The following is a 72,089-nucleotide window of genomic DNA, read 5'->3' on the forward strand; positions in this document are numbered from 1 at the left end:
TCATAGAATTTTTAATTTCTGTCAAATTCGCTCTCATTTCTGCCCTTAGGGATTCTATATTCTCAGTAACATTTTCCTGAATACTTTTTTCAAGTCTACTCATTATCTTGACCATTGTTACTCTGAATTCCATTTCTGATAATTTGGTTACATCCATATCCGTTACTTCTGTGGCAGAGGCCACTGACTCACTGTCTTTTCTTTGCTGGGGGGGGGGGGCTTCTCCTTCTTGTCATTCTAATGAGGGGAGGTTGCGGGGTTGTCCAGAGCCCAAAATTATTGACTGGGTCCCAGGCCGTGCCCCTTGTTTTATAGGGATCTTAGAGATGTGGGCTTCTTCTTTAAAGATTTTATTTATTTACTTATCTGAGAGAGGGAGACAGCCAGCCAGCAAGAACGGAACAGAAGCAGGGGAGTGAGAGAGGAAGAAGCAGGCTCCCAGCGGAGGAACCCGATGAGGGACTCCTTTCTGGAACGCTGGGATCACGCCCTAAGCCGGAGACAGGCGCTCAATGACTGCGCCACCCAGGCGCCTCCGGTTGTGGGCTTCTTGATTTTTCAGCCTGCCTTCTGGGGGAGGGGCCTGCCGCGCCAATACTCAGGCAACCCTGTTTGGTTAGAGTCTCCGTGTCCCCTGCGAGGGAGAATGGGGATGGGCACTCTCTGAGCAGGTATTTCCAGGCTTTTGTTCTCTGGCGGCTTTCCCTGGTGGCTGGCTATGCCTCTTCTGAGGGTCAGAGCAGCAGAGGCTGAATTGTCACAGAACAGAGGGATTGCGGCCCGTTCTCCACTGATGTTCTGGCCACTTTAACTCTATTACTGTTGGTGCTGCTCAACCCTGCAGCGTCCCGGGATGTGCGCACCAACTCGGCGTCCCTGCCCTCACTTCCAGGGCCGGCGCGTCTCTGTCCTTTGTGTTTCTAATGCCACCAGCCACCGGCCGCCCCGCACGCTCCCGGGTCTCCCGGTCTCAGTCTATGCCCGGTGATCACACCTCGATTCCGGAGTTTCGGGAGAAGCCTGGTGGCGCGCGCACCCGGTTCAGGGTCTCAGTCTGCTGTTTCGTGGGGGCCGACCGCAAGTCCACCCGCTCCCCCGTGCAGGTGGCCCGCCAGCCGCCAGCCGCCCCGCGCGCGCTCCGGGAGTTCCCGGTCTCAGTCTGGATCCCCTGAGCACACCGGGATTCCGGTGTTCCGGGAGATGCCTGGTGGCGCGCGCGTTCACGGCTCACCGGTCTCAGTCCGCTCTCTCGCGGGTGCCCTCTGTGAGTCCGCCCGCTCCCCCGTGCAGGTGGCTGCCGCTTCCCAGCCCCCAAACGTGGCGGCTCCCTCCCCCTTCCATTTATCTTCCGATATCTGTGCACAGTTTACAGCTCCCCTCTTCGTACCTCAATACTCAGCGCCGGAGATGTTCATTTGTAGAGATCCAGATGCATCATCCTGCGTCTCAGGCTGATTCCGTGGTTATTTAGGCTGGTCTGGTATCTATCCAGTTCGACTCAGGGGACCGGCTCGAAAGCATCACTGTCTTATTCCTGATCTTAGAAGAAAAGCTTTCAGCTTTGGTATTAGAGTAATGCTGTTCTAGTGGAATGTTGAGAATATTCACTCCTCTTCAATTTTTTTAGAAGAGTTTGGAAAAGATTGCTATTAAGTTTTCTTTAAATATTTGGTAGAATTAACCAGTGAAGCTATCTCATCCTGGGCTTTTTTTTATGGAAGGTTTTTGGTTACTGATTTTTTTATTAATATTATGTTAGTCACCATACAGTACATCCCTAGTTTTTGATGTAAAGTTCCATGATTCGTTACTTGTGTATAACACCCAGTGCACCATGCAATACATGCCCTCCTTACTACCCATCACCAGTCTATCCCATTCCCCCACGCCCCTCCCCTCTGAAGCCCTCAGTTTGTTTCCCAGAGTCCACAGTCTCTTATGGTTCATTCCCCCTTCTGTTTACCCACCCTTCATTCTTCCCTTCCTTCTCCTACCGATCTTCCTATTTCTTATGTTCCATAAATGAGTGAAACCATATGATAATTGTCTTTCTCTGCTTGACTTATTTCACTTAGCATTATCTCCTCCAGTGTCGATGGACCACATCTTCTTAGTTCAGTCATCTGTGGAAGGGCATCTCAGCTCCTTCCACGATTTAGCCATTGTGGACAATGCTGTTATGAACATTGGGGTGCATATGGCCCTTCTCTTCACTACGTCTGTATCTTTGGGGTAAATACCCAGTAGTGAGCTTGCTGGATCATAGAGTAGCTCAATTTTTAACTTTTTAAAGGACCTCCACACTGTTTTCCAAAGTGGCTGTACCAACTTGCATTCCCACCAACAATGTAAGAGGGATCCCCTTTCTCCACATCCTCTCCAACAATTGTTGTTTCTTGCCTTGTCAATTTTTGCCATTCTAACTGGTGAAAAGTGATATCTCAGTGTGGTTTTGATTTGAATTTCCCTGATGGCTAATGATTTTGAACATTTTTTCATGTGTCTGTTAGCCATTTGTATGTCTTCATTGGAAAAGTGTTCATATCTTCTGCCCATTTTATGATTTATTTATTTGTTTCTTGTGTATTGAGTTTGAGAGATTACTGATTTAATCTTTCTCATTATTGGTCTACTCAAATTTTGTTATTTCTTTATGATTCAGTCTTTGTAAGTCATATATTTCTAGAAATTTGTCTATTTCTTCTAGGTTATCCAATTTGTTACAATATCATTTTTCATAAGTAATCATTGTCATCCTTTGTATTTCTGTGTTATCATTTACAGTGTCCTCTTTCATTTGTAATTTTATTTATTTGTCTTCTTTTTTTTAAGATTTTATTTATTTGACAGAGACAGTCAGCAAGAGAGGGAACACAAGCAGGGGGAGTGGGAGAGGAAGAAGCAGGCTCCCAGCAGAGGAGCCTGATGCGGGGCTCGATCCCAGAACACCGGGATCATGCCCTGAGCCAAGGCAGACGCTTAACGACTAAGCCACCAAGGCGCCCCTTATCTGTGTCTTCTTTTTCTTATTTCTCTAGCAAAATTTTTGTCTATTTTGTTTATCTTCTAAAAAAAAAAGCTTTTTTTTTCTTTCAAGATTTAAATTCAGGTTAGTTAACATATAGTGTAGTAGTAGTTTCAGGGGTAAAATTTAGGGTTACATCACTTGCATATAAATAACCAGTGCTGTTTACAACAAGCACCCTCCTTAATGCCATCACCCATTTGCCCCATCCTCCCACCCACCACCCCTTCAGCAATCCTGTTTCTTCTCTTAACTGTAGTCTCTTATGGTTTGCCTCCCTTTCTGTTTTTATCTTATTTTATTTTTCCTTCCCTTCCCCTATATTCATCTGTTTTCTTAAATTCTACATACAAATGAAATCATATGGTATTTGTCTCTCTCTGAGTTATTTCGCTAAGCATAATACCCTCTAGTTCCATCCACGTCGTTGCAAATGGCAAAACTTCATTCTTTTTGATCACTGAGTAATATTCCATTATATATAGATATGTAATTTGATGTAAGTAATAATCTCCCACATCTTCTTAGTGCATGGGTTGCCAAAGAGAGCACTGAATGAATATCATGAATACAACTAGATAACTATCAAATCATCCCAGATAGCCCAGAAATTGACCTGAAGACTGGCAGAACAAACTCCACAACTAAAGGTAGAGAAGAGGCCACATCAAAGAAGGTAGGAAGTGCAGAGATAAAGTTTGGGAGATAAACATATCATTGCTGTTGTAGGAGGAGGGAGCCACAGTCACAGAGAAGGGGAAGAAACAGACTAGCACACAAGGGAGCACATGGGGAAAATAAATCCCCAAAGCAATTGGCTTGGAAAGCTGGAGGGCCTGAATTTCATGAGTTCGTGCAACCATCAAGGCTTAAGACTTTGAGTTTTAAAGGTCAGTGGGTGTGGCTAGGATAGAGCGCAGGGATCACTGCACTGCTCCAGGAGAGAAGGCAGGCAAATAACCCACTGGCCTACAACAGGGAAATAGCAATCTGAAGAGTGCCTGGGGCACACAGTGATGAGGTTATTCATTCATCCAAGAGTACATTCCAAAGAGGCAGCATTCACTAAAAGACCCATCTGGGAATAAAAGATCTGGCAGGTGCCATTTTCTTCCCCTGCCCCTCAGCATAAGTACAGGGCCACCTTCAGGAACCAGCACAGTGCTGAAACTTGCTACCTAACTTGCTTACACCAAGCCCTGCCCTATAAAGTCCCCCACTGCGCCCAACTCCCCTACCCCCCACCTACACACTCCAGTGGAACCATCCATCTCTCCCCGTCATACTTGCTTCAGTCTCCACCTAACCCCCTACTCACGCTGCAACTCCCAACTCAGGAGTTTTGCAGAGCCTCAGCTCTAGTGGTTTTGGTGACAGATCTCATTTCAGAAGCAGACCAGAGCACATCTAGTCAAAACGGCACATTCAGGCCAGGGACTACACACTGCCCCCAAGTAAAGAGAGCCTCTGTAGACAACTGGCCCAAACAATAGAGCAGCCACAGTAACCAGCCACCCAACATGGCCAAATCCGTTTACTCTGACCTTCACCATCTCGTCTCAGGCTGGCACTACACCAGAAGCTGTGGCTGTCTGCTGAGCAGGGAGGAGCAGAGACCCAAGATAAAATAGACTTTAAAGTAAAGACTATAACAAGAGACAAAGAAGAACACTATATAATAATAAAGGGGACATTCCAATGGGAAGATATAACAATTATAAATATCTACACACCCAACTGAGGAGCACCCATGTATATAAAAGAAAAACAAACATAAAGGAACTAATCGATAATAACACAGTAATAGTAGTGACTTTAACAACCCACTTACATCAAAGGACAGATCATCAAAACCGGTTAACTGGGTGCTTGGGTGGCTCAGTTGGTTGAGCGTCTGCCTTTGGCTCAGGTCATAATCCAAAAGTCCTGGGATCGAGTTCTGCATCAGGCTCCCTGCTCAGTGGGGAGCCTTCTTCTCCCTCTCCTTTTGCTCCCCCCACTCCTGCTCTCTCATGCACTCTCTTTCTATCTCAAATAAATAAAAAGTTTAAAAAATAAATTAAAATAAACAGGTAATTAACAAAGAAACAATGGCTTTTAATCACACATTGGACCAGACGGACTTAACAAATACATACAGAACATTCCATCCTAAAACAGCAGAATACACATTCTTTTCAAGAGTACATGACACATTCCCTAGACTAGATCATATATCAGGTCACAAAATAAACCTCAGCAAAGTCAAGAAGATCAAAGTCTTACCATAGGCAGCTTTTCTGACCACAATGCTACGAAACTCAAAGTCAACCACAACAAAAAATGTGGAAAGACCACAAATACATGGAGGCGAAATAAACAACAAATGGGTCAACCAGGAAATCAAAAAAGAAATTTAAAAAAGCACATGGAAACAAATGAAAATCAAAATACAACAATGCAAAATGTCTGGGATGCAGCAACAGCAGTTCTAAGAGGGAAGTTTACAGCAATACGTGCCTATCTCAAGAAACAAGAAAAATGTCAAATAAACAAGCTAGTTTTACACTTACAAGACCTAGAAACAGAACAACAAAACCTAAAACCAGCAGAAGGAAGGAAATAATAAAGATTAAAGCAGAATTAAATGATATTGAAACTAAAAAAAAAAAATCCTCAACAAGATATTAACAAATTAAATCCAATAATACATTTTTAAAAATCATTCACCATAATAAAGTGGGATTTATTCCTGTGTTGCAGGGGTGGTTCAATATCCACAAATCCATCAACATGATACATCACATCAATAAGAGAAAGGACAAGAACCATACAATCATTTCAACGGATGCAGAAAAAGTATTTAACAAAGTACCCCATCCATTCATGATAAAAAACCCTCAATAAAGTAGGTTTAGAGGGAACATATCTCAACATAATAAGGCCATATATGAAAAACCCACAGCTAACATCATCCTTAATGGGAAAAACTGACACCTTTTCCCCTAAGGTAGAGAACAAGACCAGGATGTCCACTCTCACCACTTCTATTCAACATCGTACTGAAGTCCTAGCCATAGCTATCAGACAATAAGAAGAAATAAAAGGCATCAGATCGGTAAGGAAGAAGTAAAATTTTCATTATCTACAGATGACATGGTACTATATATAGAAAACTTGAAAGATTCTAACAAAAAAATTTCTAGAACTGATAAATGAATTCACTAATGTCACAGGATATAAAATCAACATACAGAAATCTGTTGCATTTTCATATACCAATAATGATGCAGCAGAAAGAGAAATTAAGAGAACAATCCCATTGGACCAAAAATAAGATATCTAGGAATAAACCTAACCAGAGGGAAAAGATCTTAGTCTGAAAATTATAAAATACTGATAAGGAAATTTAAGACAACACAAAGAAATGGAAAGACATTCCATGCTCATAGATTAGAAGAACAAATATCGTTAAAATGTCTATACTATCCAAATCAACCTACACATTTAACGGGGCATCACAATTCTGGACTTCAAGTTATATTACAAAGCTGTAGTCATCAAAACAGTATGGTACTGGCACAAAAATAGACACATGGATCAATAGAACAGAATAGAAAACCCAGAAATGAATGCAGAACTTTATGGTTAATTAATTTTCAGCAAAGCAGGAAAGAATATCCTATGAAAAAGTCTCTTCAACAAATGGGTTGGGAAAAAAATTGACAGCTACATGCTAATGAATGAAACTGGACCCCTTTCTTACACCATATGCAAAATGAATTCAAAGTGGATGAAATACCTAAATGTGAGACAGGAAACCATAGACATCCTAGAAGAGAACACAGGCATAACCTCTTTGACATCAGCCATAGCAAGTTCTTTCTAGATACGTCTCCTGAGACAAAAGAAACAAAAGCAAAAATAAACTATTTGGGACATCATCAAGATAAGAAAGCTTCTGCACAGTGAAGGAAGCAATCAAGAAAACTAAAAGGCAACCAACAGAATGAGGAGAAGATATTTGCAAATGATATGTCTGATAAAGGGTTAGTATCCAAAATCTATAAAGAACTTACCAAACAACACCCAAAAGACAAATAATCCAGTTAAAAAGTGGGCAGAAGACATGAACAGACATTTTTCCAAAGAAGACATATAGATGGCCAACAGACAATGAAAAGATGTTTAAGATCACTAAATATTACGGAAATGAAAATCAAAACCACAATGAGTTACCACGTCACACGGTTAGAATGGCTATTATCAAAAGGACAAGATGCAAGTGTTGTAAAGAACGTGGAGAAAAAGGAACCCTTCTGCCCCGTTGGTGGGAATGTAAATTGGTACAGCCACTCTGGAAAACAGTAGAGATTCCTCAGAAAATTAAGAAAAGATCGACCATATGATCCAGCGATACCACTTCTGGGTATTTATGCAAATAATACAAAAAACATTAATTTGAAAAGATATATGTACCACTATGGTTATTGCAGCACTATTTACAACAGACAACACATGGAAGCAACCTAATCCATTATCCTAATCCACCTATCCATCAATAGGTGAATAGATAAAGAGGATGTGGTATATACAAACAACATCAACAAAATGACTCAGCCACAAAGAAAAATGAAATCTTGTCATTTGCAGCAACGTAATTGGACTTCAAGGCTATTACGCTAAGTGAAGTAAGTCAGACAGAGACAAATAGTCCATGATTTTACCGATACGTGGAATCAAAAAAAAAAAAAAAAGCCGAAAACAAACAAAACAACACGAAACCAAACTCCCAGATACAGAGAACAGATTGGTAGTCACCAAAGGTGAAGTATGTTGGGGGTGGGTGAAGTGGGTCAATTGTACAGTGATGAATAGTAACTAGACTTTTGGTGGTAATCACTTTGCCGTGTACACAGATGTCAAATTATAACGTTATACACCTGAAACATATATAATGTTATACACATTAACCGCAATAAAAAAGGACGATGAAAAACCTCTAAAATGCTGATAAACCTGTTTTAAAAAACATAAACTACCAATAGACAATGAAATAGAGGAAAACATTACAAGTCTTATAGATATTTCATAATAAGAGAATATTAGGAACAACTTCTTCCAATAAATTTGATAACACCGATTAATATATAAATTTCTTAGAAGACACAGGCTACCAAAAATTGAATTTACAGTTGAAAGCCTTTCCACAGGGAAAACTGCAGGCCAAAATTCCTATGGTGAATTTTACCAAACATTTAAGAAAGAAACAATAACAATTCTACAAAACTCCTGCAATAAATTTAATACAAAGAGATCTATTCTATAAGGCCAGCATTACCCTGATACTAAACCAGAAAAAGCATTGTTTCAAAACTGATTTTAAAAACTTTCAGCAAACTAAATAGAAAGGAATTTCCTCAGCCCGATAAAAAGCTTCTACTAAAAACCTACAGCTAGTATCATACTTAACGGTGAACATAAATGCTTTTCTCATAAGATTAAAAACAAGTTAAGGATGTCTGCCCTAAGCACTTGTATTCAGCACTACACTGTTTGATCTTAGCAAGTACAATAAGGCAACAGAAATGAATAAAATGATCCATACTAAAATATGAGAAGTAAAATGTCTTTATGCACTGAAAACATGATCATCTATGACAAAAAATCCTACTTACTCTATAAAAAACAAGTAGAAGCAAAAGATTTTGCAGGTTTTCAAAATACAATGCCAATAAACAAAATATCTATTATATTTCTATATATTAGCAATAAACGATTATTATTAAACAAAAAATACCATTTAGAAAAGCACCAAAAATTAAAATAGTTAGGAGTAAATCTCAAGAAAGATATGTAAGACCTGTTCACCAGAAACTATATAACATTGCTGAAAGAAATTAAATGGGATTTATATAGATAGAAAGATATACTGTTCTCGTGGCTCACTTTTCATAAGGAATAAATACATTCAACAAATAAGAATTAGGTTACAGCTGGGACAACACTCAAATCCATATTTGATGTCTCAAGTTTTCTGAATCCAAAATATCGAAGATAGAAACAAAAGGCTATACCATGATTAGCGAGAAGGCCTTATATTACCTATGAGATCCTCCTGTAAATCACTAGCTGTCTCCACACTCTCTTCATTGCTGCCTTCATGTCTTTATTCCTGAATGCGTAGATGACTGGATTTAAAAAAGGAGTGAGAACTGCATCAGAGAGAGCAAGAAATTTGTCCATCCGTGAACTGGGATGTGGCCATGTATAGACAAACATGGCTGGACCAAAGAAAAAAAATACCACAGTGATGTGAGCTGACAAAGTGGAGAGGGCCTTGGACGAACCACCTAAGGAATGTTTCCAAACAGTAAACAGGATGAAGATGTAGGAGATGAGGAGTATGAAGAAAGAGCCAACACAAAGGAACCCACTGTTGACAGTGCCCATGAACTGCAATCTGTAAGTATCTGTACAGGCCAGTCTGAGGAGATGAGAAAGGTCACAGTAAAAGCTGTCCAATACATTAGGACCACAGAAGGGTAAATTAACAATAAATGCTAGTTGGAACAGTGAGTGAATAATGCCAAGAGCCCAAGCAGCAGCCAGAAACAAAACACACATTCGTGGGCTCATAATGGTCAAGTAGTGGAGAGGCTTACAAATGGCAACATATCTGTCAAAGGCCATGGCGATGAGTAGCACCATCTCCACGCCACCGATGACATGGATGAAGAAGATCTGGGCAATGCAGGCTCCAAAGGAAATAACTTTGTGCTTTCTGAAAAGATCATAAATCATCTTGGGTGAGGTGGCAGAGCAGGCCCCCAAGTCAGTGAAAGAGAGACTGGCCAGTAGGAAGTACATGGGGGAATGTAAGTGAGGATCGATGGTCACAGAAAACACAATGAGGATGTTTCCAGTCATGCTTGCCACATAGAGCACACAGGAGAACACCAGGAGGAGAAGCTGGATCTCCCATGAATGAGTGAGTCCCAGAAACACAAACTCAGACACACTGAGTGATTCCTTCCGTCCATGGATCCAGCCAACTGGGCTGCCACTGAAATGATGAGAACTAACAACGTGAGGAAGATTATGGAGATGATAATAGGTCATAGAATTACTAATGTTTCGATACCCTTATTATGAATGAAAAGTATATAGTTATCTGCTTTCTCACACATATAAAAACAAAAAACAAAAATCAACACACTATCATCACACATGTGAGCTATGACATAATTCAAACCTATCACCAAAACTCTGACTGCAATGTTCTGTTCTCAAATTAACAGATTAGGCATGAACATGGATATATGAGTATCCATGACATTCATTAGCTGTTTAAATCACTTCTGATATTGACTAGTCCTCATTTCTAACATATTCCATCTTGCTTTTATGTATAATCTCATAATCCACTTCTCTCCCCAGTTTGCTCTCACAGTTTGCTAATAAAAAGTAGGAATAAGAGGGGTGCCTGGGTGGCTCAGTTGGTTAAGCGTTCAACTCTTGATTTTGGCTCAGGTCATGATCTCAGGGTCATGAGATCGAGCCCCAGGTCGGACTCCATGCTGGGTGTAGAGCCTGCTTAAGATTCTCCCTCTCTCCTCCTCTCTCTGTGCCCCTCTCCACCCCCTGCTGGCACTCTCTTTCAAAAAAATAAATTTAAAAAAAAGTAGGAATGAGAGGAAAGAATGATTAACAAGTAAAACGTCACCTGGAGTGAGAGATGCTTGATGTAAGAGACTGAATTAAGACAGATTGAGATTGAATAGAGAAACTGGGGTATGTGAAACTGGACAACCCACAAATGTAGTAGAACACTTGCTATGTGGCCTCTACTACAAATAGAACAATTATTTTCCCATCACACTTTATTATGTTCACTATCCTGGGTACCTCTAGTTTCCATGCAATTTTTCATAACTACAAAGTCCTAAAGTGGCCTCAACATTCAATAAGAATTTCATATGGAGTCTTTACCACCTGGGAATGTAAGGCTTTCTCCACACCTAATAAATGTGTATTTGAAAGACTTCACCAGTTTCTGCTAAGGTGTGTGCCTAACGTGGCCACCAAGGGTGTAACACATCTTTGCAAACAGCTTTTCTCCTGTCCACACACACGGTGTTAAAGATCAGCACTTGGAATTGCTGGGATACTATGTTTTAATTCACCAGTGTCTTGGCCTCCCTTTGGTATGAACTTTTACATGCACGGATATCCCCCTGCCCTTTTGAAGTGCTCAGTACCACGTGCAGGGTAATGTATTATGACATGTGGCATTACCCTGCTTACTTTGACTGAATCCATTCAGATACTTTATCTTCAAGGCAATTTGTACTTTATACTTTTGACTGATGATTATAAAATAATGATGTCAAATATTAATAAGTCACATTTTAGGACAGATGAGCTTTCTTCCTGATCTTGAACCATAAAATACAAAATGTGACACGGGAGATGCAGTCTTTTAATATGTATAGTATTTATATGTGAAGTGGAAGGTGGGCAGGGAACAGCGTTGTATGTTTCTCTGTGTCCAGATACCTACCTCAATCATACCCTATAACAGGGAGTAGTTTCTGAGAACAGTACTAATGAGGTTAATTATCTTAGGAATTGATGAAGTACAGTACAAAGGTATAACGACATCCTGCATTTTTGTAGCTACAATTCCAGACTTTCTCACACAAAGGAGGAACTGACTAATGCCCTCAGTCATCCCAGACTGCAAAACTCACAGAAGCTATCACTGTGTCCTGCCCCTAATTCTGGGTCACAACCACTGGCATTAATCTCTCTCTATTCTCACCTACACACAGTGATTACACTGCTACCTCCTGAGCTAACAGTCCACAGTCTTAGGTGCACACCTTCTATTACCAGAAACCTGGGGTCTGGAGGAGGGGGCACTAATGCTGCTCATCAAGGCAGGGAGAGCACGTGAAAGGACTGAGAGGATGAACATGCATGGGGAAGGGATGGAGGCACCGGGGAGGGAGTCAGGAAACTCAGTAATTATTGACAAAGACCCAAGGCCTTGATGAGGAAGAGCACATGTCCCCAGTGTAATAAGATGAAAATTCTCACAGAATTATATAAAGTCTATTTTGTCCAACTGATCATCATTCGGATGAAAAACATGAGACCCAGCAAAGTAAACTGAGTTTCCAAGATTCACACAAATGGCAGTCTGGGGACCAAAACTATGTCTCTTGATTCCTATTCCAAAAAGAAGAGTCCTAGAGAAAATAATTAAGTAAGAGAAAGCAAAACTCAGAACAGTGAAAATTTTTTTTCCTGGTTAAAACCAAATTAACCACAGACACTCATACAAAATGTTCATTATAATATAGCAAACTGACATTAGAGAAATACTACATAAAATGTGTGCCCAATTAAAGATTACTTGACTAGTACAACAGTAAATTCTATCTGGGAGAGTGATTATTCATTGCAATCATGATTTGTGTACCGAGTCTTTGTATTTTGGTGGTTATGTAACCAGTCATTACAATAGCAAAAAACTTAACATAATGTGTCTTAAAAGCCCATCCTTTGGTCTTTCTAAATTTTTTTTCTTTTTCTTTTTTTAAGTAGTCTCCACACCCAATATGGGGCTCGAATTCATAACACAGAAATCAAGAGCTGCATGCTCTACCAACTGGTCCATCCAGGCACCCCAGTCTCTCTAAATTTTATTATCTTCAAAGGTCAATTCAAATCCCAGATACTTCTTGTAGCTCTTATTGACAATTTTCCTTCATACTGATTTATTCTTTTGCTAACTCCTACAAGTCAAAGAATCAAGAAAATAGTTGAAAAAACATAAATTGTATACATAACAAATACAATCTAATGTGATATACAATACATGCCAAGTGAATACTAAGCTAAATACGTGGTCATTTGGGTAAGGGGAAGGGAAATGTGTTAAAAACATTCAAAGGTAGAAAATAATTTGTATCAGCAAGAGCAGATGGGTAGCAGATGGCTACCCCAAGAACACAGACATTGATTTGTCCCTTTAAGAAGTAGAACTGAATAAAAAGAGATACAGTATGTGGGAAATACCTTGAATTATGTAATATGAAAGTAACTTTCATTTTTTATTTTTATTTTTTTGTATTAAAAAGTAACTTTTAATATTAACTATCATTATGCATGTGTGTATAGCCCATATTATGTACCCAAGTACATAACAGAAAGTCAGCAGACAGTTCTTGATTGAGAAGTTAGGTTAATAACGCCAGACTGCTGTAAGGCAATGCATTCAGGTCAATGATCTTCACTACTTTTTATTCTCTTCTTTCTTGGTCATCTTTTCCAATCATTTTAACAGACATAAGGGGAAATTTCTCATTTAAAAACTTATTGTAACCATAACTAATAGTGTTCCAGTGAGAAGGCACCCAAGGCTTTACAGAATATTTCTTGGTGAGGATTAAATTGCACTTAATCTTCAAGCCGATAGCCAGCACTCAATTTATTTTCCTGAAGTCTATGGAAGAATCTGAGGTACACAAAAAATAAAGCAGAGAGAAAGGAGAAAAAAATGAAGATTTTAAATGTGGGGAATATGAGCAAAGGGGGAAATTAGGAAAGATATATAAGATAAAGAACAAAAAGAAAGAAACCATCAGGAAAAAAGAAAAAGAGCTGAACAAGGTTCAGAGAGTATGAAACATGGTAAGTAACCAAGGTTTCTGAGAACCCAGGTACATTAAAGAGAACATCGATCTCTCACCGTAAATTCACTGATTCAGGGCTGCTCCTAACTTTGACACTGGGCTGCATTTAAGGAAGGCAGGTTGCTTCCACTACCTGCCTGTCAGGCTCACAGAGTTTCCGTGAAAATCACACATGATAATGAATGGAAAGACTGTCTTTTTACTGCACAATGATATAGAAAAGTCATTCACTGTAAAATTTTTACTGTTTTTATGAGTTGAGGAGTCTAATCATATACTAAACAGGAGAAGGAGGCATACAGAACAACAGACAACAGGCAAGTGAAATTCTCCCCACTGAATGTGTTCTGTGTGTTCTGCTATCCCGGGAGGGTTCTCTGTCCAGTCAACTCCTGCCACTGAGGGTCACAGTACAGTTATTTCCAAAGCTGGTGTTCTTCCACATGGTGGACTTATCACATGGCTAGAGGCTCACATTCAATAGTCCAGAGATCATTTCCAAATTTTCATCTCTATATTCTTCAATCCTAAAAATACAAAAATTCACAGATTGCCTTTCACACATTATAGTAGAACGATTAGCAGCTTGGGCTTTGATGGCATCACCACTCGCTTGCTACGTGAGTGTGTCAAAGTTACCTGACCTCTCTGAGCTTCAGTATTGTCATTGCTAATGTGGAGATAATATTTCTCACAATGAGAAATAAGTGATATATGTAAACTTACCTGACTCAGTACCTACCACACGGTGTGGCACAATAAATGCTATCTATTACATACTGAAGAGTACCTACATGAGTGACTTTCAAGTACAGAAAATTATTCCTCAAATTCTGAAACTTCCATTGTTCTACTAAAACTGGTTTTAGGCAAAGCTTCCATATCCACACTTGCATTCAATCACTTAAGCAGATTTCTCAAATAGCAGTTTTTCTCCTTAACAGAAATCAAGGACTAATCAAAGACTGCCTAAGGGATGCAGGAAGGAGCTTTGTGTTCTGACCAGGCTGTGTCCCTTCCACCACTGCTGTCCCCACAATGCAAAGTCACAAATATCAATTAAAAAAAAAAAAGTATTTTCTGACCACCACAGATAACACTGGATACTTCCCTTGTTATTAGTGGTAAGATGAAAGAGAGAATGGAGAAAGGACCAAGGCAGGTGCTTACAGGAATTTTGGAAGGCTGTGCCCATCCACGCTCACATTTGTGTGGATCTGCCAGGAAAATAGACTTTTCTTTCTAATTGCCTTTATCATAAAGCATATAAAATTCTTTAGTTTTTACCTCCACTTTAATTGTGTAAGTGGAGAAAGCAGAGATAGTTTAGGCATATTATAGTTAGATGGTTATTCAAAACCAAAGTCTTGGTTATGTTCTACTCCCCATTCTTCTCACTTACACATTTTGTTAAAGTGCATTTGCTTATTGTGTGCCAGATCTCAAGCCATACCAATGTTGTATAAAGTCAATCCCTATCCAACATGTACATAAATATACTTCAGGCATTGCATGATACATGTCATAGAAGTGTAATTGCCCCCCTAATATATGAGGACAGTGGAAAAAGATAACCATAGTGATGACAAAAGGCAGTACAGCAGACATAGCATTTGTGTATAGCGTCAAGAGTTGGTAAATATTATAATACACAGAGTGCAAAAAAGTCATTTCAAGCAGATGTAAAATATGAAAACCAGATACATTTGTTGCTCAGTGGGTTAATGGTAAAGCTTGCAGGTTATGTATAGAATAGATATTGGTTTTAGAGAATAAAAAAATAAAAGAGAAAGATGATAAAGATTAGTTTGCACCTGACATTGGGAACTAACACAGATATTTAAGAATTATGAGATAAATGCAGGGAATCAATGAAGAGGGTGCAAGGAATTGGTGATAAGGCCAGTAATTAGGGAAGATGCTCCATCTGTAAGTGTGATGAGTCTTTTGGAGGAAAGGAGGTAGGGAGTTCTCTAAAGAGAATGCGGAAATAAAGTAGATCTTGGGGGCTATACAGAGGTATTAAAACTATAAGGTTTTAGCTTTAAGACTGTCAAATCAGAAAATAAAAATATTAAGAAATACACAAAAAAACCTGGTGGCTGATTAAAGTTGGAGAGAACATGAGGAGTGCTGTCAAAGATGACACCAAGATTCAAGCATGGATAGATAGGACAATGGTAGATTCATTTTTAAAAATAAGGAAATTGGACACAGAATTTGTGGGAATGGAGAAAATAAATGATCACATTTATATTAAACATTGGAGTTTCAGATACTAGTGAGATGTACAGATGGAAATATGAGTCAGGATATGTGGCAAGAAATAATAGGTTCAAGATATAATTGTATAAGGGGTGCCTGGGTGGCTCATCACTAAGTGTTGCCTTCGGCTCAGGTCATGATCCCAGGGTGCTGGGATCGAGCCCCACATCAGGCTCCCTGCTTAGCGGGAGGCCTGCTTCTCCCTCTCCCACTCCCCCTGCTGTGTTCCCTCTCTTGCTGCCTCTCTCTCTGTCAAATAAATAAAATCTTCAAAAAATATATATAATTGTATAGTAATCCATATGAGTAATAACTGAATGTATAAGAGTGAATGAATTCCCTGAGGGAAAGAGAGAAAAAAAAAAAGCAAAACCCAACCATATAGAAAGTCATAGTAATAATGTGAAAGGAGACAAAGGAGCCAAAAAATTAGGCAAAACAGTCTCAGAGGTAGAAGGACAATCAGTGGTGAGCCAGAGAAGCCAAAACTGAACTGCAAGTCAAAATGAAGGATGAAAACAGTAAAAAAAAAATTGAGATACCAATTTACATAAATTTTTCTGCTTTGTAAATGGACAGTTTGGGCCTGGTGTATCATGGGCACACTTTGTAAATATCAAATGGGTTCATTAATGAATAAATAATATAATGAATGAGAGAGAACTGTCAAAGAATGGATGAATGAAATGTCTCCCCCATTAGGGACTAGATGACAAAGTTTTCAGAGAACGTACCTGTCATTCCGTTGTGACTCACACCCTCAATACTCAGCAGCTTGACATCAATTAAACAACTGTGACTATTAGGATGAGGGCAGAGCAGTGGAATGGCAGGTGAAGCAGAAGTTTATGAAAGGATGAAAAGTTTCTGGGCACTAAATAGATCAGGTAGCCAAGCCAACCATAAATCATAGGCCAGAAAGAAAGTCAGAGACACTGAAAAAAAAAAATAACTAAAAGGAAACCAAAAAAAAAAACACAAGGTCAGGGGCGCCTGAGTGGTTCAGTTGGTTAAGCATCTGGCTCTTGGTTTTGGCTCGGGTCATGATCTCAGGGTCATGAAACTGAGGCCCATATCAGGGCTCCGTGCTTAGTGGGGAGGAGTCTGCTAGAGATTCTCTCTGTCCCTCTCCCTCTGTCCCTCCACCCCCCTCTCTAATAAATAAATAAATTTATCTTTAAAAAAAAAAAAAAAAAACAAACCAAGGTAGAACTGTTGGGAAACTTGGAAAGGAAGGTAGTCGTATGATAAACTCTGAGTCCTCCATGATATTCTTCTACAGCTTTGCTCTTACTCCTTGAGGGCTACATGCACAATTTCCCCTACTCATAAACTCAGCTCCCATACACAGTGACTCTCCTTCACGGGCCTGATTCCTGTTCCACCGTCCTTCTCTAGATATCAACAGCAACATGCCACATAGAAAGCTGACATCATGGTGAGTTGATGAAAACTGAATTCCTGGAACATAGAAACCGTGGCTTGCTGATTTACTCACTATAGATTTTATTTCTGTCCCTACCACTTACCTGCTTTGCCAAGAAAACTAAGAGAACAGAATCATTAAAGGTTCGGATAGATTACAGTTTTCCCCAAATCAAAGGGATCCCATACAGGATCATTACAGACACTCACAAAAGGCTGTATAAACAGTCAGAGCAGCCGCTAGTTATATCCCCAGGAGGTAGTGACCAAGTGATACTGCAGAGATCTGGGATTGCCAAACTGAGATCGCTTGGCTTGGGGAATCATTGCCTGTGGTTGTTTTGGTTCTCCCAGTGTAGCCAAGCACAGAAACCGTTAATAAGAAAAAATGAGAGGCATTTAGTTTTCTAACAACAGAGAGGCCTTTGCCATTTTTTAGAGCAGCTTTAAATTTTTATTTTATGATGACTAAAGTTGAATTCCAGAGCAACATTAAAAAACTATCCTTGACAATTTTTAATCTTTTTATCATTTCTATGTCGATTACCTCAGTAATATTCAACTTAAACAAGAATATATTAAAAAGTATGAAGAATAGAGGTGCCTAGGTGGCGCAGTTGTTAAGCGTCTGCCTTCGGCTCAGGGCGTGATCCCAGTGTTCTGGGATGGAGTCCCACATGGGGCTCCTCGGTGGGGAGCCTGCTTCTTCCTCTCCCTCTCCCTCTCCCCTGCTGTGTTCCCTCTCTCGCTGGCTGTCTCTCTGTCACATAAATAAATAAAATCTTTAAAAAAAAGTATGAAGAATAATACATGGAGATAAAACCAAATTATATTGCATGAAAAAAGTAGAATATATAAGAAAATGAGATTTAAATTGACTTCAAATATAATGCTTTTATTCATACTCTACTGAATCCTCACAACCACACTGTGAAGCGCATATTGCCACCTAATCTCAAATTATTTTTCCTTTAAGATTATACAGATATTAAAAGTTTGGTCTATATATGAATTTAGGACAGTCCCAAAATTTTCTTCTTTCTCCTACAGCTAACTTCCTTAAATTATTGAAAAGTCAATATTACACAACATATTCATGAAGCACATATAATCTTGAATCCAAATTTCAGACAAGCACGACAGCAAAAATAAAATTATGTTAACTTCAATTATGTAAATAAATTCAATCTTCCAGACTAAGAGTCCAAACTTGAGATGCTGCTTCTTTCCTCTTCCTTTACAGCAGAAGAAACAAAAATGTAAACGCCATCCTTAGAAAGGCTTGGAAATATATCTACAATTCCAAACCATGACACATGAAAAAAAAAAAAAAAACCCTTATGTGCAATAAAAATTGAAACAGGACAAGAGTGAACACCAAAATAAAAATCATGCCTCCTAAGATCTTAAGCTAGTCACTAAGCTCAGCAGTGTCAAAAGGACGTGGATACACTTAGAACAAAACTAGTGATCTTTACTTTGAACAGAAACATGGGAGTGTGTGAACACTCACTCTACAGAATGACCAAGGAAAGGAACTTAGAGGGAAATACACAGATATAGCACCTCTGGAATAAGTAGGCCATGTGTGGTGGAATGAAAGAAAAATCAAGGCAAGAGGAGGTGGGAAGCAGCAAAACACCTGACTATTCCCATTATGTAATGAAAAGAAAAGGATAAATCATAAGACAAATGACCAAAATTAATAAATATGGCTGCTCTGAGCCAGTAGTTAGCCCAGGAATCCAGGAGAGTCATCCCAACAGGTGAGAGGTGATTCAGAGACAACATTCCAAACTCAGCTTCTATCATACCTCACTAAAACCCTTAGTTCCTCCTCCACAGTATCCTTTCAAATTTCTAGCATATTCAGTTAGTATATTAATAATTGGGGTGCTTGGCTGGCTCAGTTGGTAGAACATGTGACTCGATCTCGGGGTTGTAAATTCAAGCTCCACATTAGGTGTACAGATTACTTAAAAATAAAATCTTAACATAATAGTAATAATAATAATAATAATAATAATATATAATAATTTTGTTTTAAAATAAAGCAGGAGATGACCTATATGAAAATACTTCAAAAAGAAAGAAAAGGGAAATGACACAAGGTATATATCATATACATAATAGGCTATATACCATGAAGTAGTAAAAGTGTGAGCAAATTTTTCTATGAATTTTTAAAGATATAACTTCTTCGTAAAATGACAGAAAATATATATGAGTTATGCAAAGAAATAAATGACAGAAAATATGAAGTGATGAAAAATAAATTGGAGAAATTCAAGAAATACAGGATGCCTCATTTTATTGCACTTTGTTTTATTGTACTTTTCAGAAACTGTATTTTTCACAAATTGAAGTTTTGTGGCAACCTTGCCTGGATCAAGTCTCTTAGTGCCATTTTTCTAACAGTATTTGCTTACTTCATGTCTCTATGTCACATTTTGGTATGCTCACAATACTTGAAACTTTTTCATTATTATTATGTTCATTAAGGAGATCTCTGATCAGTTATCTTTGCTCTTACAACTGTAATTGTTTTGGGTATCACAAACCACACCCATAAAAGACAGCAAATTTAATGAATAAATGTGTATGTTCTCACTGTTCCACCAACTGGCTATTCCCCATCTCTCATCCTCTCCTTGGACCTCCCTATTCCTTGAGACACAATATTGAATTAGGCCAATTGATTACCTTACAATATCCTCTAAGTGTTCAAATAAAGGGAAGAGTCACATGTCTCTCACATGTGACTCACAAGCAGCAAGTCCTGATGTAGAAGCTGCCGCAAGTATCCAGAAGAGCTAGCTAAGATAATGAGGATGGCTACACTAAACAACAAAAAACAGTCTTCCCTGAAAGAAGATACCATCTAGGATTTTCATAGCTAGAGAGAAGAAGTCTGTGTCTGGCTTCAAAGGAGAGACTCTCTTGTTAGGGCCTAATGCAGCTGGTGACTTGAAGTTGAAGCCAATGTTCATTTACCATTCTAAAAATCCTAGGGCCCTCAAGAATTATGCTAAATCTACTCTGCTTGTGCTCTATAATAGATCAACAAACCTTGGAGGACAGCACATTTGTTTACAACATGATTTACTAAATATTTTAACCCCATGGTTGAGACCTACTGCCCAGAAAAAGATTCCTTTCAAAATATAACCACTCGCTGACAATGCACCTGTTCACCAAGAACTCTGATGGAGATGTACGACAGAATGTTTTCATCCATTCTGCAGCCAATGCATCAATGAGTAATTCTGACTTTCAAGTCATATTACTCAAGAAATACATTTCATAAGGCTATAGCTGCCATAAATAGTGATTTCTCTGATGAATCTGGGCAAAGTCAACTGAAAACCTTCTGGAAAGGATCCACCATTCTAGGTGCCATTAAGAATATTCATGACTCATGGGAAGAGGTCAAAAACATCAACATGAACAAGACTTTGGAAGAAGCTGACTCCAACTCTCATGGATGACTTTGAGGAGGCTTCCATGGAGAAAGTAACTGCAGATGTGGTGGAAAGAGCAACAGAACCAGAATTATGTATGGAGTCTGAAGATGTGACTGAATTGCCACAATCCTGTGATAAAATTTTAATAGATGAGGAGTTGCTTCCTAGAGATGACCAAAGAAAATCGTTTCTTGAGATGGAAACTACTCCTGGTGAAGATACTGTGAGGACTGTTAAAATGGCAAAAAAAGATTTAGAATATTCTACAAACTTAGTTGATAAAGCAGTGAGAGTTTGAGAGGTCTGACTCTAATTTTGAAAGAAGTTGTACTGTAGATAAAATGCTATCAAACAGCATCACATGCTACAGAGAAATTATTCATGAAATGAAGAGTCAATGGTTGTAGCAAACTTCATTTCATCTTACTGTAAGAAATTGCCACAGCAACCCCAGCCTTCATTGACCACCACCCTGATCAGTCAGCAGCCATCAATATCAAGGTAAGACCCTCCACTGGCAAAAAGATTATGACTCATTAAAAGCTCAGATGATGGTTAGTATTATTTAGCAAAAAAGTATTTTTTAATCGAAGTATGGCTTTTTAGATGGGATTTTAGATAGTTTAAGATGGCTTTTTTAGATGTAATGTATTGTACACTTAATAGGCTATATATAGCTTAAACATAACTTTTATATGCACCAGGAAATCAAAAAATTCATTTGACCCACTTAATTGCAAAATTTGCTTTACTAAGGCAGTCTAAACCTACAATATCTCAGAGGAGATAAAAAAAAAATCAAAGAGCTTAAAAGAGTTAGAAAAAATATAGATTAAAATAAAATCTAAGAAACGAAAAATTAATGTTCCTTAAGAATTCATTATACTTGGTAACGAAAAAAATTCAAAAGAAAACTTTTCTGAAATGAAAGCAGCATTGAAACTACAGTCTAAAGAGACTGTCATGACCCAGGGGGATAAAATGTTATTGCATGGGCCACATCAAGGCCAATCCAGTTGAAAGTCCCAGATTCCACGTCCACAAAATAAACAGCCTACAAAATAATGAAAACAAACAACAAACAAAAACCTTAGGAAATAGAGTTCCCATGAGGTCTTATTAAAGAAAACCATTAAAGAATAAACTTCACTAATCAAAAGTGAGTAGAGATAACATACTGAATTATAAAGCCTGATATTAAACAATTCTGGGGATTATGATTAAAGAAGAGAATACAAATGTTACAAACCATGACAATATTAAAGAATAGTTATCTTAGTAAAAAAAAATTTAAAAAACACATTTCTACTGAAAAACTCTGGTTTCTTCACTTTCACAGTGGGAGAGAATCAACAAATCATTTTAAGGGTAATTAAGTATTATATTAAAGTATAAAGGTAATGATTAGAAGAACTAAGAATACTAGAATCAAAATTGAGTGAAGGGAGAAAGGGAAGTGGGGTAAAAGGGTTAAAGTATAATAATTTCTTTCTATCTCATAGTCAATGGATACTGTCTTTGGAGGTAACACAAAATTAAAGAATTATAAACAGTGAATAATTAAAATGATCTATAATCCTTCAATATTATTAACCCATTCACACACAAAAGAAAACAACATATACAGAAATCTTAATGAAAGGATTAAATGGATGCATAAAATGTATTCATTCATTTATTCTACTAATATTTATTGAGCACTCATATGCCAGTATTGTGCCGAGTGCCAGTGATGTAGAGCTCCTGAATCTTGGAGTTTTACAGAATAGTGGGGGAGGTATATATTAATCAAACAATCACACAAACATTAAAATTGCAACCATAAAAATTACTCTGCAAAAGAGTGACTATCACATTAATAGAAGAATTTGATGTAAACAGGAAAATCAGGGGAGGTTTCCCTGAGGAAGTGACACTGGGAACTAAGATCCGAAGGTAAACAGAAGTTAACTAGGAGTGGAGGAAAAAGGATTCCCTGCAGACGGAACAATTTGTGCTCCCCCTTGAGGCCAGAGGTGCATTGGGAGTTGTGTCTGGAACCACAATGCCAAGAAAATGAGGTGAACATTATACAGGATATGACTGAATTCAGTAATGAGAGATCGCTCCTAAGAGAATGAAAAAGAAGATTTTAAAGCAGAAGGGTGATTTGACCAGACCTGACATTTATGAATATTACTCTCGGTACAGTGTACAGATTGGATTTGAAGGAGTTCAGACTGGATGCAGGTGAGCCACTTAGAAAGCAATATTCCTGTCAAGGCAAAAAATGTTATTTAGACTAGGATAAGAGTTTGGGAAGTAGGTAGATTTGCCCTATATTTAGGAGAGACAATCAACAGGGCTTGATGACAGGTTTAGCTGGAGATGCACTCACTTTAACTAATGCTTCAAGTTTAAGAATTACTCAACTCCAATAGGATCTCCAATCCAATGATCCTACCAATATTTTTACTGTCCCTTACTCCCTTGATGTTTTACCTCTCTCCTTTCCCAGCTTAAATTCCATGGCCAATTTTCTTGCTCCCTTTTATTTTGTTGTATTCACTTAGCCAAACCTGCTGAAACAGCACTGACTGCTGTTTCTCCTACTTCTACCTATTGAATGAAACGGTCTATTGTAGCTACCCTGTGGAAGTCTTGCCATTGTATGTATTACATGGGGACAGAGAACTAATAACTTATTTTCGGATCAAGAAGAATCATACTCCAACAGCTGTATCTAAAGAACCATACCTGGGGAATATCATGGGAACTTGATTTAAAAGGCAAGATCTTGGACTTTCAGCTAAGGCCATAAAGAGACGAGATTTGGGGGCTCTTGGGAAGAGGTGGGTATTTTGTACATGGGAGGGACTTACAGTTCAAGCCAGAGAGCAGATGGTGGTAGCTGTTCTATGACAGGAACATAATCGATTCCTTCCCATCCACCCTGAATACACACACCACTCCCCCATCAAGAGACAAGATCTATTCCCTCCCTCCTTTTGATCCTGAGCTGACCTCAGTTATTTGATTAACAGAATGAAGCATAAGTGATTCTAGATGTGGGATTTCAGGGTCATAAGATAAATGCGAGTTTAACTTTTATAAAAGAAACTGCCAAATGGTCTTGCAAAGTAGGTGTACATTTTACGTTACCATCAGTAATGCATGACGGTTCCAGTGTTCCACAACCTCAAGAGCCCTTGAAATTGTCAGGTTTTCTTTCCTATTCTTTCTTCTTTCTTTCTTTTTTCTTTCTATTTATGTATTCATTTATTTCCATTAATAACTAACAGTGTTGAGCATCTTTTCATGTGTTTGGTATCCACATATTTTCTTTGGGAAAGTATCTGTTCAAATCTTTTGCTAATTTAAATGGGATCATTTTTTTTCTTAGTATTGAGAACTCTTCATAAATTTAAAATACAAGTCATTTCTCAGATATATAATTGCAAATATTCTTCCCCCATTATGTGGCTTGTCACTTCATTAGCAGAGTAGAAATTTTTAATTTTGATTAAGTACAATATATCAATTGTTTGTTTTATGTTTTTGGTGTCATATCTTAGAAATCTTTACTAAGCTAAGGTCACAAAACTTTTCCAATATTTTCTTCTAGAAGTTTCATAGTTTTAGATTGTACATTTAGATCTACAATCCACTGTGGGTTAATTTTGTGTAAGATGTAAGAAATGGGTTGAGGTTCAATGTTTGCAGGTAAATGTTTGTCTCAGCACAATATGTTGAAAAGACTACTTGTCCTCCACTTAATTGTGTTTGTACACTTGTGGGTCTATTCCCTGAGTCATTTTTCTGTTATACTGATCCACATGTATTTTGTAAAATTCAACATGACTTTTTTAAAATTGTTTTTGGCTGTTCTGGTTCCTTTGCATTTCCATACAAATTTTAGAATCAGTCTGTTGATATCTTCAAAAATTTGATGGTATTTTCACCATGGTTTTGTTGACTCTGTGGATGAGTATGGAAAGAACCGACATATTAACAATATTAAGTGTTCCAATTTATGATTTGTTTATACATTTTATTTCATCAGTTTTATAATTATAGAAGTGTATATATTGTTATATTCATACCTATGTGTTTCATGTTTATAAGTGTTATCATGAACAGCATATTTAAATTTTTTATTTCTAACCATATATTTCTAGTACATAGAAATACAACTGAATTTATATATTGACTTGAAGCCTGTGGCCTTCACTTATCATTTTTTGGAGCTTGTTTTATAGATTCTTTAGAATTTACTTTATAGAAAGCCATGTCTTTAGCACATGGAGGCAGTTTTTTATTTCTTCCTTTTAAAAATACAGGTCTCTTCTTTCTCTTGCCTTTTTCTCTGGCTGGGACTTCTAATGTAATGATAGTCATGAGAATGTCCATCTTTGCCTTGCTCTCAATCTTAGGATGAAAGCATTCAGTCTTTTATCAGTTTAATGTTACCCTTATTGGTGCCTTTAATCAGATTAAGGAAATCCCCTTCTATTTTTGTTTGCTGAGAGTTTTTATCATGAATGGATATTTAATTTTGTCAAATGTTTTCTCTGCATCCATTAAGACAATCATGTGGTCTTACTTCTTTAGTCTCTAAATTGACAATTAAGTGTTGAGCCAGCCTTTCATGCCTTGGGTAAACCCTAATTAGTTATGATGTATTTATCCTTTTATACATGTGTGATTTTAATTTTCTAATAGTTTTTGAGCATTTTTGTGTCTGTGCACATGGTGGATATTGGTCTATAGTTTCTTTTCTTGTAATGTATTTGTACAGTTTTGATATCGGAATAATGTTGATCCCATATATTGAGTTGCAAAGTGTTTCCTCCTTTAGTATTTTCTGAAAAAAAGATTGTGTAAATGGATATTATATCTTTCCTAAATATCTGATAGAATTCACCAGTGAAATCATCTGGATCTAGAGTTCTCTTAATGGAAGGTTTTTAACTAGAAATTCCATTTCCTTAACTAATATAAGACTATTCAACTTATTTACTTCTTGTTCAACTTGAGTATTTCATGTCTTTCAAAAATCAAGACATTTAAGTTGTTAAAATTATGGGAATAACTACTTGTATTATCTCACTATTATCCTTTTGATGTGTCTAGAGTACACACTGAGGCCATAACTTTCATTTCTGATAATAATAATTTAGTCTTCTCTTTTTTCTTGATTAGTTTGGTTAGAGAGTTTCCACTTTTATTGGTATTTTCCAAAAATCTTTTGGTTTCAATGTTATTACTTTATAGATCTATTTTCTTTTTTATTTAAATTCAATTAATTAACATATAGTGTATGATTAGTTTCAGATCTTTCTATTTTCAATTCTTTTTCTATCATTACTTTTTCTTTTCTTCTGCTTATCTGTATTTAATTTAATCTTGTTCTATTTTCTTATGGTGAAATATTAGAGTACTGGTTTAATAACTTCCTTATAGTCTAATATTAGTATTTTTATAAAATTTTCCTTAAGCATTGCTGTAACTGCATTCCAGAAATTTTGATGTTGAGTGCTTTTCCGGAGTAGGAAACTAGTTTTGTCTGACCCCAGGAATTCAGTTTGACAGCTATCAAATCATTCTGAACAGCTATGAACTCAACCAGAGAATTAGAAAAGAATTGTTGTTCTACAAATAAAAAAGTGATGACTTTTTGCAAGGTAGGAGGTGCAAAGAAGTGATCCAAGGTGATACATGGGAAGATAAACCTAGCACGGGAGGGAGCCTCCGTAACGTGGCTACTGGAAAGTGATACAGCAGCTGAACGCAAAACTGGAACTTTTAGAAGTCTACTCCAGTGAGGGACAACCCTGCCTGACAGGCATTCAGGTGGAGAAGCAGGTTGGAATCCTAGGTGGGACAGAGTGGGTTCAGGATCCATGGGACCACAGAAAAAATGGGGGTGCCTGAGTGCATCAGAGTTCCCAGGCATCAGATAGGGGAAGCTGGCTGCAATCAGCAAGCCCCAGAATGGGCTTTCAGCCCAGTGTTGCCATAAATCACAAACTGCGGCACAGGTCAGGTGACTGCTCTCCAAGCAGGGGCCCAACAAATGGCAGAACCATGGCGAGACCCCCTTTCTCCCCCAGGATGAGCGGTGCAGGTGCATGCAGCAGGAGCCTGCAGCATTTGGACTTGAAGTAGGGTCATATGTCTGGGATTGAAATGCTTGGTCATAGGTTGGGTGAGCACGGAGTGCAGATGGAGTCCAGGGAGACAGGAGTGATCCACTGCTTTTCCCTGAGGATGCACTGAAGAATAGGTGGGGGGTAGGGGGTGAGAGCTTTCAGTGCCAGGGCTAAAGATTGGGAGGCTGCCATTTTCATTTTCATCCTCCAAAGCAGTGTGGAAAGCCTTCAGGGAACAAATTCCGCAGAGAGCAATCCAGAGCCCCTTACTTAGCCTGGCCCCCTGAGCAAAGACACCCGAGAATCAGCAAAACAGGACCCTCCCTCATAAGATCAACAAGAATATCCAGCTAAGACCAAGTTTATGGATCACACAGAACTGCAAAACTCCAGGGGTAGGGGAAAATAGTATATAGAATTAATAGGAATTTTTTCCATGATTCTTTAGCCTTTCAATTTAATTTTTTTCTCTTTCCTTTTCAACCAATTTCTTATTTTAATCAACTCTTTCAGTCTTTTTCAATTTTCATTTTTATAGTTACATACTATCTTTTCATTGTATTTAATTTTATTTTTGTATGTATTTGAGTTTTTCTTTCTCTACAATTTTGGTATGCAGTTTCTTCTAACAGAACAAAATACAAACAGATTCTAGTGTATTGCTCTGTTCTCCTCTGATTATATTCTATCTTTTTTAAAAGTTTTTATTATTTTTTTATTTATTTATTTTTAAAGATTTTATTTATTTATTTGACAGGGAGAGACACAGCCAGCGAGAGAGGGAACACAAGCAGGGGGAGTGGGAGAGGAAGAAGCAGACTCCCAGCAGAGCAGGGAGCCCAATGTGGGGCTCGATCCCAGTACCCTGGGATCACGCTCTGGACCGAAGGCAGATACTTAATGACTGAGCCACCCAGGCGCCCCTAAAAGTTTTTTTTTAAATATTCATCTTTATAGCTACATTCTATCCTTTCAATGTATTTAATTGCATTTTTGTATATATATAAGTTTTTCATTCTTTATAATTTTGGGATGTAGTTTCTTCTAACAAATGGACCAAAATACACACAGGATATAGTATATTGCTCTGTTCTGTTCATCTGTCTGTTGATATTCTTTTTTTTTTTTTTGGTCTTTTAATATTCATTTTTCCAATTACACTCTATCCTTTCACTGTATATAATTTTATTTTTCTACATATATGTTTTTCTTTCTTTACAATTTTGGGATCTAGTTTTCTAAAAAACAGATCAAAATACACACAAGGCCCAGTGTACTGCTCCGTTCTGTTCACCTGTTTCATTATATTCTTTTTTTCTTAAATTTTTTTTTTCAGGTTCAGGCCTCTTCTGATTTATTTAATGTATATTGCTCTGGGGTCATTGTTGCAATTTTAGTATTTTGTTCCCTTGTTCATCTATTCTTCTCTGGATGGAATGACAAGATGGAAAAACTCACAGCAAAAAAGAGAACAAGAGGCATTACTGACTGCCAGGGACCTAATCAGTATGAATATACGTAAGATGTCAGAACAAGAGTTCAGAATAATGTATACAGAAAAGCTTGGCTTGAAAAAGCATAGATGACACTATAGAATCCCTTTATGGAGAAATAAAAGAACTAAAATCTAATCAAGTCAAATCAAAAAGGCTACTAATGACAGGCAAACAAAAACGGAGGCTCTAAATGCTAAGATAAATGAGCCAGGAGAGAGAATTAGTGATATAGAAAAAAAAATGATGGAGAATAAAGAAGCTGAGAAAAAGAGAGAGAAATAACTACTGGATAATGAGGAGAGATATCAAGAGATAAATGATACCATAAAGCAAAACAATATTAGAATAATTGGGATTCCAGAAGAAAAGTAGAGAGAGAGGGGCAGAAGGTATACTGGAGCAAACTATAGCAGAGAACTTCCCCAATCTGGGGAAGGAAACAGGCATTCAAGTCCAGGAGGCACAGGTAACATCCCTTAAAATCAAAAATATAGGGCAACATCTCGACATAGTGAAGCTTTCAAATCTCAGAGACAAAGAGAAAATCCTGAAAGCAGCTCAGTGGACAAGAGGTTTATAACATACAAGGGCAGAAACATTATACTGGCAGCATACCAATCCATACAGACCTGGCAGGCCAGAAAGGACTAGCATGATATATTCCAGGTGCTAAATGAGAAAAACATGCAGCCAAGAATACTTTATCAAGCAAGGCTGTCATTCAAAATAGAAGGCAAGATACAGAGCTTCCAGGACAAATAAAAACTAAAAGAATTTGTGATTACCAAACCAGCCCTACAAGAAATATTAAAAGGGGTCCTATAAGCAAAGAGATAGCCCAAAAGTAACATAGACCAGAAAGGAACAGAGGCAATGTACAGAAACAGTGACTGTACAGGTAATACAATGAAACTAAATTCATAGCTTTCAATAGTTACTCTGAATGCAAATGGGCTAAATGCCCCAATCAAAAGGCACAGGGTATCAGACTGAATAAAAAAGCAGGACCCACTGATATGCTGTCATTTTAAACCCAAAGACACCTCCGCATTTAAAGTGAGGAGATGGAAAACCATTTATCATGCTAATAGACATCAAAAGAGCTGGAACAAACAAACTAAAATTTGTATGGAACCAGAAAAGACCCTGAATAGCCAAAGGAACATTGAAAAGGAAAACCTAAGCTGGTAGTATCACAATCCCAGACTTAAAGCTCCATTACAAAGCTGTAATCATCAAGACAGTATGGTACTGGTACAAAAACAGACACATAGATCAATGGAACAGAGTAAAGACCCCAGAAATGGACCCTCAACTCTGTGGTCAACTAATCTTCAACAAAGCAGGAAAGAATATCTAATGGAAAAAAGACAGTCTCTTCAACAAATGGTGTTGGGAAAATTGGACCATTTCCTCACACCATACATAGAAATAGACTCAAATGGATAAAAGACCTAAATGTGAGACAGGAATCCATCAAAATTCTAGAGGAGAACACAGGCAGCAACCTCTTTGACCTCAGCTTCAGCAACTTCTTGCTAGACATATCTCCAAAAGCAAAGGAAACAAAAGCAAAAATGAACTATTGGGACTTCATCAAGATAAAAAGCTTTTGCACAGCAAAGGAAACAGTTGAAAAAAACAAAAGACAACCTACAGAATGGGAGAAGATATCTGCAAATGTCTTATCAGATAAAGGGCTAGTACCCAAGATCTATAAAGAACTTATCAAACTCAACACCCCAAAAAACAAAAAATCCAGTCAAGAAATGGGCAGAAGACATGAACAGACATTTCTTCAAAGAAGACATACAAATGGCTAACAGACACATAAATAAATGCTCAACATCACTTGGCATCGGGGAAATACAAATCAAAGCCAAAATGAGATAGCCTCCCACACCAGTCAGGACAGCTAAAATTAATAAGTCAGTAAATGACAGATGTTGGCGAGGATGCGGAGAAAATCCTCTTACACTGCTGGTGGGAATGCGAGCTGGTATAGCCACTATAGAAAAGAGTATGGAGGTTCCTCAGGGAGTTAAAAATCGATTCCCTATGACCCAGCAATTGCACTACTACATATCTACTCAGAGGATACAAACATAGTGATCCAAAGGGGCACCTGCACCCCAATGTTTATAGCAGCAATGTCCAAACCAACAATGTTTATAGTAGCAACAACAGCCAAACTATGGAAAGAGCCCAGATGTCGATCAATAGATGAATGAATACACACACACACACACAATGGAATACTACTCAGCTGTCAAAAAATTGAAATCTTGGCATTTGCAAGGACATGGATGGAACTAGAAGGTATTATGCTAAGCAAAATAAGTCAATCAGAGAAAGACAATTATCATACAATTTCACTCATATGTGGTATTTAAGAAACAAAACAGAATAGCATAGGGGAAAGGAGGGAAACATAAAATAAGATGAAATCAGAGAGGGAGACAAACCATAGGAGACTCTTAACTAAAGGAAACAAACTGAAGGTTGCTGGAGGGAAAATGGGTGGGGGGGATGAGGTAACTGGGTGATGGGCATTAAGGTGTGCACATGATGTAATGAGCACTGGGTGTTATATGCAACTGATGTGTTATATGAAACTAAACTCTACCTCTGAAACTAATAATACACTATGTGTGCATTAATTGAATTTAAATAAAATAAAAGATAAAATAAATATAGAACAAACACTGTAACAAGAGACAAAAAAGGGCATTATATAATCAAAAAGGGAACAATCCAACAAGAAGATATAACAATTATAAACATTCACACACCCAACACAGGAGCACCCAAATATATAAAACAATAACAAACCTAAAGGAACTAATTAATAATAATACAATAATAGAAGGTGACTTTAACAACCCACTTGCATCAACGGACATATCATATAAACAGAAAATCAACAAGGAAACTATGGCTTTGAATGACACCCTGAACCAGATGGGCTTAACAGATATACTCAGAATATTCTATCCTAATGCAGCAGAAAACATTCTTTTCAAGTGCATGTGGAACATTCTCCAGAATAGATCAGACATTGAGTCCCAAAACAGACTTTGACAAATACAAAACACTTAAATCATACATTACACCTTTTCTGATGACACTATAAAACTTGAAATCAACCACTACAAAAAAACCTGGAAAGACCCTATGTACCTGAATAACATGCCACTAAACAATTACTGAATCAACCAGGAAATAAAAGGAGAAATAAAAAAAATACATGGAAACAAGTGAAAATGAAAACACAATGGCCCAAAACCTTTGGGATGCAGCCAAGTCCTGAGGGAAGTAAATAGCAATTACAGGCCTACTTCGAAAATCAAGAAAAATCTCAAATAAACAACAAAACCTTACACCTAAAGGAGTTACAAAAAGAACAACAAATGAAGCCTAAAGTCAGCAGAGGGAAGGAAATAATAAAGACTAGAGCAGAAATAAATGATATAAAAACTAAAAAAAAAAAACTAATTCAATGAAATCAGGACTAATTCTTTGAAATAATAAATAAAATTGATAAACCTCTAGCCAGACTTATCAAAAAGAAAAGATAAAGGACCCAAATAAATAAAATCATAAATGAGAGAAAAATAATAACCAACACCACAGATATACAAACAATTGTAAGAGAATATTGTGAAAAATTGTATATGACCAAAATGGACAATCTGGAAGAAACAGGTAAATTCCTAGAAATATATAACCTACCAAAACTGAAACAGGAAGAAATAGAAAATTTGAAGAGATCAATAACCAGCAAAGAAACTGAATCAGTAATCAAAAAACCCTCAACAAACAAAAGTCCAGGATCAAATGCTTCCACAGGCAAATTCTATCAAACATTTAAAGATGAGTTAATACCTAGTCTTCTCAAAGTATTCCAAAAAACATAAAAGGAAGGAAAACATCCAGATTCATTCTATGAGGCCAGCATTACCCTGACACCAAACCAGATAAAGACACCACTTAAAAAGAGAACTACAGGCTAATATCCCTGATGAACACAGATGCAGAAATTCTCAATAACAGACTAACAAACTGAATCCAACAATACATTAAAAATTCATTCACCACAACCCAGGGGAATTTATTCCTGGGTTGCAAGTGTGGTTCAATATTCTTAAATCAATATGATACACTACATTAATAAAAGAAAGGATAAGAACCATTTGATCATTTCAATAGATATGGAAAAATCATTTGACCAAGTAAAATATTCATTCATGATAAAAAAAAAAAACCTCCACAAGTAGTCTTTGAAGGAACATACCTCAACATAATAAAAGCCATGTATGAAAAACCCACAGCTATTATCATCCTCAACAGGGAAAAACTCAGAGTTTTTCCTCTACAGTCAGAAACAAACAGGGATGTCCATTCTCACCACTCTTATTTAACATAGTACTGGAAGTCCTAGCCACAGCAATAAGACAATAAAATTAAATAAGAGCATCCAAAGTAGCAAGGAAGAAGTAAAGCTTTTGCTATTTGTAGATGGCAGGATACCATATATAGAAAACCTGAAAGATTCTACCAATAAAGGTGCTAGAACAGATAAATAAATTCACTAATGTCACAGGATACAAAATCAACATACAGAAATCTGTTGCATATCCATACACCAATAATGAAGCAGGAGAAAGGGAAATTAAGGACTCAATCCTATTTACCATTGCACCAAAAACCTAACCAACGAGGTGAAAGACCTATACTCTGAAAACTATAAAACATTGATAAAGAAATTTAAGACAACAGAAAGAAATGGAAAGTCATTCCATGCTCATGGATTGGAAGAACAAATATTGCCAAAATGTCTATACTGCCCAAATCAATCTACACATTTAATGTAACCCCAATCAAAATGCCACCAACATTTTCCACAGAGCTAGAACAAACAATCCTAAAATTTATATGGAACCACAAAAGACCCCAAGCACTAAAAGCAATCTTGAAAAAGAAAAGGAAAATTGCAGGCATCACAATTCTGGACTTCAAGTTATATTACAAAACAGTATGGTACTGACACAAAAATAGACACATGGATCAATAGAACAGAAGAGAAAACCCAGAAATGAACCCACAACTTTATGGTCAATTAATCTTCAGCAAAGCAGGAAAAAATATCCTATGGGAAAGTCTCTTCAATAAATGAGAAGAACTTTTGGGGAAAATTTGACAGCTGTATGCTAATGAATGAAACTGGACCAATTTCTTATACCATACACAAAATAAATTCAAAATGGATGAAAGACCTACATTTGAGACAGGAATCCATAAAAATCCTAGAGGAGAACACAGGCAGCAACTTCTTTGACATTGTCCATGGCAACTTCTTTCTAGATATGTCTTCTGAGGCAAGGGAAACAAAACATAAAATAAACTATTGGGATGTAATCAAGATAAAAATCTTCATTAGAGAGAAGGAAACAATCAAGAAAACTAAGACAACCTATGGAATGGGAGAAGATATTTGCAAATGACATATCCAATAAAGGGTTAGTATCCAAAATCTATAAAGAACTTACCAAACTCAACACCCAGAAAACAAATAATCCAGTTAAAAAAATGGGAAGAAGACATGAATAGACATTCTTCCAAAGAAGACATACAGATGGCTAAGAGACACATGAAAAGATGCTCAACATCACTGATCATCAAGGAAATGCAAATAAAAACTACAATGAGATACCACCTCACACTTGTCAGAATGGCTAAAATCAACAACACAAGCAACAACTTGGTGAGGATGCAGAGAAAGGGGAATCCTTTTGCACTGTTGGTGGGATTGCAAACTGGTACAGCCACTTTGGAAAACAGGATGGAGTTTCCTCAAAAAGTTAAAAATAGAACTAGCCTACAATCCAGCAATTGCACTACCAGGTATTTATCCAAAGAATACAAAAACACTAATTCGAAGGGATACATGAACCCCGATGTTTAGAGCAGCATAATTACAATAGCCAAGCTATGAAAGTAGCCCAAGTGACCATGGACTAATGAATAAGTAATGAAGAAGTGGTGTATATATATATATAATGGAATATTACTCAGCCATAAAAAGAATGCAATCTTGCCATTTGCAATGACATGGAAGGAACTAGAAAGTATTATACTAAGTGAAATAAGTCAGAGAAAGACAAATACCATATTATTTCACTTTTAATTATATAGAACAAACTGATGGTAACCAGAATGGGGGCGGGGGGTATGGATAAAACAGGTGAGGGGATTAAACAGTGCACTTTTGATGAGCAGTGGGTGTTGTATGGAAGTGCTGAATCACTATAATGTACACCTGAAGCTAATATTACAGTGTATGTTAACTAACTGGAATTTAAATAAACTTTTTAAAAACTCAATAAAATAAAATGAGAATAAACAAACAAAGAACATAATCAGATCTGCAAATACAGAGAACAAATCGATGGTTTTCCAGAGAGGAGGGGAGTGAAGGCTGGGGAAAATGAGTGAATGTGAGTAGAAGACACAGAATTCTAGTCACAGAGTAAATAAATCAAGGGAATAAAAGGCACCACATTGGTAATATACTCAGTGGTATCATAACAACACTGTATGGTGATGGTAGCTAGTAGCTACACTTATGGTGTGCATAGCATAACATATACAGAAGTTGAATTGCTGTGCTACATACCTGAAACTAATGTAACATTATCTGTCAACTACACTCAAATAAAATTTTTTAAAAATTTTAATTAAAATAAAATAAATTTATATATATAAATTTATATATATATATAAAATTTATATATATATATATATATATATATATATATATATATAAAATCTTCTAGGCCATCCATTTTAGGGTGGTTTCATGAATTCCTAGAAACAATGCCAGATATAGAGTAAGCACAACTCCATATATTAGTAAGCCAAAAAAAAAAATTTTTAGAGAACAAAAAAATAAAACAAAGAATGAATTACTGGTTCATGAATGTGCATATGTATGTGATCAAAAGAAAATCAGAAGGTGTCATTGGTTTATGCTTTTCAAAATTCTTCCCAGAAAGGGTTACCTCACCAATAGAAAAAATATTGAGTGATCGTGAGGCAATTATCTAAGAAAAAGATTATCAAAGAAAGGGGTGAAGGGAGAACACAATGAAGCAGGAGAGATCAGTACTCCTCTAGTCTGAAATCAGATTGTTTTTAATTATTTGAAGAACAATCTGAACACAAAATTTTCCTGCTGAACAAGATAACTATGTCCTCCAAATCATAAAGCAAAAGTTAGCTTGTAATAGACCTGAAGAACCTGGATTAAATGGGGCGCCTGGGTGGCTCAGATGGTTAAGCCTCTGCCTTTATCTCAGGTCATGATCTCCAGGTGCTGGGATCAAGCCCCACATCGGGCTCCCAGCTCAGCAGGGAGTCGGCTTCTCCCTCTGCCATTCCCTCTCCTTGCGCTCTCTCTGCCTCATTGTCTCTCTCAAATGAATAAATAAAATCTGTAAAAAAAAAAAAAAAAAAGAACCTAAATTAGATATGAATATTTCCCAACTCACCAAAGGAATAAGAAAAAGATCCATTATTGATAAAAGTGGAGATTATCAATTGTAAGTAAATAATTAGCATGTCGGATACATCGAAGAGAAAATTATAAGAAAGTATGTAGATAAATTGAATAATGATAAACTGAAAAATTGAGGCAAAGAAATTATTAAAAGTAGCACATATATGTGCAACCCCATATGAATCAACGTAAGTTTTCAATTAAGGTTTTATTTGTCTAAGTCTTCATGATTCTAAGGAAAGAGGAGCATTCTTAAAGGGTGTGGAACACAAATCAATTGCAGAATCACTAAAGAAGCCAATTCTAAAATTTCAGATACAAGCTACATGATGATCACGATAAAAATCTTACAGCATTTTTTACAAAATCTTTCTAAAAATCACTAATGGCCTGAAAGCTCTTTTCATTGCTGTCTTCATCTCTTTATTCCTGAATGTGTAGATGACTGGATTTAAAAAAGGAGTGAGAACTGCATCAGAGAGAGCAAGAAATTTGTCCATCCGTGAACTGGGATGTGGCCATGTATAGATAAACATGGTTGGACCAAAGAAAAAAAATACCACAGTGATGTGAGCTGACAAAGTGGAGAGGGCCTTGGACGAACCACCTAAGGAATGTTTCCAAACAGTAAACAGGATGAAGATGTAGGAGATGAGGAGTATGAAGAAAGAGCCAACACAAAGGAACCCACTGTTGACTAGTGCCCATGAACTGCAATCTGTAAGTATCTGTACAGGCCAGTCTGAGGAGATGAGAAAGGTCACAGTAAAAGCTGTCCAATACATTAGGACCACAGAAGGGTAAATTAACAATAAATGCTAGTTGGAACAGTGAGTGAATAATGCCAAGAGCCCAAGCAGCAGCCAGAAACAAAACACACATTCGTGGGCTCATAATGGTCAAGTAGTGGAGAGGCTTACAAATGGCAACATATCTGTCAAAGGCCGTGGCGATGAGTAGCACCATCTCCACGCTACCGATGACATGGATCGAAGAAGATCTGGGCAATGCAGCCTCCAAAGGAAATAACTTTGTGCTTTCTGAAAGGATCATAAATCATCTTGGGTGAGGTGGCAGAGCAGGCCCCCAAGTCAGTGAAAGAGAGACTAGACCGGCCAGTAGGAAGTACATGGGGGAATGTGAGGATCGATGGTCACAGAAAACACAATGAGGATGTTTCCAGTCATGCTTGCCACATAGAGCACACAGGAGAACACCAGGAGGAGAAGCTGGATCTCCCATGAATGAGTGAGTCCCAGAAACACAAACTCAGACACACTGAGTGATTCCTTCCGTCCGTGGATCCAGCCAACTGGGCTGCCACTGAAATCATGAGAACTAACAATGTGAGGAAGAAATTATGATTATCAGGAATTATAGTGGTATTAATTATTTATGTTGCATTACAAATGAGAATTACCTGGTAATCCAATTCTTCAGACTTCATAAGTAATAATGATAATGGTGACAATGATGATGACATAAGCACAACTCAGGAGATCATATTATAATTGGAACTATCAGGAAAACCTCTCATTGCCTAAAATTAATAGGAGAATTTGGCAAGAAGAAAAGCTTCACAGGTGCCTATAACAAGAAACAGAATATATAAGCAAGAAGGTATATTTGCTCATGAAAGACAAAGAGATAGTAGGTGAAAATAAAATTTAATTACGCACAAAGGGAAATTATAGTTTTACAAGTTATATCTGACTCTACTTTCCTATATCAACACATTTCATCTCCCTTTTATGATCATTTTCAATTTCTTCTCTCTGTACAGTTTACATTCAGGGAGTAGGATTGTGGGGAAACTGATTAATCAATGGATCACCATTTAGGAGTGAAAGTTTTCTGAAACATGAGATAGGAATGAATTAAGGAGAAACACACTGTAGAACAGGACACAGATTGAGATTAGGGGCAATGAAACTGAGGAATAAGAAAACACCAAAACCAAATGAGAGTAGTAAAAGGAGAGGAATGGGCTTTATCAAAGATAGAATTTCATGTTTTTATTTCATCACATCAGATCAGGTTCACTGCTTTCCTGAATCTTCCCATTTTTTCTATTGTGGTAAAAACAATACAGCATTAAAATTTACCATCTAAATCCTGCATAAGTGTACAGTTCAGTATTATTAAGTATATTTGTCTGTGGTGGAAAAGATCCCTAGAACTTCACCTTGTAAATCTGAAACTCAATCCCATTAAACAATAATTCCTTTCCCCCTACCCTCAGCCCCAGGTAAACACCATTCTACTTTCTGTTTTTATAAATTTGACTACTTTAGGAACCTCATAGAAGTGGAATCAGACAGTATTGATTTATTTTTTACTATCTTATTCCACTTAGCATAATGTCCTCAGATTCATCAACTACATCTTCCCATTTTTTTAAAAGTACTATCAAAATCATACAGAGATCTCTACTGGCCACTCGACTCAATAAAGTTCCCTCTGGAACCAACACCTGGCCCTGCAAGACTTTTATCAGGACCTAAGATATATACAAGTATTTGGGATTTCGCCCTAGTTTCTGCTAAAGCATGGCCCTATATCACCACAAGGAATGTGAAATACACCTGAAACAGCTTCTATTTGTCCACACATATAAAATGCTTATGGCCAGCACTTGGAAACATTAAAATATTACATTTTTCTTCATCAGTGATTCAGCCATCCACTCCCTTTTTCTGCTCGGTAGTATCTCCATCTTTTTAAAGTATTCGGTACTTTATTGTAACTTGCTCTGATATTTGACATCATCGTACTCAATGTGTCTGAAATCCATGCAGGTATATGGTTATCTCCAAGATCATTTGTACTTTTAAGCTTTAGCCCATTTTGAAATGAAAAGAATGTCAAACTTCAGTAATATTATAGGAGGGCACCAGAGTTATCACCTTGGCTTGATCACATGCAGATACTAAAGGGTTGGTAGCTGGGGTACCTGGCTGGCTCAGTTGGTAGAGCATGTAACTCTTGATCTCAGGGTTCTAAGCTCAAGCCCCCAGTGGGTGTAGAGATTACTTAAAAATAAATCTTTAAAAAACAAGGGGTTAGTGACTTTTAAGTTTTGGCTATGTTTTGTATTTGGGAGGAGAAGGAATGAAAGTGGTGGAGAAGATTCCATTGCTTTGTCCAAATACCCACCATAATGAATTCCCCAGTAGAGGGTAAGCCCTGAAAACAGCTGATGAAATTTTATTCCTTTAGAAGGTGCTGGAATGTAATACAGGCTTACTGACATTTCTTCTCCTTTTGCAGACCCAGCTCCAGGAATTTGAAGAATCTTCTCAAAAAATAAAAAATACAGTTGATATTGTCATCTATCCTAAAACATATCTCTACCCCAAAACTTAAAAAAGCGCTCACTATGATCTGACCCCAATTCTAGCTCGCCAATACTCAGCTGAGTCTCTCCATATGCAACTGAATCAAATGATTTTGCTGTCACCTCCTGAGTCTACAGTCCATAGTCTCAAGACACACACTTTCTATAGCCTGAAGCTCTTCAGTCAGAAATCTCTGAGCCTGGGCTGGAGAAAAAGGAACCACCTGTGTTGTCATTGTGTGAGAGACAGATGGGAGGAAGAGGACTGGTGGGATAAATATGCATGGGTTACTGATGAAACATAGAGACTTCTGTGTGGAAAGCATACTCACCCAGTGAAATCATACCAATATTTCTATCTAAGAGACAGCCTGTTCCAGACTGACCATTACACAGATGAAAAGCCTGAGATTCAAAAATGTAAACTGAATTGCTTATAGTTACATAAGTGCCAGAACAGGGACCAGAACCTAGGTCTCTGGATTCTTGATCCAGAAACTACTGTTCCTGTGAAATATAACCTAAGAAAGAAGAGTAAAATATCATAATTAAAAATGTGATTTTCTGAGGTAAAACTGACACCAAATACAGCATTTATACAAACCACCTATTATTTGCACAAATTATTTTGCATGACAATAATAACTACATACAACAATAACGTGACCAATTAAATGTTAGAAGTAAATGGTATACAGAAATGAAATCTTTTGAAAGACAAATACCATGTGATGTCATTCATATGTGGAATTTAAGAAACACAACAGATGAACATAGGGGAAAAGGGAAGAAAAAAAAAGAGAGATGGAGGCAAACCATAAGAGACTCCTAACTGTCTATAGAGAACAAACTGAGGGTTGCTGGAGGGGAGGTGGGTGGGGGGATGGGATAAATGGGTGATGGGCATTAAGGAGGGCACTTGTAGTGATGAGCACTGGGTGTTACGTGTAAGTGATGAATCACTCAATTCTATACCTGAAACCAATATTACACTACATGTTAACTAGCTAGAATTTAAATAAAAACTTGAAACAAACAAACAAACAAACAAGAAATGACATCATTTATTGCTGCCACACTTCGAGTGCTCACTCTTCTCATTTTAGTGCTCATTCGGAAGAACCCAACAGCAGTACAATATTGAAAGAAGTTCGTTTATCACATCATCATTTCTGCCTCTCTATAGTTGGCTGTTCTCAAAAGTCAAATAATGTTCCCAATTATTTTTATAAAGATTTCCTTGAGAGTTCCAGTACATAATGGTCAGGGTTTGTTTTTGGTTTTGGTTTCTAACTTCTATAAGTCACAAACTCAATAAACCCATCAGAAAGACATAAATTACACATGTGATAGCTACAACATAAGGTAGCATACAATACATGCCATACAAACAGTAGAGAAAATTATTTGCTGAATGTGTGAGAAAAAAAAGAAAGAAATTCAAAGGAAGGACCAGTATTATCCAGTAAAGTCAAGGATTTCAGGAAGAGAATGGAATGTAACGTGTCCCTTTTATTTTTTTAAGATTTTATTATTTATTTGAGAGACAGCAAGAAGGGGGAGGGAGGGAGAGGGACTCCTCACTGAGTACAAGCCTGACACAGGCCTGGATCCCACAAACCCAAGATCACAACCTGAGCCGAAATTGAAAGTCCAACCTTAAACTGCCTGAGCCACCCAGGTGCCCCATGCTGTGTCCTTTTAAATATGAGGGGGAAACACCTTAATCTGTAAACTGTAGTCTTTTGCTATTAACCATAATACCTTAAAAGTTTTATTTGTATTGCCCTAAGTTACTGACTAAGTGTTAAAGTCCGTAAATATTTCCAGAATGAAACATTGGTTAATAACCACTCCACACTCAGGAACCAGTGACTCTGACACTGTTTCTCTGCCATCTTTGAAATAGATTCCACACACACAGAAGAATATTTATCTCTTATATCAAAACTGATAATAACCATAACTAATGGTCTCTATTCAGAGGCACCCCATCCTCTAAAACATATACCTTGCTTGGGGATGAGGAAACTTTTCTCTGCAAACCTACACCTAACACTGAATTTCATGAAGCTTTGCAATAATCTGAGAGGTAGAAAGAAATAGGGAAGAGAGGAAGTAGAAAGCAATATGAAAAGAGAGAAAGACACAAGGAAAAGAGAAAATAGAAAAGACACATACTGAGGTGCCTGGGTGGCTCAGCTGGTTAAGTTTATGACCCTTGATCTCAGCTCAGGTCTTGATCTCAGGGTCATGAGTTCAAGCCCCATGTTGGGCCCCACACTGGATGTGGAGCCTACTTAAAAAATATAGATAGATAGATAGATAGATAGATAGATAGATAGATAGATAGATAGATAAGAGATAGATAGATACACACACACATACTATGATAATGAAAGGAAGAGAGAGAAAATAAACCGTACAGGGACAGAGGGGGAAAGTTCAGAAGAGTTCAGATAAAATTAAACATAAAGATCCCATTTCCACCTCTGAATAAGTGATTCAATTTGAAAAGGCAAACTCCTTCAGTTCCTGCCCAGCAGGCTCACAATTTCCTGTGACTATCGCATATGATAACGAATGGAAAGACTGCTTTTTATAATGCAATGCAAATGGAAATTACCTGAAGTTATAACTACTACTCTAACTTGAGAAGGCCACAATAGAGCTGTGAATAGCTTGGGCTCTGAAGTCTATGAAGCCTGTTTTTGAATCCAGACTCCACTACAACTTACTATATGAGCATGGGAAAGGTACTTAACTTCTCCGAGCCTCAGTTTCCTCATTTGTAAAAGGAGATAACAACACCTCCCTTGCAGGGCATGGTGGGACCTACGTGATATGATGATATACATAATATGTACCTAATGCAGGACCTACCACATTGTAAGGGCACAATGAGTGGTACCTAGTAAGTAGTCAGGACCAGCTAGCTGTATGTCCCCGTTCTGAGTTCCAAGTGTTATTTTTTTTTTTAATTTTGAATCCATTATTCTGAGATAATTAAGAAGAACCAGTTTCAGTTTAGGTTTTCATGTCTATGCTGGTGTCCAATAGCTTGAAAAGTTTCATTAGGACATTCCCTGTAGGATAATTTTGCTCCGAAGTGGAGACACTGCTCAGGGCTTGATTTGTGAGAAGTTTTTGTCCTGACGAATAATAAGAAGGGCTGTGCCATTTCCACAACCTCCCTACAGCCAAAGTCGTGGATAAATTCTCAAAAAAAAAAAAAAAAAGCCTTTCTTGACCACCTCAAATAATACTGGTCATTTGCCCCTGCACGGGGTGGGGTGCTTCCAAAGATGTGCTCATCCAGAAAAAAATTTGATTAAACTTACCTAAAAAGAGGAGGAAACCCACAAATACCTATCTTTCAGGAAATAACTTGCTCCCTAACTCCCATTTTTTTCAAGATTCATTTAGCATCTTTAGCTATAACTGTTACTAACTCTGTACAAATGGAAAACACAAAGAGAATTTATGCATGTCAAAAAATCAGTTATGGATGCAGATGGTAACTTAGACCAATGTAGTCCTAGTTCTGTTTTTTCTATTCTACTGTGCCTTATTTAATTATTTTACTAATTAAAATATATTTACTCAGCATCTGTTTTTGTTAGTTGCTTGGTAAGACAATGCCTATCTCACATCTTTTTTTTTTTTGGTTTATTACATTTTATTTTATTTTTTTATTTTTATTTTTTTATTATATTATGATGTAAAGTTCAATGATTCATTAGTTGCGTATAACACCCAGTGCACCATGAAATACGTGCCCTCCTTACTACCTATCACCAGCCTATCCCATTCCCTATCTCACATCTTAAGTCAGTATCAACAAACACAGTAAGATGAATGCCACAGACTTAGTTATACCTGAGTAAAGTGGAAGGAGAAAGCCACAGCTGTAGTGATCAGAAAGACAAGATGGAAAATGTGGCATTGAGCAGCACTTTTATAAACAGTAATATTATAATACACAAAGAGAGTCTGAAGAATCATTTCAAGCAGAGAGCACAATATAGAAATGACAGTTAAGTTCAAGTTACTCTAAGACAATGGTAAAGACTGCAGGTTGCCCAGAGAATGGAAAATGTTTAAGAGAACAGTGGAAAATAAGATGAGAAGGAAAGTTGAGACTAGTTTTATCTGACCTCAGGCTCTAACTTCAGATGGTGGAGTACTGAGTACTGTTAATAAATAAAGGGGAATAAAGACTTAGAGCAAGGAATTAATGGATGAGACCAGTGGTGGAGGAAGATGATTCATTTGCCAATGTGACAGACAGGCTGGAAGGAAAGGCCAAACAAGAAAAGAAGCCCAATTAAGAGACTGCTATAAGAGAGTGGATCTGACTTGAGAAAATCTTCATCACATCACCAAAACCATCTCTACCCTTACACTGGAGAAACCTTTGTTCTCTGATTTTCTTACCATTCTTATCCCCCTCACCTACCTGTTGTGCCAAGGGAACTAAGAGATCAGCATCACTGAAGATTCAGAGTCAGTGCATCAGACCTTATTCAGGATCACTACAGACGCACACCAATAGCTTTATAAAAACAGTGTCACAGTAAGAGTGAAAGTTAATCACGGCCCCAGAGGGCAGTGACCAAGTGATGCTGCAGAGATCTGGGACTGCCAGACTGAGATCAATTGACCTGGGGAATTATCACCTATGATCATTTTGGTTTTCCCAGTGTAGCTAAGCAGAGAGGCTATTAATGAGAAGAAATAAGAGTTTGTAGTTTTCTGACAAAGAGACTCTTTGCCCTATTCTAGAACTATTTGGAATCTTTATTTTACTGTGACTGAATATGCATTCACAGAAAGATATAAACTGGATTTTTGCATTTTTAATCATTTTATGATCATTTCAATAGTACATATTTCATCTTAGGTATGTGAAAATACAGAAAAGTATTTTTAAAAATCTTGAGGACAGAATATATTGAGTTTTTTTAAAAAGAAAATATTTTCAAATGTGAAAATAAAGTGATTTTAGAAATCAATCCTTTTGCATATTATTTTATTGAACCCTTATTTTTTTAAAATTTTTTATTATGTTATGTTAGTCACCATACAGTACATCATTAGTTTTTGATGTAGTGATCCATGATTCATTGTTTGCGTATAACACCCAGTGCTCCATGCAATACGTGTCCTCCTTAATACCCATCACCAGCCTACCCCAATCCTCCATCCTCCTCCCTTCTGAAACCCTCAGTTTGTTTCCCGGAGCCCATAGTCTCTTGTGGTTCATTCCCCCTCTGTTTACCCTTCATTCTTCCCTTCCTTCGCCTACCAATCTCCCTGCTATTTCTTATGTTCCACAAATGAGTGAAACCATGTGATAATTGTCTTTCTCTGCTTGACTTATTTCACTTAGCATTATCTCCTCCAGTCCTGTCCATGAACCCTTAGAACAGCATAGCCAAGTAAGCACTATTATTACGTGCATGACTCCAATTATGTATCAATTCATGCATGACTTCAATTTATGTATAAAATTATGTATTTATATAGCTAATAAAGCTTAGCTTCATCTTTGAACCCAAAACTACAAAATTCATTCTTGTTCTTCTCTTCAGCCTTCTTCTTTGACACAAATTTTGTCAAAGTACAGAATAAAGATACAACGTTACCCACCCATTTTATAAGGCAAAATCAAAGTATCAGGCAAGAACAATACCACAGCAAAGAAAATTAGCAGCCCCATCACTTTTGAAAATAGATATAGAATTCCAGCTTAAGAAAGCAGAAAAGGCAGTTATGTCCTCTTGTCTTCCTTCTACACACAAGTGACAAGGTTCTCACCAAACCTCATTCATTATAACCCTTCCTTCTTATGCACTCAAGACCCACAGCAGCTTCCCCCAACCCTTCTATATCATCTGTGTTTCTTCCTCTATCGTGTGGTTCCCCTCTCCTTTCACCATGTGTTATATCTCCCATCTTACTAAAATCTCTTGATCCAACTTTCCCTTCTGGCTATTGCTCCATTTCTGTAAAGACCTTTGCATCAAAATTCCTCAAAAGAGTTGCCTCTGCTCTCTTGGTCCAATTCCTCTCCTGTTTTTTCCTCCAAATTCACTCCAACCAAAATTTGTCCCCAGAACCTCCACTAAAACTGGGTTTTCAATTCTCCCATGACCTCCGTATCAAAATCTAATGATCAAGTCTCAGTTCTCATCTTTTAACCATTATCTATTCCAAACGTCATGTGCATTTTCTTCACTTGGTTACTCAGGTACCACACAATCCTGGCTTTCCTACTATGTCACTGGTGGCTCTTCCTTAGTCTCCATTAATTGTTATTCACTTCCTGATCTCTTGATTTTTAAGAATACCAGGGCTCATGCCTTTTCTATCTATATTCATGCTCCAGGTTTTCTCATCTAGTACCATGCCTTTAAATAACCTCTGTGTATTAACTTATATCATCCTCAATGGGGAAAAACAGAGAGCTTTTCCTCGACGGTCAGGAATAAGACAGGGATGTCCACTCTCACGATTACTACTTAACAAAATACTGGAAGTCTTAGCCTCAGCAATCAGACAACAAAAAGAAATAAAAGGCACCCAAATAGCAAGGAAGAAATCAAACTTTCACTATTTGCAGATGACATGATACTCCCTATATAGAAAACCAGAAAGACTCTACCAAAAAAAAAAAAATGCTAGAACTAATGCATGAATTTAGCAATGTTGCAAGATATAAAATCAATGTGCAGAAATCAGTTGCATTTCTATACACCAATAGCAAAGCAGCAGAAAAAGAGATCAAAGAATTGATCCCACTTACAATTACATCAAAAACAATAGGATACCTAGGAATAAACCAAACCAAAGTTTCTGTACTCTGAAAACTACAGAACACTAATGAAAGAAATTGAAGAGGACACAAAGAAATGGAAAAATAGTCCATGCTCATGGATTGGAAGAACAAACATTATTAAAATGTCTACACTACCCAAAGCAATCTACACATTTAATGCAATCCCTATCAAAATACCACCAGCATTTTTCACAGAGCTACAACAAACAATCCTAAAATTTGTACAAAGTCCCTAAATAGCCAAAGCAATCCTGAAAAAGAAAAGCAAAGCTGGAGGCATCACAATTCCAGACTTCAAGCCATATTACAAAGCTTGACGATATTACAAAGATGACTACAAAGTACTTATCAAGACAGTATAGTATTGACACAAAAACAGACACATAGATCAATGGAAAGAATAGAAAACCCAGAAATGGACCCACAACTATACGGTCAATTAATCTTTGACAAAGCAAGAAAGGATATCCAATGGAACAAAGACAGTCTCTTCAACAAATGGTGTTGGGAAAACTGGACAGCAACATGCAGAAGAATGAAACTGGACCACTTACTTATATCACACACAAAAATAAATTCAAAATGAATGAAAGACCTGCCTGCATGTGAGATAGGAATCCATCCAAATCCTAGAGGAGAACACAGGCAGCAACCTCTTTGACCTCAGCCACAGTAACTGCTTCTAGACAAGTCACCAGAGGCAAGGGAAATAAAAGCAAAAATGAACTATTGGGACTTCATTAGGATAAAAAGCTTCTGCACAACGAAGGAAACAATGAAGAAAACCGAAAGCAACCTATGGAATGGGAGAAGATATCTGCAAATGACATATCCAATAATGGGTTAGTATCCAAAATCTATAAAGAACTTATCAAACTAAACACCCAAAAACCAAATAATCCAGTTATGAAATGGTCAGAAGACATGAATAGACATTTTTCCAAAGAAGACATACAGATGACTAATAGGCACATGAAAAGATACCCAACATCACTTATCATCAGGGATATACAAATCAAAACCACGATGAGATACCACCTCACACCTGTTAGAATGGCTAAAATTAAGGGCCCAGGAAACAACAGGTGTTGACAAGGATGTGGATAAAGGGGAACCCCTTTGCACTATTGGTGGGAATGCAAACTGGTGCAGCCACTCAGGAAAAGAGTATGGAGGGTCCTCAAAAAGTTAAAAATAGAACTACCCTATGACCCAGCAGTTGCACTACTAGATATTTATCCAAAGGATACAAAAATACAGATTCAAAGGGATACATGCCTCTCACTATAGCAGCATTATCAACAATAACCATACTATGGAGAGAGCCCAAATGTCCATCAACTGCTGAATGGATAAAGAAAAAGTCATACGGGGTGCCTAGGTGGCTCATTCAGTTAAGCGTATGCCTTCAGCTCAGGTCATGATTCTGGGATCCTAGGATCGAGTCCCGTGTCTGGCTCCCGGCTCAGTGGAGTCTGCTTCTCCCTCTACACCTTCACCGCGCACTCTCTCTCGCTCTCTCTCAAATAAATAAATGAAATCTTAAAAAAAAAAGTGATATACATACAAACACACACACAATGGAATGTTACTCAGCCATCAAAAACAATGAAATCTTGCCATTTGTAACCACATGGATGGAGCTAAAGTATATTATACTAAGTGAAATCAGTCTGAGAAAGACAAATACCATACGATTTCATTCATATGTGGAATTTAAGAAAAAAAAAACAGGAACGGGAAGGAAAACTGAAAAAAAGAGAGGGAAGCAAATCATAAGAAACTCTTAACAATAGAGAACAAACTGCAGGTTGATGGAGGGAGGTGGGTGGTGCAGCATGACTAAACAGGGGATGGGTATTAGGGAGGGCACTTGTTATGATAAGCACTGGGTGTTATACGGAAGTGATGAGCCATTAAATTTAAATAATTAAAAATAAGGTGATCAACTTAATCATAAAAATAAATAAATAAATAAATAAATAATAAATAAACATCTATGTATCAATCTCTTGCTCATATTTCTAACCTGTATATCAGACTTGCTTATCCAGATACCTACTTTACATTTCCACTTGAATATCCAAAAAGCATCTTAAATGTAACGCGCACACAATTGAACTCCTACTTTAACCTACTCCTTCAAATAACTGATCACAAATCCATCTTTCCAGCTGCTTATGTCAAAAAACTTGGGAATCACTTCTCTAAAATTCAATATCCATCAATTGGCAAATTGTGTTAGCTCACCCTTCAAAATCTCATCATTTCTTACCATTTGCATTGCTACCCAAGCCAGTTTCCTTCTTCCCTTAATCTGCAACACAGTAGTAACTAACCACTGCTTAGACACTTTTCCTAGACTATTCTTAGCAGGACAACCAGACAAAAAGTTAATCTTATTTTTTTCCTTTTTTTTTTTCAATTTATTGAAAAAATTCAATTTAAGTTTCAATGTGGGGCTTGAACTCACAACCCTGGGATCAAGACCTGAGATCAAGAATCAGATCCTCAACAGACTGAGCCACCTGGGTGCCCCAAAGTTAATTTTAAATGTAAATTATATCATGCCATCCTCTGCTCAGAATCTTCCAATGATCCCCCTTCTTCAGAGTAAAAGCCAAATCTGTTACAATGGTTTACAGAATCCTATATGATTTGGCCCCACTTTACCTCCATGAATATTCTCCTACTATTTTCCATTTATTATATTGACAAAGTCACACTGGCCTCCTTGCTGTTTCTTGAATACAACAAAGCACTTGACGCCTTTGTACTGACTATCCTCTCTGCCTGGGATGCCCTTCTCCCTGATATTTACATTGATAATCCACTCACCTATATCAAACCTTCCCAATGATGCCTACACCCTGACTACCCTACTCAGAAGTGCAACCCACTCCCCACAACTCTGGAGTTTCAGATTCACCCTAACCTCCTCTATTGCACTGGTAAGTGCACTCATTTCTATTTAACTTACTACAGAACTTACTTGTATGTTTTGCTTATTATTTATTGTCTGGATAGCCTCACAATGGTAGGAATTTTATATACACATATAACATATATATACATACTATGTATATAATACGATATATATGTACATTAAATATATTTTTTAACTGAGATATTCCAGAAGCTTACAATAATGCCTGGCACTCAGTAGGCACTTGGTATTTGCTGCATAAATGAAAAATTGAAAAGAGGAGGTGGAGGGAAAAGGAGAGGGAGAGGACGAGAATCACTCCTGGGTTTCTTGTTTCCATGAGTGGATAGATAATAGTGGAAGAAGACACAGTTTTCAGTGATGATCACAAGTACCATTTTGCATTTATTCAGTCAAAGGACATATGAAAAAATGCCAGAAGACAGATTACATATGAATCTAGATCTCAGAAGAGACAAGGACTATGTTTTATATAATAGTGTAGTATAAAATGGTTACAGATCAGAAGGGAAATGATTACTCACTAAATGGGGCCAAGAAAATTAATAAACAAATTTGAGAAATTTAGATCCTCTCCTATTATTTTCACTAAAAATAATTTTCAGATGGATAAAGTATTTTAGAAATACATGTTCATGGATATTCTTTAGGTATTAGAATGGAAAAGGACTAAGAATAAAACTTACTCACAATAAAGAATAAAACTATAAAGTCACAATTTAAAAGCTCCATGAAGTTGGTCACAAAAATCATTACTTTCATGTTGCAGAATATGATAGGTAAAATTAAAAAGAAAACCGCAAATTGGGGAAAATATTTTGAACATAGATACAGTAGTAAAGGAGTTAGTGTCTTCAACATATATGTGAGACTGATAAATAAATATGACAAAACTAATATTCTATATATGAAGATGGGGAGGAAGAACACCTCAGCAAAGGTTCTACTTCAAATTAGAAAAAACACGTGACAATTTTTTGCCTGCCCTAAATTACTACTTCCCTTCCACGGATGGTTGTTCCCCACCTCCTCCATTTCAGAAATGCTCCCCTTCAAATTCATTCAGTTCTCTGGAGGCTCTCAGGCAAACCTCTTGATTTGAGGTTGCCAAGAGAGGAAGGTTGCTGAAGTAGGCTCTCAACCTACTTCTTAGCAGGTACAAATCTTTGGGGAGAAATGATAATGTGAATAAAGAGTTTAAAAGATTATTATCCCCTATTAACTCCAAATGTATCACTCTACAAAGGAAGAAATCTGAAATACAGACAATATACATGCAAGATTTTCAAGACAGAGTAAAAAATTAAAGATAATCTGACCAATGACAGAGGAATAACAAATATAATTATGATATAGTCATATAATGCAGTACTATGTATTTAAAATTATTTTGTACTACAATATCTAATAATGTGAAAAATTTCTCAGAATGTAATATTCATCAAAAAGGCAGGATAAAAATACAGAGACCTTTAAATCCCCATTTTGTAAATATATGTTTTTATTTAGGCATAGAAAAACACTAGAAATAAGTATATCAAGATATTACTACTAATTATCTCCATATGGTGATTTTATGGAGATGATTTCTATTTTATCACCTCTAATTAACAAATAAATTTTTCGTTATTAGAAGAAATTTTTTTCTTTTATTAGAAAAAAATTTCCCCAAATAAATAATAAAACATAGAGGATTTCACAACAGAAGTAATGGAAAATACAATCTTCTTAGAACCAGAGATGTATTTCTCAGTACCCTTTTGATTGTAGATGACAGAACTACACCTTAAGCAAACTTAAGCAAGAGGGTTAATGTATTGGCTCATTCATTAGCTCAGCTGGAACAAACTAATTGGAGGGCAAGAATGAAGCAGAATGCTCAAGACAGCTGGAACCAAGAAAATGATTACTGCCAAGCTTCTATCTTTAAAACTTATAGCTTCTCCAACATATCCTTTTTCAGTATCCCAGACTTGGTTTTTGACAACAGGAAATATGATTGCCAGTGGTTTCTGCATATATACCTCCAAAAGAGATTGTGCTTGTTTTCTCTCTATTCTCAAATCCAACATCCTGGGAAAAAGCTCAGATTTGGCCCATCTTGGTCAGAGGCTCATACCTGCACCCTTCAACTGTGGCTAAGAGATGTGCATTATGACTTGGTTCAGAAGCCCAACCTTTGACCAAACAGTAGGGGTCAAAGAAGTAAGACTTAATGTCACCTTCATAATCATACCACATGGTTACTGCAAGAGAAAACTACATTTACCAAGAGAAGAAGGTTGCTGATTTGAGCAAACAACAGACTAGATGTTCTTTAAAAATCATTATTTCTTCAGAGTAAAAAGAATGACCTTTAAAATTAGATGATACAGAAAATCTTTAGGCACTATGCAGTTAATGAATGTATACTGTAATAGATATAGACCTGAGAGAAAGGCAGAAAGACAAAAGATTGGGAGTAAGCCTTTTTTTTTTTTCTTTTTAATGAACACACACAAACAGTGAGGAATCTAGGAATCCCTGCTAGGCCTTTTGAACATATTTTAATTAATGAAAGAGAAAACCGAGTGGAATTTCCATTTTAAATACACCACTTCCAAACAAATTTTAGGGAGACTGAGCATAACTGGTAGCTACTAAATTGATAATATATGTATTGGTTTTCCAATAGTCAAGAGCCCCCAAGAGGGGGCTGAATGAATGAATGAATAATATAAGAGCAATGGAAATCAAAAGAAAAGGCACATAAATTATCAAGTGAGATGAACTATGAGGTAAATAAGGACCATTTATAAGACAATAGGAATACTGATAAACTGGTTAAGATGTATGGAGTGGTTCAGAGTCATTCACACTACATCTCTGAGAATGAGCCTTGGTTCCTCTGTGTTGAAATGGATAAGAATTGAAATTTCTAAATTGGTGTATGCAAATCCCTCATTATGATAGAAGAGAATATGGTCATATATAAAAAGCCTCCCAAACTAAAATTTAGCTTGTAATGACTCAAATCATGTAAATGCAATGGGAATAGTATTATGTCAGCAGAAGAAAAAGGAAGAACCTGGCTATTTACAAATGAAAATAAGAATGAATCTTAAAGAATAAAGGGGTTAGACAGCCTGAAACACAGTACAAACAAAAGTCAAAAGTTAAAACTTGTGAGACCAGCCAGCGCTGTCCAGATAGAAAAGTGGCCTGGTCTAAGGATCCTATTTTTCCACTTGTTATGGAAAGCATATCCTAGTGTGGAGATATAAGCATTAATCATCAAAATCTGATATGATTAAATATTTGAATAAATCCATCTAACTCCTCTTGCTCTGATTCCCTGCTCATGAATGTCCTTATCACCTAACTTCTCAGAAATTTCCCTATAATGAAATAGTAAGTTAGGCTTTCATGAAAGTTTAGACCACTTTACTAATTTTTTATAGCAAATTAACAAATTGACATCTTGATATACATATATTTCTATCCAGTATCAATTTATTTAGTGTCAATCAGCAAGTATTCCCTTGTATAACTCCCACTGAAGAGACTCAATTTTGAATTCTAGACCATAGTAAATTCATCAAGATAATGTCTCCTGAGAGACAGCATTTGGCCTTCTCTGGGAGATATTTTTTATCACACAACATGCTTCCTTCAACAATAGACAGCAACACAATTTCTCAATTAAGACTCTTAAATAACCATGTTATTTTCATCTCAGACACCTAAACAGTAGTAAGGTACTTGGAAACTGATACTGAAACTATAGAAATTTGATGTTATTTCAAGTCATTAAGAAAAGTCCATAATACTTTTGTCATTTATGAAATCCTTCTGTAAGTAATAAACTGACTGCATACTCTCCTCATTGCCACTTTCATTTCTTTGTTCCTGAATGTATAGATGACTGAATTAAAAAAGGGAATAAGAACTGCATCAAAAACAGCAAGAAATTTGTCGAAGCGTGATGTGGGGTGAGGCCAGATATAAACAAAGATGCAAGGACCAAAGCACAAAATCACCACCATGACATGAGTTGCTAAAGTGGAGAGGGCCTTGGATGAGCGTCTTGAGGAGTGTTTCCAAACAGTGGTCAGGATAGAACTGTAGGAGACAATCAATATGAAGAATGATCCCAGAGATATAAACCCACTGTTGGCTATGACCATGAATCTAGACTGTAGGTGTCTGTGCAGGCCAGTTTGATTAACCGAGGGAAGTCACAGAAAAAGCTGTCTAACACATTAGGGCCACAGAATGGCAATTTTATAACGAAAACCAATTGAATCACTGAGTGGGTCAAGCCAATTACCCATGTAGCTACCAGAAGCAAAATACACATTTTTCGGTTCATAATAGTCAAATAATGCAGAGGTTTACATATGGCAACATATCTGTCAAAGGCCATGGCAATGAGCAGCACCATCTCCACACCACCAATGACATGGAGAAAGAAGATCTGAGTGATGCAGCTACCAAAGGAGATGACTTTACGTTTTCTGAAAAGGTCATAAATCATCTTCGGAGAAATGACAGAAGAAACTCCAAGGTCAATGAAGGTGAGGTTGGCCAACAGAAAGTACATGGGGGAATGTAAGTGAGGGTCAGAAGTCACAGTGAGCATGATGAGGGAGTTTCCCATCATGCTTGCCACATAAAATATGGAGCAGAACACAAAGAGGAGAAGTTGGATCTCCCAGGAGTTGGTGACTCCCAGGAACACCAACTCTGACACCACAGAGTGATTCACTCCATCCATTGATTTATCAGCTGGAATGTTTCCAGATTAAAAAAAAAATTAAAAAGAAACTAAAATAAGAATGTTAATAAAGTTCTACATTATAATGATTAATTATTCAAGGATATTCACACTGTGAAGACTATCTATCCCCTCAATTCGTTCACAGGGCCATTATTAAATAAGCATTTTACCTGGTGTCACCTAAAGCAGTTGAGTCACTTCCACATGCAACATCCCTAACACCATGGCTTCCAGGACAATTCATCTATAAACAAGAAAATGAAGCAAATATAAAAACACTGTAGATGTGCATAACAAGCATTAGGAAGGGCAAGGAAGGTGGTATAGTGCAACACAATGAGAAAAAGAAAGAGGAGGTAAAGATGGCATTTGCCAGAATTCACTGGTACTATTTTAATTGCTCCTGGAACAATTCTTCAGCCATTCAAGTTGTCTCATTTCTTACCCTTGCCTCATCTCAGGCACATAATATGTCTCTTATAATTATACCACTACCTACAATCATACTTACAATTCATACAATGCCCACAGAGTAGCAGTGAACAAAAGAGAACCAGGCATAGGGTATAAAGGTGACTCGAGAGTATGAAGGATCAAGGCAAGGGTAGACTAGATACTAATGGCACAGAGTATTTGCATGGGCACTCAGAAGGTAAAAGTAGAAGTACCTAGTAGGATGGTCAGCAGCCGGGACATGGCCAAGATGTACAAGGGGGAAGGGAGTGCTATGGGAAGTCAGGAAGTTAAGGAAGCCAATTTGATTTATTTGTCCAGATTCTTCACAATCTCTGAAGTTTGTGAACTTTGGCTATAGCTACTAGAGCCCGAAGCTTTTGGAATTTGCTGGGGATGAAGAAATGCAAACTTCATAGTTGCCATATAACCATTGATTTTCTCCTGTCCCTTCATCAACCTTAGCCCCTTTTATCCCTCTTATCTGATCTCTCTGCTTCAAACCTCTCAAGTGTCTGGGATCCAATACCAAGTCTGATGGTTCCCTGACTCTAATTCTGGGTGACTACATGAATCTCTTTAGTTCTTATCCACTTTTTAGCAGGGTATACAATGTGACCACATGGAAAATATATTCTCTTGCCTGTAGGTCAAACAGTTCTGTGTCTCAAGCCCTCTTGCTCCCATAATACTTAGATATGCTGCTAAAAGATGAAGTGGTCTGAGAAAAGAGGTGGGTTACAGCATACACAGTAAAGAGCTGGTAAAATAAAGGTACATGAATGCACAAAAAGCCTCACACCTGGAACTGAAAGGAAAGGGCAAGAGAGACCCAGCAATAGAAAAAAAAAAAGGATCCCAAAGTTTTGTCTTTTAATATGTGTATTTATATATGCACATACACACACACCTCAGTTGTGCATGACGAGTGAAATCAGTCATAAAAATATTATCCCACAAATCTCGTAAGTGATTAGCTAGTCCAAATTAATCATTTACAAATGAGAAAACAGTAGTCCAGTGAGGAACAAGCAACTAGTTATAGACAGAGAATCTGGTTTTTCTAGTCCACGTATGGCTTCAGATACCACATGCTAGAAAAATCACAAAATAAGAAGAGATATGCCAAACCTAGATCTACTTGGTCCAAACTAGTTCCCAATAATTACATATGGTTATTAAATGAAATTAAAAATCTATTTCCTCGGTTGTACTGGCCAAGGAAATACTAGTATTGAAATACTAGTATTTCAAGTGCTCAATAGCCTCATCTAGCTACTGGTTATGGACAGGATAGTGCAATATGGAACATTTCCAATCACTACTCATCCCTTAAAGGTAAATCAAAATCCCATCTCCTCCACGAAAATTTTCCTAGTAACTCCACTTTATATGAATCTCTTCTCTTATTCCCAGAAGTCAGGAAACTTAAATTTTAATTGAAAAATAATAAATATCCACATAAAAATAAACCATAATATATAGTACCATAGGAGACATTCCAGATGTCTGCTGTTGGCCAGGAAGGACACACAAGAGTCCAGGAAATTCAGACACAACTTTACAAAGGATAAAGGTCTTGTGAGTTTTGCAAAAATAACTATAGGAGTTTAACAAGTTGAGAGGGGAGAGGAAAACATGCTGAAAAGAGATAATAACTGATTGCTTATCTAGAGCAAATCAGTTCTTACTAATCATAGTTCCTCAATGGTTTCAATTTTATAGATTTTCCCTCCTCAAATGTACTGTAAGTTTGAGAAGGAAAAGGAGCCTTTCTTCTGGCTCTTGTGTTTCCTAAAATACAATTAATAACACTTCTCTGAAGTAAAGGCACTTTCTTGGGTCCATAATTTTTCACAGTTCCTGTTTTTCTAGTCTACCATCTTTTTCTTTGAAGTCCAGCATGCACAAATGAAGTTTCCAAATTCAAACCTAAGCATTAACACATTTCCCAGTCACTCCCAAGAGAATGCCTGGTATTCTTGCTATAAACTTCCAGCTGGGGAGTAGGGAAGCCTCATCTCAGGACTTATAATGGTCCATGGTTTAACTTCATGAGGTTTTAGAAAAGAAGAAGCAGCATGTAAAAGGAAAAGAAAGGGTTGGGGGAGCAATAGTTCCAATAGCAGCCAGCATAGCAGGGAATTTATACAGTTTCTATTTCCCAGGCTTCATGATATAATTAGTAATCATCTTCCATGCCATTGTTAAAGTCACAAAGAAAATACAGATTTTTTTACACCATATTCTGAAAGTTTCTAAAATATTTAATGATAGAATCTCAGAGCTGGAAAACCATACATTATTTTTATGGCACATATTTACTAAGTACTTTCACATGTTTGATCCTTATAATTACCTATAGGATAGATATACCTGATAGAATTATTTTCATTTATGGATGCAAAATCTCAAATTCAGAGAAGCTAGTAACTTACCTAAAAACATAGTTACATAGTTTAAAACCAAAAACTAGACCCTCTGATTCCAAATCCAGTGCTGTTTTGACTACATCATGCAAATATGGATATCTGTTCATGATCTAAAACAATTATTCCTGTTATGAACTTTGAGCAAGAATGCAAAAAATGTACACCTTAAACTGACACAATGTTATACGTCAATTATATTTCAATAAATCTGGGGAAAAAAGGATTCCATTTTACTAGGAATATTCCATCCCATTCTCATAAACATTTAATACATATATAATAAATTAACTTACCCAAGATTTTATAGCTACTAGTGGCAGAGCTAAGACTTAAACCTACATATTACTGCTACAAGTTGAGGGGAAGGGAGAAAGGTGTTTGCTGATCAGAAGGGAAAAAAAACAAAATCCACCAGAGTTTTGGTGCTAGTAAAAGACTCAGCAGGGGCGCCTGGGTAGCTCAGTCACTTAAGTGTCTGACTTTGGCTCAGGTCATGATCCCCCACTATCAGGCCTCCTGCTCAGTGGGGAGTCTGCTCGTCCCTCTCCCTCTGCCCCCACTCCTCCTCCTACCCTTGCTCCTGCATGCGTGTGCTCTCTCAAATAAATAAAATCTTTAAAAAAATTCACCAAGTCAGGGGGCCATTTATTCATAAAAATCCACAGTAATTGACAGATGAGCAATTTCCCACTCTGGGACAAAAATTTAGGAGCCATCCAAAATTTGAAGTCATGAGAAAGAAAGATTTACTTAAAGGATAACATATAAGACAGAAGAAAGCTAGTGGAGGAAACATACATGGCCAAAAAAGAACAAATACATAGTATTTGTTGTCATCATTTTTGTGTTACTATAACTACTATTTTTACACATTATCTGCCTTTTAAAAGCCCTGTTTCAATGTATAAAAAGCAAGGAAAAAGGAATGTCACAGAAGTAAGTAACAGCTCACTTTCACATGCTAAAGAGTGACCAAAATTAGAAGACTAAATAAAAGGCATAGATTTAGAGCTGAGATATCACTGGTACCATTAAAGGGAGAAAACCAAACAGCAGAGAGAAAAATCAAGATTTTAGGGAAGTAACAGATGGTGTTAAAGTGGAGAAAGCAAAATCAGGAAATGACAATTTCAATCATATAGAGGAAAAGGTTTGGGGGTGAGTGGGAAAATAAGGCAATATGCTATGTGTAGAAAATTTGTAGAGTGTCAGAAATGTACCAATAGTTAAAAGATAATTTCCAAGCAACTGTGAGAATCTTGTTGAAGACAGGTTTCACAAACTTAGTCCAAAGCCAGATGGAACCTTTTTGTGACACCCTTCAGAAATGGTCAGGAACTTGATATTCAGCATTTTAGAGCAGCACATCTGTCTGGCACAGTAAGCAGAATGGAGCATCAAAAGAGACAGAGGTCCTTTGTTCATTTGTTTTGTTTCTTAAATTCCACATATGAGTGAAATCACATGGTATTTGTCTTTCTCTGACTTACTTGCTTACCATTATACTTTCTAGATCCATCCGTGTTGTTGCAAATGCAAGGTTTCATTCTTTTTGTGGCTGAATAATATTGCATTGTGTGTCTTCATCCATCCATGTATCGATAGCCACTTGAGCTGCTTCCATAATTTGGCTATAGTAAATTATGCTGCAATAAACATAGGGGTGCATATATCCTTTTGACTCTTAACAATAGAGAACAAACTGATGGTTATGAGAGCAGAGGTTGTTGGGGGATGAGTGAAATAGGTGAAGGGGATTAAGAGTACACTTACCATGATAAGCACTGAGTAATGTATAGAATTATTCAATCACTGTATTGTACACCTGAAACTAATGTAACACCATTAACTACCTGGGATTAAAATTAAAAACATTAAAAAAATAAAATATATTCCTCTAAAAAGAGAGAGAGAGAGAAAGAAAAACAAAGATCCTTGGAAGTCTGAGGTCACACTGAAATTGAGCAAATTACATACTGGGCAATGCAGAAAGTGAAGCCAAAAAGGAGCTGATATATGGAGATAACAAAATACAGATCAGAGATCTTAAAAGCAGGGACAGTAACTCTATCCTTTACTCTCTCTTCCATATCTTGTTTTCAAAACTGGATTCCCATTAAAAATCAACTTCACGACAACACTATGATTATAGTTAACACTGCTATATGATATACAAGAAAACTGTTGAGAGTTAATCCTTAGAGTTTCCATCACAAAGAATTTTTTTCTCTTTTCTTTTTATTTAATCTATAAGATGGTGGGTGTTAACTAAACTTATTGTGGTAATCATTTCATAATTTATGTAATCAATCCACCATACTGTACACCTTAAAGTTAAAATGATGTATGTCAATTATTTCTCAACAAAACTAGAAAAAAATCAACTTCACTTTCTTTCACGTGCCTTTCTCTATACAGTTGCCCCCACTCTTCTCTCCTGTACAATTTCTGCTCCTGCTCATTTTATTATTTCCTTCCTCTCTGGAAGCATAGGAATCTGTGAAGGAGATTTTTCTTTGGGTAGAAGACAGTTCACCAAGCCTTCAGTCCCTCTTCACTACATCACCTACCTAATCTATCAAAAAACCTCAGGTGGCAACATGATCAGGGAGTCAGAGAAGTTCCACCGACTGAATTTTCTCCTGTGCATAAGCATTGCCCATATCCTTCCACCCACCCTCCCCAGGACAAGGAGCTAAATAAAACTCTGCTGTTTTGAGAAAGACACCTAATTAAGCTAATGCAGAAGGTGGTGACCAAGTGAGGCATTAGAGTTCTGGGATTCTCAGACTGAGATCATCAGGCCAAGGGAACGGTCTCATAGGATAATAAGGGAGGGAGGAAAGAGGTGTAGGATTTTCTTATAAAAAATAAAGATCCACTATTTTTTTCTTACATACTTTTTACCTTTATTTTATGATATGACCCAGAAAAATCTCTAATGAAAGATGTATTTTCTAATTTTTAAATGGAAAAAACTCCAACACTTTTATGAAAAAAAGTTGTAGAACTTAGAAATCTTGACACATTTTGTCAACTAAGTCTCTGTGTGTTCAAAGGTCCAAACAACAATTAAGAGCAGCAAGTGTGAGTAAATACGAAAGACTTAGAATAATGGAGGAAGATGTGAATACTTGAGTAGAAACAGATTAGGACAAGAAACATAGAGATGGAGATGGAGAGATGTGTACACAAACTCTTTACTTTCTGGAGAAACAATAGGAAACCAACTAAAAGAATTGTCAGAGCACAGCAAATTTGAAAACTACGAGATAATTCACACAAAAACTGTTAATACAAGGACTCACAATTAAATACATTAAGATTATTGCATTCAGGGGCGCCTGGGTGGCATAGCGGTTAGGCATCTGCCTTCGGCTCAGGGCGTGATCCTAGCGTTATGGGATCGAGCCCCACATCAGGCTCCTCCGCTATGAGCCTGCTTCTTCCTCTCCCACTCCCCCTGCTTGTGCTCCCTCTCTCGCTGGCTGTCTCTAACTCTGTCAAATAAATAAATAAAATCTTAAAAAAAAAAAAGATTATTGCATTCAAAATAAGGCCCAAAATACAACTTTCTTGGATTTTACATATATTAAATATGAAAAACATTAAAATAAAATACATTTTAAATAAGAGTATAGATTAATCACTACAGACATTTACCTTCTTCTACTCTAGTAAATCAAATATAGTAGAACCAGTAGAAAACGAAAAATAGAATGAACTGACAATTGATAAAGGAAAAAAAATTAAAACGCCAATAAACATACAGAAGTACAAAACTTGGAGGCAAAAAGTTTGGTGTTTAATCCTTTCAACATTACATGATGGCAAAGGACACCCAAGGATTACCCAGGAGAATATACCTAATTCATCTATTAAGTATTGATTAAAGGATATAGACTTGGTGAAGTTACCATTTTCCTCACAGATTTTTGCCCAGTAGAGATATACATAATTTCTTTTTTTAACATTAAACCAATAATTATATATAATTTCAAAGTTACATAATTTCTGTCCAGTAGAACAGATAACCTCAGATATTTATGGCTTAACATTAATTAACATTAATTAAACATTAATCAGTGTTATATTTACAGTTCAGGAATCATGCCAGAATTTCTTTGCAAAAATGCCTATAGATACCCTAAATTTTTACCAGCTTTACTGAGATATTGGCATATGATACTGTGTAAAGTGTACAGCATGTAAAAAATAAATAAAAAATGAAGTGTACAGCATGATTTGATACACACATAACATTATAAAATGATTTTCATAATAAACATCTCCACCACCTCAATAATTACCATTATTACATATGTAGTGATAACATTTAAAATTTATACTCAACAACTTTCTATATATAATACAGTATTGTTAGCTACTGTTACTATGCTGTACATTAAACCCCCAGAACTTATCCATCTTATAGCTGGAAATCTGTACTCTTTGGACAATATCCTCCCATTTTCCCTACCCCTTGGTCCTTGGCAACCACCATTCTACAGTTTCTATGTGTTTGGCTTTTCAAAATTCCACCTATAAGAAAGACTGCAGAGTATCAGCCTTTCCCTGCCTGACTTATTCCACTTAGCCTAATGCCCTCAAGATCTACCCCTACTGTTGAAAAAGGCAGAATTTCCTTCTTTTTCGTGGCTGAATAATATTCCACTATGTGAAGGCATGTGTGTGTATCACAGCTTCTTTATCCATACATCCATCAGTGGACACTAAGGTTGTTTCCATGTCTTGGCTATTGTAAACAATGCTGCAATGAACATAGGAGTGCAGATAGCTCCTTGACACGTGATTTCATTTCCTTCAGTTGTATGCCCAGAAGTGAGATTGTTGATCATATGGTAGTTCTATTTTTAACTCTTTGAAGAAACTCCCAACTGTTTCCCATAGTGGCTGCACAAATTTATATTTCCACCAACAGTGCACAAAGTTTCCATTTTCTCCACAACCTTGCCAACACATATTATCCCTTGTTTTTGAAAATAGCCATTCTAACAGGTACGAGGTACTACCTGATTTGCATTTCCCTGATAATTAGTGATGTTGAGCAACTTTTCATGTACCTGTTCGCCATTTGTATGTCTTTGGGAAATGTCTATTCATTCCTTTACCCATTTTTGATTGGATTATTTGTTTTGCCACTGAGTTGTATAAGTTCTTTATATATTTTGGGTATTAACCCTTTATAATATAGATGGTTTGCAAATATTTTCTCCTATTCTGTAAGTCACTTTTTCTGCTGGGCAGAAGTTTTTGAGTTTGATGTAATCCCATTTCTTTTTTTTTTTTAAGATTTTATTTATTTATTTGAGAGAGAGAGTGGGGGTGCATACGCATGCACATGCAAGCAGGGGGAGGGACAAAGGGGGAGGGAGAGGGACAGAGGGGGAGGGAGAGGGACAAGCAGACTCCAGGCAGTGTGCAGAACCAGACATGGGGCTTGATCTCATGACCCTGAGATCATGACCTGAGCTGAAATCAAGAGTCAGACACTTAACCAACTGAGCCACCTAGGTGCCCCACCCAATTCTGAGTGAGACTGTATATGCAGAGATTTGTGATGCACTCTTGATTCTATTTCACTGATGTATGTGTCTGTTTTGATTACTATAGGTTTCTTTGGTAAAGTTTGAAATTAGGAAGTGTGGTATCTCCAGCTTTGTTCTTCTTTCTCAGGATTGTTTGGCAACTTAGGATCTTTTGTAATAAGAATTTTAGGATTCTTTTTTCTATTTGGATGAAAAATACCATTGTAATTTTGACAAGCATTGCACTGAATCTATAGAAGTATAAAAATAAAAAGTATAGAATATGTTAAAGTGTTTCATAGCTATGAAAGAGCCTTGAGTATATAAACATTTTATTCATTCTTCCAATCCATGAACACAAGATATCTTTCCATTTATTTGTGTCTTCTTCAATGTCTTTAATCAATCTCTTTGAATCTTTTAACTTCTTGATTAAATTTATTTTTAAGTATCTTATTCTTTTGATGCTACTGTAAATTAGATTATTTTCTTTATTTCTTTTTCAGGTAGTTCATTGTGAGTGTAAGAAATGCAAGTGATTTCTATGTGTTGGTTTGTATCCTGCAACTTCACTACATTGATTTATTAGTTCTAAGGGGTTTTTTGGAAGAGTCTTTGGGATTTTCTGTGTTAAAGAAAATCATATCAACTGGAAACATAGACAATTTACTTTTTCCTTTCTGATTTGGATGGCTTTTATTTCTTTTTCTTATCTATGTGCTGCAGCTAGGATGTCCAGCACTATATCGAGTAGAAACAGCAAGAGTGGGCATCTTTGTCTTATTCCTGATCTTACAGGAGAAGGTGTGAACCTTTCCCCACTGAGTATGATGTTTGCTGTCGTTTTGTCACACATGGCCTTTATTTTGTTTGGGTACATTCCTTATACACCCAATATGGTGAGAATTTTTAATCATGAAAGGATGTTGAAGTTTGTTAAATTTTTTTTTATCTATTGAGATAATCATATGATTTTTATCTCTCACTCCATTAGTGTGGTGTATCACATTTATTGATTTGTATATAGGCATCAAATTATCACACTGTACACCTCAAAGTTACATATGTATCAATAATATAATAAAGCTGGAAAATATATAATCTATTTTCAATTTTAAGATTCTGTCTTTACTGATGGTTGTTGAAAAGAAACTAGACTTATAGGGACACGTGGGTGGCTTAATCAGTTAAGCATCTATATTCAGCTTAGGTCATGATCCCAGGGTCTTGGGATCCCAGGGTCTTGGGATCCCAGGGTCTTGGGATCCCAGGGTCTTGGGATCCCAGGGTCTTGGGATCCCAGGGTCTTGGGATCCCAGGGTCTTGGGATCCCAGGGTCTTGGGATTGAGCCCCTTGTCAGACTCCCTACTCAGCAGGGTGTCTGCTTCTCCCTCTCCTTCTGCCCCTCCCCCTGCTTGTGCTCACTCTCTCTCTCTCAAATAAATGTTTAAAAAAAAAAAAAGAAAGAGGGGCGCCTGGGTAGCGCAGTCGTTAAAGCGTCTGCCTTCAGCTCAGGGCGTGATCCCGGCTTACCGGGATCGAGTCCCACATCGGGCTCCTCCGCTGTGAGCCTGCTTCTTCCCCTCCCACTCCCCCTGCTGTGTTCCCTCTCTCGCTGGCTGTCTCTCTGTCACAAAAATAAATAAAAAATCTTAAAAAAAAAAAAGAAAGAAAGAAAGAAAGAAAGAAAGAAAGAAAGAAAGAAAGAAAGAAAGAAAACTAAACTTATCAATGTTATCATTTAATCAGGAAACCATATTTGCTCCCAGAGAATTCCAATTGTATACTGAAGTTATAACACAATATGTTTATTATTAGAAGTAAAATTTGTTTAAGTTGTTTACTAAAGCTATAAAACTACTCAATACTTCTGTGATAAGTAAATTCATCACTATTAAGGTTTATGGATCTTTCTTGCTAGTCAGAAAACTTCAGCTCTTAAGTCCACCATTCTCTTTGCAGCCCTAAAAACTGTAAGTCACGTCAAACTCCAAAAAGCCCTTTTCTTTCAGATAGCAACTTCCAACACAGGGTAACAAAACAAACTAGCTTGGCACTAAATCACAGGTACACCAAAAACTTAGAGCTAGAACCCTTTCTTTAAGGCTTTTAGTGAGAGCTCTCTGTCTCTGCAGCTAATCTCTAATTTGGAATAGAACCACTTTGTTTTGTTATGTTCTTTTTTTTTTCCCCTGTAAATTTGCTAATGAGATAAGGAAAAGGAAATTCATGAAATTACTGAGTAAGGATCCAAGGTCAGATGATGCTGTGAAAAGCTGTACTTTTCCACTCATGAACTTTTATAACACTCTCTGTATCTAAAAGCAGTTTTAGGAACTGAGAAAAGAAAATAGGAGCAAAAAATTCTCAGGAGCAAAACCAAATCACAAGCAATGACCACCATGAACCATAAACGGACCAGTCATGAAAAAAATCACGGGAGTACTGAAAATGAACAAGCTGTACCACCACCTCACTTTAAGTTAACAAAGGTTTGCTGAGCCATGTCTCAACAAAAACGCCAACTAAAATTTGTTCGGTAGTCACTACTACAGTCTTCTTGAAGAAAGCACTTGCCTTTGCCTCTATTTAGAGGCTAATCAGTCTCAGTTTCTATCTTGTTGGTGTGGTAAAATAAAAATTAAGAGACAGAAGAAAGTGTTGAATGGAAACATTTTATCAAATCCAATCCAGAAACAGACTTAAAAAAATAATAATAAAGACTGGTAGTTAGAAGGAAATGGGAAGAAAAGGAATAACTCTATTAAAGCTGAAAGTCCACGATCTGACTCCCTCCCATACTGGGAAAGCACTCTCTGAATTTTGTGGATTGGTTGGCAGCACCCAGGTTGATGGGTTAGGTAAGCACTAACCCACGGGGCTAGCTGCTGGGGGTGTACTGCAAGTGAGATGCCAGGCTCTAGGTCTGCACAGGTGTCTGCAAGGCCAGTTGTCCCTGCATAGAGAAGTGAAAGGATCATTTTCAAACCACTAAAATCATGACACTCACCCAAAGTCATTCATTAATGAGCAAACTAACAAAATGTTAAAATCAATTCATATGGGAATTTGACTTACAGAGACTTATATTCTCTGTATTTTGCATTGCCATAAACAGCATGTATTGACACTGCCACGGACAGAACCCATTTTCATTGTTCTGAACAGGAAATATGCATTACTTTCAATTTTCTAATAAGCTAAAAAGCCAGATACTAACAGCCTCCTCAAAGACAAAGGCCCACATTCCTACAGAACCACACAATCCCAGAGGATCCCCTAGCTAATGCCCATTATTCCACAGAAGGGGCACCCAGTAATTTCCTGGCCATTTCCAAGTCATCCTCAAATTTTTCCTAACGAAGTATTTCTCTGTTTCCCAGAGCAAGACCTGATTAATTTGAGGTTAAAACAACAACAACAAAAAGTCTCCCCTCCAGTGCAATCAAATGATGTTCAAAGGAAAGTAAAAATTCTCTTGTGGGAACCCACTGGGCAAATCTAACCGCCTCACTGCAGAGAAACTAGTCTGCAAGAATATTTAAAGTGCTGTCCAAGGTGATTTGGTTTGAGTGTGTTCTTCATGAAATTAAGTCATGAATACTCAGTTTGAGTTCTGAAGCTGACCTGATAGGAATCAGGTTTCTCTGTTTGGCCCTGATATAATAGAGATAAATAGAAATGTCGTCATGTATTTACAATGCCTTCATCTCAAACACTCTTTCTGCACAAACAGAAGTTGATTCTGAAATAAGGGGAGGAGGTGGTCTAGGAAGAGATATTTCTATGAAGAATTTGCCAAGTCACAAATTCTTGAGGTGGAATTATTTTGCTCCAGACATGTATATAATTATTCATAAAACAATACACTTACATAAAATTGCCAGATTATCAAGAGAAAACAATCAAATTAAAAGTCATAAAGAAACTGCATATACAGAGAATACAAGAATTCTATCAGAAAAACTGCATCACAAATTATAAAAACGTGGGAAACGTATCTTTATATTTTCCTCTCTGGCTCTTTTTCTTGCTGGAAGAAATAACTGAACTCCCTGCCTTTGGAGCTTGGTGCAGCTATGGGAATAATTGCTTATAATCACTTTTCCTTTCCCACTAGCCTAGCAATTTACAGGTCATGACTATCTTATTTGAGGATTACTTCTTCTTCCCATTTGTAACTAGTGACCTATAGAAAATTTAAAACAAGTTGGGGTGTTGCCAGTATGTATTGCTCATACAGACAAAACACAGAAATAAGCTAAAAAGCCAGATACTAAAGACAAGTCTGTATTTCAATATATTGAAAATATAGAAAGTAATAACTGACATGAGGGAGAACAAAGAGAGTAAAACTAACCAGTAAGTCATCATTTAGCCTCTAACCAGAAAAGACTGACTTACAACATAAACTAATTGATAAGATCTTTCTCATTTTAGCTTTAAAAATCAACAAAAATCCTCTTCTGGCAAAGGAAGTTGGTTAAATGCCAAGACTATTGATGGGAAGTGGTAAGGATATAGCTTAAAAATGCTCTGTTTTTTATTATATTTTTCTTTTTGGATGAGGACTGCACCTTAACTTCTGTTTGAAAGATAACTGTATGAAAACAATGCAGGTAGACAGAAGTTTCCGTGAATTTGTGAGAAGTTTTGTTGTTTTTTTCAAAAATGCTGGATGCCTTTTGTCATTCTAGGATACTTGATGGATTCTGAGTACCCTAGATTGTAGAGGTCTTACAAGTAGTTGAATTGTGTTATCACAAACTGAGTTATTCATAAGATCATTAAGTCGAAGAGTTCAGGTTTACTGTATTAAAAAAAATTACTGAGTGGCAACTAATTTCAATGAAAGAACTCTTTTATCTCAAAGACAGACTCAAGTTGATTCTTTAGGATTAAAGATCAAATAAAGATAAGAGACAAAGTAACTAAAATGCAGACACACTTCTGAAAAAATTATTTGGTGTCCTTTGAATCTTCATTTGAAGCTACTGATACTATGGTTTCTGATCTGAGAAAGTCAAAGAAATCGCCACACATCCTTCAACTATTTTCTAAAGTAAAGATGAATTTTAAAATTCACATTACAAGCATTAAAGGTTTCCACATTTGGGCACTTTTTATACGAAGTGTTTTTGTTTATAAGACCAGAAAAAATATGGTATAATTTTTTTACAGTCTCAGTTTAGGAATTTCCTAAATATCTTAAAGAGTTAGTGAATTTAAGGATTTTTATGTGGAAATCTCCTTCTCAAATAAAAAAAATCTGCTATGATATTACTAAACTTTTTTTACTGACTTACTGCATCAAGGAATAACACAATTCCAAAACAGCACTTAATTAGGGAAAGTGAGAACATGGTTTCTATGGCATATGGGTTGATCTCACAGTTATTAAAACAGGCTATCAAAAACTGGGCAAATATTTGGATTGGTTGATGTCTTAAGGCAAGAGCTGATGCAGGCAAGGCAAGGTTTTAGGCAAAAAAAAAAAAGTGCAGTGTGAATCACAAGTTATTCCCTGATTATAATTACACAACTGATGGAGATAGTTGTTCTAGTTCTTAGTCAAGGATAACTGATGACTGTGTTTTGTCCCATCCAGAGGGTCAGAAAAAAGTAGCCTCACTCTTGCATACATCATTGTCAGGATTTCTAGATGGCATTGATGTCACGGAAACAACAGTCTGGAGTCCAATTAGGAACTGATCTCCAAGCTCCTTTTGTCAAATGATGAGTTGTTGGATCATGTGGTATGACAGTGGTTGCAGAGCTGCCTTAAAACTTTGGAAATCACTGCAATCACAATGCACAGAAATTCAAGAGCAAAATAATGATTGAACACTGCAGAATGCTTCAGAGACATAATTTAAAATTACCAAACTCAAGCTAAAACAATGTGTCCCTGAATTTTTTACCTACTTGGCAAGCCAGATAAACCATCTTCTTCGGTTTAGAGATTAATTGTTTCTTCTGGCTCACATCCAAGTGCAACAAAAAATGTTGGCAATACCACAGACATAACTCACTTGGCTCGCTAATAAAAAGTCTGAAGCTATTTGGTTGTCCACTATCGCACCGGCTAAAATGCTTAGAGTTGCCTATTGAGCCTCAAAAGCTGTCAGAGTCAATTATAACTTTCACTAAGGTTAATTACACATTTCTGGCCATGTTTTCCAATTAATGATCACTTATAAAAATCTCCATTTGGATGGAATCAGAAAAAGTGAATCAGCGATTCCTCTAGGAAATTCTCCAGCTGTTAAGGCATGAAAGGTTTCCTTGGGAGGATGAAGAAAAGATGGTAGTATCTGCTAATGATAAAGCCGAGTGTATTACATGAGTTCCCTGTAGTATTGGGCCATATCTGCTTGCAACAGAATGGTGTCTAAGATCAGATGATGCTCTAAAATGCACAGATTCCTGTTACTAAGCCATAAGGAGAGAGACTATGAGCTAGGGAATCTCAAGTATTTCCGAATGTTTTCTACTAGGCCAGAAGATGGAAGATGGTATGGATAGTGGAGTTTTTGTGTAAGTGAGAATGCCTTGCAGAGCTCTTTAATTAGAGCCTCATAACTCCCCACATGGGAAACTGGGAAACTTTTGCCAGTTTTCTACCTGAAATCATCTGCAACTACAAGACAAGTATCCTGGAAATGCCAGAGATTATATTCATATAATTTATATCCATATCATTTCCAATATTCTTTCTTTACTGTTGGAAATCAATTTTGGCATTTTATGACCTCTTTGAACTACTCCAAACTCCTATTTAGGGGAAGTATCAAAGGAGCAAGCACCTTTGCAAGGGCTTTATACTGACTCCCAGCAATGGGGCATTCTCACACAACAATGCCATTGTCCCTGTTATCTCTAATCTTGTCGCTCAGTAGGAAACACAAATGTAATTCTCAAATTAAAATTAGTCAAACTTGCCTAAGATAACTAATTGCAATGCTTCTTAATTTACATGTTCCTTTAAATTTTATCTGCTGTGGAGACAAGTAAGAAGGGCAGTGCAAATCCTTGATCAGAATAGATGAGGGAGGGCTCCTAAAAAATGTTAGCACATACCAGCCTAAGAATAGCACTACTAAATACTATACACCAGAGACTCATATTTCCTGGTTGCAAGCAGTCATTTTATCTAAATTACTACTAAGGGATAAAAATATAGGTACCTAGGACTCCAAATCTAGGGATTTTTCACATTATTCCACAATTCTCATTAATGAGCACCTCCCCTGACCTATATCTCTGCTTGAAAGCATATTAACCTAATCAATTGGCACCATATAGATTCATCAAAGAGCATAAGGTCACTTTGCCCTTAACCCCAACTGTGGCTAAATCCACATGAAGTCTTTTTCTCACTTCATTCTTTGTCTTTCAGTAATTTGCAATGAAAATAGACGACCTTTCTTTCCCCAGCAACCCAATTCCCTTGGAAAAGGGCAGTTTGCAATATTTATACACCATCTATCCATAACTCCTACAACACTACTATATAGAGAGCAGACAATCAGTTATCATTAGGAGGCACATAGACCAAATCTATGCTATATCTGCCATGTTTTTCCATATAAATAACATCATTTTTGGCAACTCTATGAAAATGCTAAGAGGATTTTAACTGTCTTTTGTATGACTGGCTTTCAGTACTTGCCTCTAAGTCAACGTATAAGACATTCATTACTGGTGACAACTCCAGTTAGTCTCAGTTTTATTTTCAACAATGACTACCCAGGGTTAAAACTAAAACACCAAAGTATTTCCTCATGGACTCTGCAGCACATTAGGACTTGCCAGTGTAACCTCCATTTCTAAAGGGAATAGCAACTGCATGTGAAAGTATCCTGGTATCCACAGTGATACCAACTCAGAGATTGACTCAAACTCACTCAATGAATAAAGAATCTGCAGACCACTAAGATATAATTTCCTTTCAGGGAAAATAATAAAATGTATAATGACCTATAAGTTCACCAAAGACATACTAGGAGAAGGGCAATGCAAGTTTTGAGACTAAAAATCATGGCTTTTAGGATTCTTTTAGAGGTCAAGTATGAAGACAAATTACCACCAGTGATTATGATTTACACATAGGCCAGCAAAATGCCTTTGTCAAGGTTCAACAACAAAAATCTGTGAAAAATACCAGAGCTTAAGGGATTTTTGTGTGTATTTGACTATTTTAGTAGTTTTTTCATTATTGAAACATTTGTTATAAAAGTATAAAAATTACAGATAATTACAAGAAGATAATTAACCATCTATATCTACCCCCCAAAGAAATAATCACTATTAATATTTTGGGTTATACATATACATTAATTTTAAAATAGATTGAATTTTAAACCTTGTTTTGTCACCTCCTTTTTCACTTATCAATCTATCCTGGGCAATCTTCCATGTTATTAAATATATTAATATATTTCCATGTTATATAAATATTAAATATAGTATAGCTGAGCCATATGTATATAACATACTTCTACTGTGCTCATAACATTATTTAATTCATTTTTTTATCATCAACAAGGAAATGACATAAATTTAGGGAGGAAAAAAATAGACAAATTGGTCCAAAATGAAGAAAGGTAAACTAGGGCTTCCCAGGGATCAATGTTAAACCAACTTTATAAAAAGCAAAAAAAGTATAACGATTAAAAATCCAGACTCAGAACCACACTGCTTGGATTTAAACTCAAATCTCTCATTTACTAACATTAGATAAGCCATTTAGCCTCCAACTCCCATTCTGCAAAACAGGGATGACAATAGTATCTACCTCAAGGACTGCTGTGAGGATCAAATGAGTTAATGCAGGTACAGATGAAAGCAGTGCCTGACACATAGTATATACTTTGTAAATATTCACCATTATTATTTTTACCATTGAACTGAAGAAGGAATTAAACTATTACATCTTCCATTTCACAGTTAACACAAAGCAATGAAAGTACATACTACAATACTATGAAAAAACTAGGTTAATGAAAATGCATCAAAGGTGTGTGTGTGTGTGTTTGTGTGTGTGCGTGTAAGAGAAAGAAGAGAGAGAGAGAATTAGAAGGTAAGTTTAATGTGAATTAGAAGATAAATTATGGGGCGCCTGGGTGGCGCAGTCGTTAAGCGTCTGCCTTTGGCTCAGGGCGTGATCCTGGTGCTCTGGGATCGAGCCCCACATCAGGCTCCTCCACTGGGAGCCTGCTTCTTCCCCTCCCACTCCCCCTGCTTGTGTTCCCTCTCTCTCTGGCTGTCTCTCTCTCTGTCAAATACATAAATAAAATCTTTTTTAAAAAATGTTAAAAAAAGAAGATAAATTAGAAGATTTTATTTTTAAGCTGACAGACTCCAAGCAAATGGCAATAGTTCAGGAAAGGAACCCAGGTTAATTTTTAAATTGATAAATCCTTTTCAAATATCATCTCAATTAGTCATAACCGTAAACCTGTTAGTTCTAGTGCAGTGTTGGAAGAAACTGAAACTCAGAGAGGTTAAGCAACTTAGGTAAGGTAACGCAGCAAGTGAGTTGGTGCTGTTGGGACCAAAAGCTCTGAATTGTAACCGCAAATTTTGTGTGATGCTACACTGCCTTTCGTTTTAGACTTGTTTTAAGACAAAGTAAGAAAAAGACTTTTATTCAAGTCCAAGTTAGGACAGCTGCCCAGGAAACATGCTCTTCACAGGGAAGAAAGTGTCCACAAACTAAACA

General features: G+C 36.9%; 1 protein-coding gene and 2 pseudogenes across 1 annotated transcript; all 3 read right to left on the bottom strand.

Moving 5' to 3' along the window:
• Window positions 1–9,109: 9,109 nt before the first annotated feature.
• Window positions 9,110–10,047, bottom strand: LOC148108722 (olfactory receptor 4F3/4F16/4F29-like). The gene is given in 2 exon segments (XM_087869129.1): window positions 9,110–10,023; window positions 10,026–10,047. Coding segments are annotated over 2 exon segments (936 nt in total).
• A 26,358-nt stretch (window positions 10,048–36,405) lies between these two features.
• Window positions 36,406–51,412, bottom strand: LOC148108723 (olfactory receptor 4F3/4F16/4F29-like; annotated as a pseudogene).
• Window positions 51,413–52,989: 1,577 nt separating this feature from the next.
• LOC148108724 (olfactory receptor 4F3/4F16/4F29-like) lies at window positions 52,990–53,927 on the bottom strand (annotated as a pseudogene).
• Between the last annotated feature and the right edge of the window lie 18,162 nt (window positions 53,928–72,089).

This window comes from Ursus americanus, chromosome 17 (genome assembly GCF_024610735.1).
Source record: "Ursus americanus isolate L20-20 chromosome 17, mUrsAme1.1.p, whole genome shotgun sequence".
In the NCBI taxonomy this organism is placed as follows: domain Eukaryota; kingdom Metazoa; phylum Chordata; class Mammalia; order Carnivora; family Ursidae; genus Ursus; species Ursus americanus.